A 70,317-nucleotide genomic window follows, 5' to 3' on the forward strand; every position below is an offset into this window, starting at 1 on the left:
AGTAGGTGCTCAACGGAAACTTGTTAAAGGAACGAATGAATGAACCAGCTAGTGAATGAATGAATGAATGCTTACACACCTGAGTGACAGCAAAGTCAGAGAGCGTCAAGCATGAGTGCGAAACGAAAGCAGGGGGTAAAAGAGAAGGGCAAGGAAGGGAGAGACCCGGAGGGGGACGGAGAGACATCCCTGGAGTAATCACGATGGAGGCGCAGCAGGCAGTGGGTGAGTGCAGCACACGCGCACGCACGCACACAGCGGGCAGGGGCCGCTGCTCCACGGTGATGAGTGCTTTATGAAGAGCCGAGGAGTGAAAGGCAACACCCCCAGCCCACGGCAAGCGGAGGGGCTGCAAGGAGCAGAGCCCACACTGGAGACTCAACGAGCCTGTGGATTTGGGGGCGCAGAAGGCCCAGGGGACGGATGCGGAGCCAGGCCCCTGCTCCCTGGCAGACACGCAGACTCCGGGGCCATGCGTGTTTGTTGGGGGAATGAATGAATGAACGGGGGGACCCCAGAGAAAGGGACAAACAAGACGGACAGAAAGACCAATACAGCAGGTGGGGAGACGCACGTCTTCCCACTGTGCTGCCTTACACAGAAGTCAGGGGAAACCACAGGGGCAGAAGGAAGGGAGAAAGACACAGCGAGGGCAGATGGCACAGAGGACACACAGCCCGCCAGGAACAGCATTTGCCCAGGCCCGGCACAGAGGAGGCACTCAGTATGTCCACAGCCCACACTTCTGGGGTCCCACAAAAATGTTTTAATTTATTTTAAAATCAGAAGAAAAATGAACTTTTAGCCCAAAGAAAATGTTTTAATATATAATATTAATATATTTGACTTTATACCAATGTTGTCATGAAATAGAATTTTTAAGATTTTTTATGGAAGAAGGGGCACGTGAAGGCAAAGCTGACTAGGGCTCACAAGAGTCACAATGGAGCCCTGATGGCTGCCGCGACTGGGACAGGGCAATGCGAGGCCAAGGTTGGGACAGACCCTACTGCAGGCAGTGCCAGAGCCAAGGGAACCCAGGGAAGGGGCAATCAGGAGGCCTTCCCAGAGGAGGCGGGATTTCCAGGCTGAAGGAAAGGAAGACATATGAGGTAGAAGGAGCAGTGTGGGCAGTCAGTCAGAGAATCAAGGTGCCGTGGGCGGCTGGAAAGGCCTGGAATGGCAGGTGAGGAAGATGGGCTTCCCCCACCCAGAGACAAAGGATTCTGAGCAGGGCCAGAGATGGGAAGAGGAGAATAAAGGCCACGGCAGAGAGGGCGAGGGATGGCTGAGCCCCAAGGTATGCAGCCCTGTGCTGGAGGCTGAATTGTGGGGCCCTCTGCAGAGGGGGTGGCGGGTGGACAGGAGGCGAGCTGAGTTTTGGGGGCTGAGGGTGAGGTGTCCAGAGGATGCTCACTAGGGAAACCATCCAGGAGGGAGGCCTTGAGGCCGAGGCTGAGGGAGCACAGGGCTGAGGCTGGGCCAGCATGGGGAGTGAGGAGAAAATCATCCCGAGGCCAAGTCTCAGGAGCCCCGGGAAAGGCGGGGGGGGGGGGGCAGGTGAGAGTTTCACGCACTGACACACACACACACGGATGCTTGCACACCAAGAGGGCGGCACGAAAGGGAAGAAAAAGGAAAGAAGGAAGATATTCAATAAAACTGCGGGGGATGGGGGAGATAGAGAAAGACAGACAGACTCACGGGCACAGAGATCCAGCCATGGACACACAAACCCCACCCTGAGGACAAGACAGTCAAAGAAAGAGATGGGCATTTAATGAGACCACTGAAAGGGGGAGGCGGGGAGCAGAGGCAGACAGACAGATGGACAGGTGGACACATAGGCCCAGGCTCCCACGGGATACACTCTGAGGGAAGCACAGGTCTGGGCACTGGGTGGGAAGAGCCCTGGGGAGGGGAGGGCCAGGGAGAGCAAGAGCGGGATGGACAGACAGATGGACAGAGCTCCATCTCCTAGCCCCTTCCTCCTGTTCCCCCACCACCCCACTCCTGCCCCTTTCCCCAGCTGTTCCCGTCTCTATCTCTGTGTTTCTGTCTGTCTCTTTTTTTCTCTCTGCAAACCACAGCTTTTTGGAGTCCCCAAGAGAAAAATGGAAAAAGAAGAGAGATGAGAGAAAATGCAGACGACGGACCGTGTGTGTGTGTGTATGTGCGTGTCCAGCACAAAGTCTGGTCAGAATTTTATGAGGGAGGGAGGGAGAGGATGAAAGGAGCAGAGGATGAATGGAGAGATGGCAGCACAGGGCAGAAGTCTGGAGGGCAGCAGGGAGGAGGGACACACACATGCCCCACACACAGCACTGCACACACCACACACACAGTGCACACACAACACACGCACACACTAGAGTGCAACGGTGGAAGGGAGGTCAATGGAACCGTGGAGAAAGGGAGGCAGGGAGGGCGCTGAGAAAGACAGACCCACACAGAGGGCCTGACACAGATGCACACACAAGCGTGTGTACTCGCACAGCTGCACAGGCCCAGGGCAGGGCTGGCTCAGGGTAAATCTTCAATACGAGCTTTACATATGACTGCATGAAAGAATGAATAGGCCAGCAGCCCAGAGTGACAGCCAAGAAACGTGGGCCAGAGGATGGAGAGACAGAGACAGAGAGACACACTCAGAGAGACGAGGAGACACAGGCCGATGGGCAGAGAACAGGTGACAGGCCAGGATGGACACACATGCCCCATCCTCTCTAGGTGGGAGGGATAGAATAGGGGCACAAATTACAGGGGTTTTTTCTGTTTTTTTTTTTTTTTTTTTGAGGTTTTCTGTATCTTTCTAACTCTGCTATAAGGAATATATTTATGTATGTGTGTATATATATAAAATAAGAAAACATCTTATTTTTCTCAGAAAGCAAAAACCCATGCAGAATAAGAGAAAACCCACTGAACCAAGGAAGGGAAGGCGGAGGGCACACGGGGGTCCTAGGGTCTCCAGTCCCTGAGGAGGGCTGGACACTGGACAGGGCTGCAGAAGGAGCAGGCAGAGGGGCCAGGAGACAGTGGTCCCAGCAGACTGGACGTCTCCCCCTCTCCACTCTGCCTCTCTCGTGAAGAGTCGAGCAAAAGCAAACTGAACAGAGGCCCAGAATGAGGGAGTCAAAACTGGAGAAGAAGCCAGAGACAAGAGGGGGGAGCGACAGAGAGAGCTTTCCTGCCTCCCCTCCCTGACCAGACATCGCCCATGTGGGCCAGATCTGGGTGCACCAGCGAGAATTTCCCCAGCTCCTCAGCTCTTGTTCTAGTGGGCGAGCTGCGTGAACCACCATGACAACACTTGCATGTTCCAGGGGGGTCAGGGAAAGCTCCCAGAGGCGGTCTGTGGCCTCTGAGATGTGTTTTGAAGGATGAACAGGAGTTTGCCAGATTGCAGAGAAGGAAGAAAGGGCATTCCCAGCAGTGGAAACAGCTTGGGCAAAAGCATGGAGGTATGAGAGGGTCTGGGGAAGAGACAAGCATGGAGATATTGATGCGGAAGAAATCTGAGAGACAGAGACACCAGAGAGACTAGAGAAATAAAGAGAGACGGCAGCGAAGAACAGAGAAAAAGAGAAACTAGCAACAGTGAGAAAGAGAGTCACAGAGAAACAGAGACAGAAAATGAGACGCACATAGAGACACACAGAGAAGGACCAAGAAGTGGAAGGAAGCAGGGTTAGGGAAGGGAACAGAAAGAAACAAAAAAGTGTCCAGACAGAGCCAGGGCCAGACAGGGAACAGAGAGAGCTGGAGAAACACAGACAGACGAGAGAGAAAGGCACAGTTAGATAAAGAAAGAGAGACCAAGACGGAGAGAGAGACACGCGGAGAGGCCAAGAGGTGCAGAGAAAGGGTCCCGGAGCCTCCCCAGGACCAGTCTCGGAACAGCCCCCATTAGAGCACCCCCCCGACACCCGCGCCCAGCGCCGCGCAGGCGCACTCCGGACCCACCGCGGCAGCGCGGGCCAGCGGTTTGTCTCCGCCGGGGCTGGGGCGGGACCCCGGCCAGCTCGCTAGTGTCCCTGCGCCCTGGGCACCCGTGGGCCCTGCCGGGAGTGGCCAGCACCATGTGTGCGCTCCGAGCTCACACGGGTCCACCCAGACACACACGCTGGCCCAGGCACGCTCACAGAATGCAGCTGCACATAGCAGTGTCCGCAGATTCAGGCAGGAACTACCTGGATTTGTGTCCACGAAATACACACAAATCCGTGCACACACACCCGGAAAAAAACAGACCCACTCACTCGGTTCATAACCCACTAAGACCCAGGTAAGACACCCCTGGAGCCCACAGGCTAGTAGATCACCTGGACACGTCTGTATACAGACACAGCGGGGCAAAGACATGCCTGACCTCTCAACTCACACCCGCGTGAACACACAGGTTCACACATCTGGGCACACAGCCCCAGGAGCCTAGAGTCACCAACCACGTGGACATGTGTCCACACACCAACACAGACACCCGTGAGCAAACAGGCCCCCACACACCCACGTGACCACAAAGGCACACACATCCTAGGCACACACTCCCACAAGCAAACAGAAAACATGCCACAAACTCACATCCACGTGCCTACCAATGCTCCCAAGACGCGTGCACACCCACAGGATCTCCAGGTGTCCTCTGACTGGGACACTATGGGATTTGCCTTGTGAAAATAATACTGAACAGAGAAATGTCCTGATTTTGAAATTCGTTTTTAATTAAACAGTGCTATTACCGCCAGAGGTGACCAGCGGTGTACCAGCGTAGGTGTGCGATCTGATGTAAGATAAATTTCTTCGTCTAGACTGCTGCAAATGAACTTCCCAGGTTGTGTCCCTTGGTCGTGGGGAAGAAGAGAGGAGAGGAAGGGTCTTTGGATTTTTCTCCAGAATGCCCAGGACTTTGGTTGATTCAGCCCAGCACTCCCGGGCAACACAAAGACAGCAGGCACACAGCCTCATCTCCCCATGAGCACAGCCACAGGTCCACACAGGCCTGCCAGCCCCACCCGGCCCCCACAGTGTCAGCTGCCACCGTCCACCCAGAGCATCTGAGTCCTGAGCTGCTCACACTCGCGGAGACCCGGTGCACCTCAGACACAAGCAAGGCCTCTGCCTGCGTGCTCACTCCCTGAACGCAGGTGCAGAAGTGCACACACAGCCACATTCCAAAGTGGCCGTCTCCAGTCTGACGATGTCACCCCCGGCCTGAAGCCCTCCAGCCACCAGTGCTGCCCGCACAAAGGCCCCTCTGACTGCAGTCTGTCCTCACACCCCACCCCCTCTTGCTGTCCAGCACACAGCAGATGCTCAATAAACCAGTGGCCAAACTCTGAGGTCTGTTTGTGTTTAATCAGACAATATGCAAAGTATTTACAACCAATTCTGGATCCCCCCTCCCCCCCAAGCCTGGGCCATGGAATACGGGACCCCCAGGCCCTGCCCAGAGCCGGGGGTCCCCTAGGCCTCTGCATAGTCATCTGAAATCTACAAAACACTGTTTTTAAAAAAAAGGACAATATTAGGACACCTTATACAAAGGGCCTGGGGCAGTCGGAAGGGGACTTGAGAGCACGCTGGGGTAAGCGAGCCCAGATTTGACTGGGAAGGACAGCAGACTTGGGTAATAAACACATACGAAAGGAAGAGTTGAAATTTCATAGGCAGGCGCCGCGTGGCCTCCTTCCCCGCTGGCAGGGCCTGGCTGGCTCAAGAAGCCCTGGCAGCGGGACTGTTATTGCTATGATGGGGGACTGTGGGTGAAATGTACAACGTGTCTGGGCAACAGAGCAGGGGGCATTTTTACATATTAAATATGGACACACATGGAGGAATACACACGTGCACACACACATACACACACAGGGGCCCTTGGCAAGATGCCCACAGACTGTCAGCTGCTCCTTTAAGATGGGCACACCGGGGCCCAGGGAGAAGCTACCACACACCCGAAGGCTGAACAGTAGCGCCAGGGCCAAAACACAGTCTCCTGCCGCCCCGGGCTGGGCTCACCAAGCGACGCCAGGCCACAGGGTCTGCACAGGAGCGGAGCAGTTGCAGAGGCCATGGCCTCACATGGAGGCAGACACTGCAGCCCAGAGAGGAAGCAGGGGCCGCCCAAGGACACAGAGCCAGTCCTGGTGCACGACACTGGACACCCTCGTCCTCTCTCACCCTGGCCTAGGCACTCCTTTCCCTACTCATGATTTCAAGAGTGCCAACTTGGGGAGGGAGCAGGGGCCAGCCACCGAAATGACACAAGACAAACTGGGGGAAAGAGGACCTGGGTTCTCTCCTGGGGCCAGAGCCAGGGCCTCCCAACCACTCAGATCTTCTACTTTTGCTTGGTTGCCTCCAAAGCCGGGAAGCTCACTCCCTTTCATGGCTGGCTAGCTCCAAATGTCAAAAACCACCACATTCTGATTGCAGCCTGCCTCTCTACACCGGCACCTTCACCCTCATTCCTAGCTCAGCCCCACACCCACCTCCTCTCTCTCCCCTGATGACAGCCCCGCTGAATGGGCAGCGGCAGCAGGTCTCTCTGCTGTCTCTAATCCATGCTCAGTCCCTTTGTCCCCTGGGCTGCCTAGTCTGTCCATGATGCCTCCGAGGACAATCTTGTTGGTTCCTGAGGAAGACAGAGGGAGCACCGGGTTCTGATCCCATCTCAACCCTGAACTGCTCTGTGCCCTGGGGTAAGTCACAGCCCCTTGCTGAACTCAGTTCCCCCATAGGTAATATGGGGACAAGGACTGATGATCTCTAAGGGTCCCTCATGTCCAAGAAGGGCAGGGTTTGAGAGGATGCCCACCCCACCCACCATCATCAAGTTAAGCTAGGCTCGGGCTGCCCAGCCTGGGAGCCACAGCAGAGGGCTCTGAAACACCCCAACAGGTGTCTCAGAAATGGACGGCAAGGGGCAGGATGGCAGGCAGGCCAGGGCCCATCACTCCTCTTTGGAAAGGCTCTTTGGCCAGCTCTCAAGACAGACCTGGGTGGGGTGGCAGCGGGAAGGAGCCAATGCGTGGAGTAGGCTGAGGCTGGAAAAAGGGCGCCTGGGCCCCGCCCTTCTCCCCAGTTCCCCCTGCCGAGACGCACAGAGCCCCAGGATTGGACACAGGTGGCTGGAGCGGGAGCCGGACGCAGTCACTGTGCCAGCCTTGGACGCCGCCCTCGGGACTGCCCCAGGCCCTTCCATGCCACAAAAGAGGGAGGGGCCTCGTCCCTGGCAATTCAGCCCCACAGAAACGGTCAACGGTGGGCGGGCAGAGGGAGGCAAGCCCCGGTCAGGGCCACCCAGCCCAGGATCCCAGCCCAGAAGCAGTCTGGCCGGGTAGCCTGCCCCCTATAGGTTCTCTCCAGGCTGGTACTGGGGCTCGGTGGACGTGAAGTAGTCCTCCAGGAAGGCCTGCAGGTACTCGAAGGTGGGCCGCTCCTCTGGCTCCTTCCGCCAGCACTGGCACATGAGGTCGTGCAGGGACTCGGGACACTCGGGCGGGCAGGGCATCCGGTAGCCCCGCTCCACTTGGTCCAGCACCTCGCGGTTCACCATCCCTGTGGGCAGAGGGAGCATGAGGAGGCTGGCTCCGGTGAGGACACGGGGTGCGGGGAAGTTGCCGGGGACAACAAAGGGCTTCCCACCCAGGACCAGGTGGGTATGACCACGGCTAAGTCCCCTCCCCACGGCTGGGAGTCCTGACCAGAGAGACAGCCCAAGATCAGATGCTCAACCTCTTTGTTATACAGATGGGGAAACTGAGGCCTGGGAGGGGGTGTGGCTTGCCCGAGGTCACCAGGGCAGAGGGGCTCAGGGACCAAAGATGGGCCACAGGGAGCCCTCTTACCAGGGTAGGGCACCCGTCCCTTTGTCGTGAGCTCTGTCAGCAGGATCCCAAAAGACCACACGTCCGACTTGATGGTGAACCGGCCGTAGAGGGCGGCCTCTGGAGCCGTCCACTTGATGGGGAATTTGGCACCTGCAGGAGCGAGAAAGGTCAGGCGAGGCTCAGCAGAATGTCACGACCGCTCTGCCAGACAGGCACCTTTCGCTTCCCCACTGGACAGACGAGGAAACTGAGGCTCCGAGAAGGGGCGTGAGCTCCCAAGGCCACAGAGCACCCACCCGGCCCTGCCCACCTTGCCGGGCCGTGTATTCGTTGTCTTCAATGAGCCGGGCCAGCCCAAAGTCGGCCACTTTGCACACGAGATTCTCTCCCACCAGGATGTTGGCGGCGCGCAGGTCCCGATGGACGTAGTTCATTCGCTCCACGTACGCCATGCCCGAGGCGATCTGCAGGCGGAAGCCCAGGAGCCCGGCTCAGGGCCACCGCGCGCCCTCCCCAGGTCACGGGGCGCGCGCCCGGGGACGGAGTCATCCCCAGGGGTGGAGACCCAGCCAAACGCCCTGCCCTCCCCACTTCTCCAGGCAAGCGAGGGCAGTTTACCGTAAACGCGGTCAGCATAGAAAGCAGGACCAGCGCTCAGCAGGAGGAGGGGACGCAGGGCAAAGGGAGGCGCGAGACAAGCTGCAGCCAGGGAATGGGGTGACCACGAAACAGAGGCCCCAGACGCCCCACAGACACAGAGGAGTGCCACGTCCTGTCTGCTGTCCTGAGTCCCCTCTCTGAGCCTCAGGTTTCTAGCCCCTCAAGTGGGAATAATAACCATCCCTACCGCCCCTGATTGTGATAAGGATTAAATGAAAAAATGGTTGTTGAGCACCGCCTACAGCAAGCAAACACTAATACATGTTTGCTGAATGACTGAATGACCTTCACAGAGAAGAAAACTGAGGCCTGAGGTCCCACAGCAAGTTAGTGACTCCTGATGCCCAGGTAAGGGCTCTTTCCTCCGCCTGGAACTACCACCCACAGCACCTGTAAGTCATGCCAGTAATACATGTGGCGAGACCAGCAAGTACAGGGCAATCAAGGCAAGCTTCCTGGAGGGGGCGCTGCAGCCAAAACTGCCTGAGCCAGGTGGGTCTGGGTGCTCGAGGGCCAAGGGTGTGGGAGGTGGGAGGGGCTGACTCACCTGAGCAGCCATGTCCACCAGCTGAGGCAGCCGCAGGTACTTGCCTGTCTCCCCCTTGAGAAAGTCCAGCAAACTCCCTGGGCAGAGAGAAAGCAGCTCTAGCCCCCGCCCTGTCCTCCCTGAGCCAGGAAGCAGTGATTCCCAGGTCCTGTCCACCTGGGCCGGCTGTGCTTTAACTGGCAGAGCAGATGTGTAAACCCATCTCTGAATAAAGTCTCACTCAGCATTTGTCATGCAAAAGGCAAGCAGGATGGGAAACAACCAGATGTCCACCTCCAGGCGGAACTGAAACTGTGGTCCAGCCACATAGTGGAATACTACTCAGCACTGAAAAAGGAACCAACTACCAATACACGCTACACCAAAGGGAACCTCGGAGGTAAAAGATCACACAGACGAAGTTCTAGAATAACCAAATCTGTGGAAGCACATCAGCAGTTGCTGCGGTTGGGGACTGGAGGGTACTGTCTGCAAAGTGAAACAAGGAGCTTTCTGGGGTGATGGAGATCTTCTATATTGACTTCGTTAAGGGATACACAGAGTATCCATTTGTTAAAACTCACTGAACTGGACACTTAAAACGGGTGTATATTGTCGCAGGTAAGTTATACCTCCCAAAAAGTGGAATTTAGAAAATTAACTAATTAACTTAAAAATTAAGTAAAGGTCAAGCCAGGGACTCGACGTAGATGTGGTTCGGCTCGGAGGGTCAGGGGAGTTCTCCTTCCAGCCCCAGAATGGCAAATGGCCCAGCAAACTGGGGGAGACAAGATGCCTGGCGGGAAATCGTTAAAAACAAAATGAAACGAGAAAGGCACCCTTTGGTGCGACTTTCCACCGACAGGAGAAGTCGGTTCTACGCTCTTCCATTTCAAAGACGTACATTCCAGATGTGGGGGAGGGAAGCACCCTGGCCCGGAGGCGGCCCCGCGGGGGCTGTGCGTCCGCCTCCGCGGCGCCCGGCGGGCCTCACCCTTGCTCATGTACTCCGTGACGATGTAGATGGGCTCCTCAGACACCACCGCGTACAGCTGCACCAGCTTCTCGTGTCGCAGCTTCTTCATGACCTGGGCCTCCTGCAGGAAGGCCTCTGGGGACATCGTGCCCGGCTTCAGGGTTTTGATGGCCACTCTGGTGGTGCCGTTCCAGGTCCCTGTGTGGGGAGGGGCGCAGGCTGCCTCAGTGGAGAACCCCCCGTGCCCGTCCCACAGGGACCCAGGATCTGTCTGCCTGGGCCCCAGTTGCAGCTCTGGCCTCCCTAGCCATGTGACAAGCCCAGCCACGGGCCAGGCCCTTCCTGAGCCTCAGTGTCCCCATCCATAGAATGGGCGCAGTGACAGGCCGCTCCTCACAGCGCTGTTACAAGGATTAGATGAGTCTGGTACAGGCTTCAGCAACAGCAGCTGTTGTTAGGACTATGATTATTAGGAATGTCCCAAAAAGCAGTACATTCTCCTGAGAGATGGGAAACCATGGTTCTAACTCAGCTGCTCTCTCCTGGGCAATCAGGTTCCTTCAGGGCAGCGTGTCAAAGGTGCCTCAGGTGTCAGCAAATGAATGGGGCCTGGATGAGGCAGACAAGGCCACAGGAACAGGAGGCTGTCTCGAGCCACACTCCCCAAAAAGTAAGGCATCACACTAAGCAGGAGGGCTTGGAGGTCAGACTGCCTGTGTGTGACTCCCACCTCTGCTTCCTGGGGCAGAGAGACCATGGGTGGGCCAGTTCCCCACTCTGAGCCTCAGTTTTCTCGTCTGGGAAATGGGGATGCTATAGTGTCTACCTGTGGGGCTGCTGTGGATTAAATGAGATTTCAGCCACTGGGCCAAGTCTGCTGTGAGGGCTCAGTAAATAAAGCTGCTGCTGTCATTTTATTATTATCTGGTTTTTAAACTGTGAGGCCTTTGGGGGGGCCATGTTCTAGATAAACACCAGTGTGTTTATCCGAGTCCCTGTCCCAGCTGGGCCTGAAGCTCCTTTGCAGAGTGGCCTTGGGGCCCTTCCGCCCAGTCTCCAGGCCTCCATCTGAGGGCTGGTGCTCAGGCCCTCCCAGCACAGGCCATCCAGGGAGCCGTACCTGGCACCTCGGGTGTCTACGTGGGGCCCCCAGGAGGAATTGAGAACCTCCCCACGGGCATGACCGCACGGCCAAGCCAGGAGTGAGTTCTGCGGCCACCAGGATGGCTGATGCAGGGACTTAACCAGGTTCTGCTCACGTCCTCGTTGTGTGTCTGTGCCTCGGAGCTGGCTTCCCAATCTCTCCCTCTCCCCAGCTCAAAGCCAGCACCTCCCTCTGCTGACCCGGCCTGACCCCCAGCCTCCAGGCCTCCGTCCCTGCAGTGCCTTCCACCCAGGAGCCCTCTCTGCTCTCCTCCATCGTGTCTTCCTCTGAAGGGAGGAGAGTGGAGACAGAGGGGCCAAGTGAAGACTGTGGCTCAGATGAAACAGCTTTGAAAACAGCACCCCGTGATGCCCCCGCCGAAGCCACAGGCTTACAACCGTCCGCCCACCTCAGCCCCCCTCCCTGACCCTCTGTGTCGGCAGACACCAGGCAGCAGGCAGGGCCTGGCTTTGTCAGGGCTGCGCGGTATTTTCAAGGATGGTTTGCCATTTCTCCAGGGTGAGACAGGAGGTGGTTAACAGGCCCAGACCTTGCCAGACCCTGTGCTGCCTGCACTCCGTCTGTGAGCTGAGCCTTCTCTTCTACGGCTAGGAGCTAACGTGCGGGCACACTGGGCCAGCATTCTCTCTCAAGCCCACGAGGGGGCCTATCATCACTAGCCCCATTTGACAGTTGGGAAGATCGAGGCTCAGAGTGAAGCCACCTGGCCGAGACCTCACGGCACGTCACTGGGGAGTCATGACGCCCAGCCCCAAGATGCTCTTGGTAAACAGGTGCCACGGTCTGCAGAGCATGGGGGGCCCACCTCAGCCTGGTGCCAGCCACCACCAGGGGAGCTCCATGTTGAAAACAGGGCCCACTGCTCAGCAGGGCCAACTGAGACTCAGGGAGGCGAAGGGGAGGGGACCGACGGGGCCTTGAGCTGCCACACGGGAGGAACATCAGCCTGGTTCTCGGGTGGGGTCACCAAAGTCCCCCCAAAGGGACCGTGGTCCTCTCTGAGGGGGCAGGGGCAAGGCCTTACCCATCCACACCTCTCCGAAGCAGCCCTGGCCCAGCTTGACCTCCAGCCGCAGAGACTCCCGGGGGATCTCCCAGGCGTCCTTGGCCAGGCCCTGAGTCTGTGGCTTGGACGTGGGGCACACGGTGGTGAGGCGGTGGCACAGGCCGTCGGCGTGTTCTGAAGACAGGCAGGGAGACAGAGTTCAAGCACAGCGGGCACCCTGGGGCCTCCCCGTCCCACAGCGTGTGCATGTGTGTGCGCGCGTGTGTGTAGACACACACATTGTATGCACACAGGCTTCGGGGACACACAGGATGCCCTCGAGGCCAGGCGTCCCCACCTGTGTGCACACCCTCACCCCAACACAGGCCCACACTGCATCTGTTCACGGAGTCATTCATTCATTCATTCATTCATTCATCAGACTTTAAGGGGTGGCCACCTAGGCAGGTACCAGGGACCCAGTGGAGGACAAGTCCAGTGGAACCCTGCCCTTGGGGTGCTCACAGTCCAGAGGGGAGCCCCACTTCCCTTAATCAGCTCCCAGGACCACAAGTGTGATGGAGGAGAGCTGTGCATGCAATAGCAGCAGGTGGGATGGATGGAGTCCTGGAGGGCTTCCCAGAGGAAGTGGTACCCAGGCTTGGAGTTGCATGAGGGTAAGTGCTTGACTAGGGAACAGCCCTCCAGGCAGGGGCACACGACCTCAGGCAGGGGCACATGGCCTAATGCATGTGCAAAGGCCCTGAGAGAGGAACAAGCCATGGGGTTGGAGGAACTGAAAGGAGGCTGGCGGGTGGCTGCAGGGGAATGAATGGGGGAAGGGAGGCCCAGGTAAGGCAGGGAGAGGCCAGCGGGTTTAGACCACCCAAGGCCTCGGAGGCCGCGTGAGGGTCTTTATCCTATGATTCCAAGGTAATCCTGGAAAGTTTTGATCTGGGGGAGCAGGGTTCAGAATGAACCCTACAGTGGTGGCCAAGGGGACGGAGGGGGTGCCAGACCCTAGAGGAGGCCCCGCTGACAGAGGAGGAAGAGGCGCGGGGGGCAGGAGCTGGCGCTCTCAGGACAGGCAGAGGCCATGGCCACACGCCACAGACACCCACAGAGACCTGCCCGCACAGGTCCACAGAGGCCCATGACACTTCAGTCCACCGGGCAGCCCTGGACCTCCGGACGGCCAGCCACACTATTGCACACACGCCCCGCGCCCCAACCTGCGTGTGAGCACCGCCAGCCTTGCTCCCTCCGCCTGCTGCGCTCCCTCCCTCTGCTCTTTGCTGCAATCCATCTAGCCACCCCCTCCTCTTCTCCCAGTAACCAGTTCAGACTGGCCCTAGGGCTGCAGAGACAAACCAGCCTATGCCCCCTCTCCTCCCTGCTCACTCCTCCAGGCAGCCCCCTCCTTGCCAGCCAGCTGCAGAGGAGCAGAGAGGAGGGAGGGGCAGGAGGGGGAGGGAAGAGGGGAAGAGGGAGGAAGGAAGAGGGAAAGGGGGGAGGGCGGGGTGGGGAGCAGGAGCCGCACATCCTCGGGATAACAGAAGCCCCCTCCCCAGGGTCTGCAGCTGAGGCCGAGCCCCCACACACCCCCTCAGAGGGCCCAGCCCCAGGCCCACGGCAGCCTGCTCCCCGACCCCGGCTGCCCGGCGGGCCCCTGGTGGCTGGAGGCCTGCGGCGGCACTCACTGGAGTAGTAGGCCACCAGCTGCTGCAGACTGTTGAACTGGGTGCGGGAGGTGATGTAGAAGCCACCGCTGTCCAGCTTGCGGATCTTGTAGTGCTTCACATTGAGGCCCTTGGCGTTGTCGAAGTCGGACACGGAGAGACAGTAGGCGCCTGCGGGGCAGGCAGAGAGAAGCCTGACCACCACACCCGTCACCCCACGGCCACGGCACGAAGCGCAGTCCTGGGCCCGCCCGACACAGCAGGGAAGGGAGGCCAGGCCGCGGCCCCGGCCTGGGGCACAGCCAGGTCTGGCCCACCCTGTCTCTCAGCACCCAGCTCTGGGCCGGCCACCAGGGCAGGGCCAAGCAAGCAAAGGGGCACCTGGCCAGAGAGCCTCGTCATGGACCCTTGGCCCTGGCAAAACCACCGAAGCCTGAGTGTGTATCCCAACTGTGTGACCTAGACAAGTCGCTCGCTCTCTCTGGGCCTCAGTTTCCTCCTCTGCACAATGGGGCTACTCCCGGGGATGCTGGGAAGATTCAATGAGACCACATGTGAGGGCTTGGCACACAGCAGGTGCTCAATAAATGTTTGCTGGGAGCCTGGGAGTGGCCTCGAGTGGCTGTGTATTCCTGGCCTAACTGCTTCCCCCTCTGGGCCTGCCCACGGAAGCACTATCCACGGCCCACCCCTTCCTGAAGACTCCAGGCTCAGGCAGGAGCGGGCGGCTGGCTGAAGCCGCAGCAGTCATGGGCAGGACACCATGTGCTGGGCACGGCCTAAAGGCCGCCAAAGCCATGCTGGGGCCAGCCCTGGGGGCCCCTCCCTGCTTCCCTTGAGCCTGGAAAAGGTTTTGCTGGAAAAGCTTCCTCCTGCCCAGCAGGCCTGGCTAGTAGCCTCCGTTAACCTGAGCCCAAGAGACACCTGGGGTGGTGTCACGGAACAAGGCTGAGCCCCAGAGGCGGGGGCAGAGGCTCCAGCGGCCAGAGACAACCCTTCTCAGGAGGCAGTGTACAGGCATTGTGCTAGAAACCCAACCCCCACGGCCCACAGACCCTCTGGACAGTGCTCAGATGGGGGATTACAAGCTCCCGTGTAAAGAAGGAGAAAATGAGGCCAAGAGAGGGAAAGTAGCTAGCCTCAGGTCAACCAGCAAGTCCGGCACAGAGCTGGACTTGAACCCATAGCTGGGTCTCCAAAGCCTGCACTGGGCAACCATGACTTGCTACAGATGGCTCAGGTCGTGTGCATGTAGAAGCCACAGGCCTGAGCCCAGAGCTCACCCGACCACGTGTGCACCCACTCAGGTATGCCCATGCCCAGTGGCCCCGTGCTCATAGAGGCCCCCAGGCACCAAGACAAACCGGCAGTAATTCAGTCCCACACAGCAACACACAGACAATCCCACTCCCAGGTGCACACACGTGCATGGACCCACACGTGGGGTGCCCGGCCACGCGGCCGCTCAGAAATGCACATGCATGACAAGACATTCTGCTTTCCCATCTCCCACGGAGCCCCAGGCCCACAGGAAGTGCCCCAGCTTCGTTGCCATGGTGATGGGGCACCTGCAACCACTTGCAGAGGGGCTGGAGAGAAAGGGAGTGGTCTGTATTCTCTGGCTAGGGTGAGGGACAGGAAAGGAACAGGGGCCAGGACTGTTGGGGGAAGGTCCCAGCACCCAGTCCCGCCCCAGAGGCCCCTGGAGAGGGGGAAGAAGAGGGCCCAGGGCATGAGCACCCTCCCTGGGAGCAAGCCTTTTGCCGTGTGACCCTCAGACCTCCTGAAGACCTGTGCCCACTCCTCATCTGAGGAACCTGAGGCCAGAGGGGCTAAGCGTCATCTTTTGCTGTACCTCTGGCCACCCCAGATAACTCAGTGTTCCTCCAATGTACCTCCTTGCCTTTGAGGCTGTTGTGTTCTCCACCTGGAGGGCTCTTCCCACCCCACTCCATATACCAAACTCCTATTCATTCTACAACACCCAGCTCATACAACCCACAAAAGACCCAGTTCCCACTGCCCAGCAAGAGAGTTCGTACCTTTCGTGGTCTCGCTTTCTCGCACTAGGAAGGTTCCTCTGGGGTTCTCCACATTGAGCAGTAACCGCTCTGATTCTCGTCTGGTGATCTTGCCAAAGTACCACCTAGGGCACAAGGGAGGAGGGCGGTGTTGGCGGTCCAGGCTTCCACCCGCCCACAGCACCTCTCCCTGGTTTGTGGCTGGCCCTGGGCAGTAAGACCACCCGCTCCAGCCCGGGAGAGAAGCTCTGAACCAGCAGGGGTGGGGAGCTGGCAGGAGGCCAGAGTCGGTACTCACTCCTCAGCCTGGATGGAGTCGGAGGGCGCCACATAGTTGCTGGGGATGTAGCCCGTCTGTCCCGTGCTGAGCGAGTGGGCGAGCCACCAGTCTCCCTCTCTGAGCAGGGGGAGGAGAAGGGAGCAAAGGAGAAGGGAGCCATCAGCGGTGGGCCCGGTGCCTGCGATCTTCACAGGTGCTGTGCTGGGGGCCCTCGAGGCCAAGGGAGGCGCAGGGAGCGGTGGGCCCAGCTTGAGTTCCCGCAGCCTGCCAGGCAGAGCCTCCTCTCCCCGGCCCAGATGCCTCTTGTCCAAAGCCGACTCAGACGGGCTTTGTCCAGGACTGAGCTGGGTCAGCCTGAGGCCCAAATTCACAGGGGCAGAGTCCTGGGGCAGGAAGTGACCCGCTTCCCTTCAGATGGACAAAGCCATCTCAAGATGCCAGCAGCTGCCTTAAGAGTGAGGGAGGAAGCTCCCTGTCTCTGGGAGCAAGCAAGTTGTACCAGGAGAGAAGATTCCTGCCTGAGATGGACGTCAAATCAGACCTTCGAAGCCTCCCCAAGCCCTGCGATTTGGAAGCCCAATCCTGGGAACTGGTGAGACCGGGCACAGGCAGGGGGTGGCCCTTTTGGAGCTTGGTGACAATCCAGGCACCGACCCTGCAATCCCGAGTAGTGCCTGCCTTTGTCACAAACCACAGGTCACCCCTAAAGGGCTCCTTGGCTGAAAATACAGGCCTCCTCCTGCAGCCTGCCCATCTACAGGGGAAACTGAGGCCAGAGGGGGCTGGGACTTGCCCAGAGTCACACAGAGAGTCGTGTCAGAGGGGGCTGAGGTGGGGGAGCCCCGATGCCCAGGGCACTTCTACACTAACTACCCCGGGAGGAGGAGGAGGAGGAAGGGGAGGCAGAGGAGACGGGACAGGAGCGGGAGGAGCCCCCCGCACAGTCGGGGCCCCTGGGCCTGGGTGGGCATGGGGAGGGGACAAAGTACCTTTGCAGCCATCTGAATGTGAACCAGGTCTGGCTGGAGCGGGGGTCCAGAGACACAGAGGAGAGAGGAGAAAGCGAGAGCCCAATGGGAAAGAAGAGGCAGAGATGGGGGTGGTGAGAGAGAGGCGGAAAGAGCAGGGGAGGGGCAGGAGAGCCAGGCGGTGCTGGGATGGGGACAAGGCAGGGCAGCCACAGAGGCCTCACATCCAAAGCAACCAAGGGGGACAGGGAAAGGTCCATGGGAGCAAGGGAGGCCAATGGGAAGGACTGCCTGGGAAATCGGGTCCAGCCCTGCCCACTCCCACCGTGCAGACGGGAAGACTGAGGCTCTGCTCAAGGTCACACAGCCAGGCCCAGGCTCCTGACCCCCAGATGAGGAGGACCCTCCCTCCCTACAGGGGAGCTTGCTGAGCTTCTCAATCCAAGGCTCCTTTCGGCCCTCACCACGACCCGAGAAGACACACAGGAAGCAGGACATGCCCCGTCGTCGCCAGGGCCCAGAGAGAGAAAGGCCCTTGCCCAAGGTCACACAGTCTGCACAGGAACCCAGATCCCCGGCTCCTGGTTCTTCTGAGCTGCCCCTCATCCATAGTCTTCAACCCATTTTGAAGATGAAGAAGTTGAGGCCAAGAAAGAGTGGGGCCAGGAAAGCTCTCCAAGGACCCAACAGAGCGCAGGTGAGCACCCAGACCCACGGGCTCAGCCAGGTGGACGCGGTCCCTTCTGGATGGAGTAAGGCAAAGGGAGCGTGCCTGGGGCCGTGTGGGCTGACTCGGCTGTGCGGTCGCCACGTGTATGCTCAGACAGGGGCACCAGCTCACAGGGGGTCTCTGCGGGAGAGGGGGCCCCCAGTCAGGGGGCAAGGCCCAGCTCAAGGAGAGAAGTCCTTAGTCGCCCAGGACCTCCATCTACCTCCCGGCTGTGCATCCACCTGGGGGTGTCCACACTTATCTGTCCCATCCGACCCTCAAGGCCACCCTGTGAAGAAGGAAAGCAGGCCTCAGCCCCCAGATGAACAAACTGTGGCTCAGAGATGTCTAGGGACCAGCCCCAGGACACACAGTACCCAGGCTGGAGTAACCCAACACTTTCTCTGTACAGTTGGGGAAACTGAGGCACAGAGAGAGGCAGAGACTTGCCCAAAGCTACAAAGCAATGACTCAAGTCACAGGGAACAGCTGAAATCTCCCAGTCCAATTCATTTCACCACTGAGGAAAATAAGGCACAGAGAAAGGCAGTGATTTGCCCACAGCCACACAGCAAATCAATGGCAGAGCAAGGGTGAGAACCAGGGCCCCTGAGTGCCCGCAGTCAGAGGCAGCAGGCTGCCTGGACCCCTGCAGCCTCCCCAGGCCGCTCGGAGGCCCTCGGGGAAGCCAGGGGCAGACGGGAGGAGGCGGCAACAGGAGTGGGCGGGGACTGGGCTGAGGTCTAGGTCGGAGGCTACATGAGGCAGAATGACAAAGCCAGAGTGTGCAAGCTGGCCGGCCTCTGGGACGCCCCAGCCACCCACTCCAAGTGGGAGGCCGCAGGAGCATGCGCCCAGAGGCCAGCCACGCAGGGCCCCAGAGGCAAGGGGCGGTCAGCTCTGCTGATGTCACCCAGACTCCAGCCAGCAGAGCCTCCGGCTCCGACAGCAGCCCAATGTGAGGCCGGTCCGGGGGTTCTATTTCACCAGGGCGGAGGGAGGCGCACCGCAATCTCCCAGAAGGAGCCCCAGCTCGAGAGACCCCTGAGAGCTCGAGCGCCAGAGCCAGACCGCCCTGGGCGCTGTCCCAGCTCACCACTCGAGGTGCGTGACCCAGGCACTGCCTCCGTTTCCTCATCCGTAGGATGGGGACACTCACGCCTCCCTCAGAGGATGTAAAACACCAGCACAGGGCCTGGTGCACAGTAGCTGCTCATGGCGCATGAGCAGTTAGTATCTTGATTTGGCTAAAAAAAGAAAAACAATTAGATCTGTATCTTTAGGGTGCCCCTCCCCACTCTCCAAAATGTTTTTAAAAACCAAAGCAGCTCAGTCCCAGTCTCCAATAAGGATCTGCTGTGTGACCTTGAGCAAGTACCCTAACCTCTCTGAGTCTTAGTTTCTTCATTTATAAGGAGATAATATTCACAGACTCTCCCTTGCAGGCAAAGTGTGTAAACCAGTCAGCATCAAGGCAGCATCGGGTAAGCTAACTACTGTGACTGGCACCTGAGCCTCAGTTTACCCACCTGTGAAATGGAGATATCAGGCCCCATCCTCCCACGTCGACGGTCTGGGAGGCTCAAACCTGCCTCAGGTAGCTGCGAGCTGGCTCTGCCAAGGACCAGGCACTGCTCCCACGTGAGAGGCCCCACAGCTTCCCAGATCAGACCAGTCTGGCAAGGACACCAACCCAAGCCCGGCATCGGAAGGAACAGCGGCGTTAATCTACCTGGTTGAGCAGATTTACTGCATCCAGCACCTTCTCTGTGGCCTGGTCCCCATCAGACGGTTGGGAAGAAGGGAAGGAAGGGATCACACACATTCCTGCCCAACCCTCACCTTCCCACATGTGGCCAGAGGAGACAGCACTGGACCAGGAGTCCCCGAGTTCACCTCCCAACTGCTGTTCACTAGCTGCCTGACCTTAGGCTACTGACCTCACCTCTATGAGCCCCAGGATCCTCTTTTTGGAGCCTAATCCTTGCGCCAGCCCAGCTGGCATGTAGACTGGGGGTGTGGCAGCTTTGGAACCTGGGAAGTTGGGCCAGTTTGGGTGATTATTTCACTCACTTGGGCTGTTGGGACTGGTCAGAGAAGCACTGTGGGGATCGCGAGGAGCAGGGGCAGCCAGGCATGGCCCAGGCAGTCCATCTGAGCCCTGAGCGCATGGTCAGTGGGGAGAGGGCAGGGTGAGGCCAGGGCAGGTCATGTGAGGAGGACAGGGAGGTGTCCCCAGCCCCATGGTGGGGAGTGGAGCTGGAGTACCCAGGGCAAGGGGGCAGAGGTCAGCTCTGCCCAGCAGGGCCTCTGGAGAGGCCCCCCAGAGAAGCTGCTGGAATCTGGGTGGGAGGAAGGGGCAGTTCAGGGAGCAACCCAGAGAGTTTCCAGCTCCTGGAGACTCAGGTGCCAGGGCAGGGGCCTCGGGGCAGTCAGCCTTCCCACCCCAGGGGCTTCCTCAGACCCACAGCCACACAGTACCCAGGATTCTAAGACCTAGAGCCATTTGGCATGAAGATCGAGGGAATGGGGTCTCCAGGCCTGCCACTGTGAGGACCCCAACCCAGCCAAACCCCAATGGGAGAAGGGCTCATCCTTAAGCTCTCCACCTCCACTGACACCCAGCCCAGCCACAGGCTAGACTCAGAAAGTCCCTCACTCCCCGGTGCAGGGGTGGGGGTGGGGGGGCTAAACAATAATGACCCTAAGCAATAATGGTGGAAGGACGTGCAGGGTGGTCCCTGGGTGAGGAATGAGACCTGAACATCTCAAATCTGGGTGGCCCATCTTGCACTAAGCGCCCCCAGATCCGTCTCTTCCTCTAACACCAGCCCCCAACGCCACCAGCCCCGACTCCTCAGGGAAAGGAGTGCCTGAGCATTGTGATGTGAGGACCAGCTCCTGATCCAGCCCACCCTCCAGTCAGGGCGCCGCCCTGCCACCGGGGACTCCATCACCTCCAGCCCTCCTTCTGGGGACGGGACTCCATCACCTCCAGCCCTCCTTGCCGGGATGGGACTCCATCACCTCCAGCCCTCCTTCCCGGGACCGCACTCCATCACCTCCAGCCCTCCTTCCCGGGACGGGGACTCCATCACCTCCAGCCCTCCTTCCGGGGATGGGACTCCATCACCTCCAGCCCTCCTTCCCGGGATGGGGACTCCATCACCTCCAGCCCTCCTTCCCGGGACGGGGACTCCATCACCTCCAGCCCTCCTTCCCGGGACGGGGACTCCATCACCTCCAGCCCTCCTTCCGGGGATGGGACTCCATCACCTCCAGCCCTCCTTCCCGGGACGGGGACTCCATCACCTCCAGCCCTCCTTCCCGGGACGGGGACTCCATCACCTCCAGCCCTCCTTCCCGGGACGGGGACTCCATCACCTCCAGCCCTCCTTCCCGGGACCGCACTCCGTCACCTCCAGCCCTCTGGGCAGACCCTGGCCTGACCAGACACCCCCAGCCCAGCCTGGAAGGCAGGAATGAGGAAGGGAAGGAGCTTGACAAGGGAAGGAGTGAGGGCTGCCCTCCAACTCCGAGTGAAAGGGGCAGGATCAAAGTGTCCTCCCACCACACCTTTGCTTAAGCTGTGACCCCAGCCTGATACGCCCTTCCCACCATGGCTGGTGGAGATCCCTCAGTACTTCCAAGCCTCCAGCCTGATCATCTTCCCCCGCACTGGCCTTTCCCTCCTCCTGGCTCCTCTGCGCCTACAAGGGCCATGGGTCGGAGGGCCTGCCTACCCTTCCCAGTTCTGCCATCGCTAGCTGTGTGACCTCGAGCAAATCATCTCACCTCTCTGGGCCTCAGTTTCCTCATCTGTAAAATGGAGCAAATAAGAGTTTCCATTCCCCAGGGCTGTGGTGATGCATAAATAAAACAGTGCAACTTAAAGCTCTCAGCACGGACCGGGCTCACACACGGAGCACAGTAAATGGCAGCTATGGTATTATTGTTCATTCGCCTTGCTCACCAGCACCAGCTGACCGCCCCGCAACCCCCGATGTGCTGAGCAACAGGTGATTTGGGGACCCAGAAATGTGGCAGACCCGAGAGCAGCCCTCAAGGGGCTCCCAGTCTGGGAAAGGCAGATGTAAACAGCCGGAACCGTAAGAGAACTGGGACTCAGGGGGCACACAGGGGGCAGAACACTGAGAAAGCCCCTCCCCCAGTGAGAGCAGCTTAAGGAAGGGAGAGAGCCGCTGCCCAAGTGCTAACCCTGGCTTTGCTACTTGGTAGCTGTGTGACCTTGGGCAAGGGTCCTCATATCTCTGAGCCTCAGTTTCTTCACTTGCAAAATGGAGATAGCCCCTCCCCCATCACTACAGCCCTGGTGGGATTGCAGCCGGGTAACTACAAGGAACCTCTTTTTCCTTTTGCCTCACAAAGAAGGCAATCCTGAGCTGGATCTTGAGGGATGAATAGGAGTTTGCCAGGCAGAGATGGGAGAAAGGGTATTTCAGGCAGAAGGAACAGCATGCACGAGGACAGGGAGGCATGAGCAAGCAAGACACGCTCAGAGATGGTGGCGATGTCCCACCTCCTCAGCCAGGCCTCCAAGGACGCTCAGGGATCGAGTCTACTCCACCCTCCAGAATCTTCCCGCCCTTCCACAGCCTCAAAGGCATCCAGCCCCTCCAGTGCTGCACTCTCCCCAAGCCGCCCCCTGCGAGGGACTCTCTCTGCCACCTCCACCTGCCATGCGATATCACTGTTCTTCCTTCAAGGACCTGCTGGAACCTCTCAGTCCCTGTGGTCACCACCGGAGGGGGGCACACAGCAGAGGCCCCCACGCCTGAGCTGACCCTGGCCCCACCCTCTGCCTCCCACGGCCTGGCCTGGGGCTGGCTCCCGGCCACGCTCTCGCTCCAGGAGGGCAGGGATAAGGCCTTCTCCACCCAGGCCTCACTAGGCCCGGCACTGGACCCTGCAAGCAGCTGGCACTCAGTGTGGGCTGAGGGGTTCCCATGGGGAGGGGTGGTTAGCAGGAAGGGGGATGGGGAGGAGGTGATGGGATGTGAAAGGGGCAATGGGAGGACCCTCCCCATTCTCAGCCTTGGGTTAAGGTCAGGTCTGGGTCAGACTGGCTGGGGGTGGGGGACATGAGCTGGGGAAGCTGGAGGGGGTGCAGCCAAGGGAGCCAGGGACCACAGGCAGGGACACAGCGGTGGGAGCACATGCAGACAGCAGCCCCACCCCCACCAGCGAAGCCCCCCCCACCCCCCCACCACCCACAAAGTGTGTACACACCTGACATCCACCTTCCTCCTAAGGGCCAGCGAGAGAGAAGCAGAGAGAGCAAGAAGCTGAGAGAGGGCTGGAGGGAGCAAGCGCGGGCCAGGAACGGGGGAGGGTCCCTGAGGCTGCAGGGGTGGGGGACGGCAGGCGCTGCCAAGGGCAGTAATGCAGCGGGTGCAGAGCTTTGCCCTGCCCTGTTGGCAGCTCCTGCAGGAGCGAACCCCATGCCACCCACAGTGAAGCCCCCACCAGCCCCACCCCTAGGCATATGGCCCAAGGCCCGCACGGCCCCCATGACAGGCTTTGTATCCCACTCCCACTGCACTCCTGGCAGGGAAAGAAGAGGAGGGGAGGGGAGGGGAAGGACCCCCACCCCGGGGCTGGAGCCCCACCTACCCCTCGTGGATTCATTCCCCCCTGCTCCTCTGTCCACAGGGGCCCCAGAGCCTGGCAGGGCCCCCACCCTCCCCCCAGAGGCCAGCTTCACTCTAGGATGCCCCCCTCCAAGGCTGGAGCCCCTGGAGGTGAACGAGACGTGCACCAGGGCGCCCTGCCCTCCACACCTATCCCACCATCTCATCCCCATGCCCAGTCCTGACCCCTCTCACACTGGGTGCCCAATACGGGTGCCCCAACCCTCCCTATGTGGGCTCCTCCCCCTACAGCTGGAGACTGGCTTAACCAGCTGCCCTAGGCCCTCCAGCCCGGGGTCACTAATGAGGGCACCTCTCTGGGCAGAGCCTCTGGCTTCAGGCCCTGCTTTTTGTAGCCCTGGGTCCTGGGCCCAGTTCTGCCCTGACCACATGCCCTGCTCCGGGGTCTGAGATCTGGGGCGCTGGGTTCTGCTGACCAGTCACTGCGCCAGGAGCCCTTCCAGAGCGCCAGCCACCACTGTCGGCCTCATCACTCCCACAGGCCCTGGGACGGTTCCCAGGCCCTCGGCGCTCAGCTCTGCCTGCCGCCCATCATGCTGTCCCCAAACTCCGGGACGCTCAGAAGTGGCTCTGGCCCGAGACCAGGCACAGGGGAGGGGTGCCCAGGGGCGACGGGGAAGGGGGGCACTCACGTGTTGTTGACAATCTGCAGCCGCTCCCCTTTCTTGAAGGATAGGTCAGTCTCTGTCCGCGACTCATAGTCATAGAGTGCCACAAAGGTGGTCACCCCCCCTGCAGAGAGGGGTGGGGCGTGTCAGAACAGCCATGGCCAGGGAGGGGCGGACAGGAGGGCCCTGTACCCTGGGAGGAGGGGCCTGGTCCACCCACACGTCCCCCAGGACCCCCTCCCTGCCCTTGGCTCCTTCTCAGCAGTCACCACCTTCTAACAGCCCCCACGGCTGACACACCTCGCCTTGTTTCTCTCCCCCACGGGGGTTTGGTCTCTTTTACACAACGCTGTGTCCCCAGCGCCGGAAGAGCCCTGGCACACAGGACGGTATCACAAACATTTCCCGAATAAATGAATCATTGTGTTTGTGGGTCTGTTTGTCTCACCCGGGTTCGTGTCTGTGTCTGAGGGGTCCATGAGCATCCGTGTGTCTCTGTGTATCTGTGTGTCCTCACTGAACGTATGTGCACTTGTGCATCTGTAGTCTGTGGGTGTCTGTGCTGGCATCTCTAGCCGAGTATGTTCTCTGGCCTGCGTGTGTCTGTGAAGGGCTCTGACTACGTGTGCATGTCTTCCCCTGGGAGCATGAGGTTATCTGTGTATGTGTGTGTGTTTGCATACATCTGCATTGGGTGCGTGTCTGTGCCTAGGGGGTGCACATCCATGGGTCCCTGAGTGTGTCTCTATGTGCAGGTGTGTCTCTCTGACAGTGTCTGCAGCTCAGCACACGTACGTGTCCTGTGTGGGTGTCTTTGAATGAGTTGTTGTGTGTGTGTGTGACCACGAGTGTGTGGCTCCGTGTGAGCGTGCCGGGTGAGAGTCCCCGTGTCTGTGTGTCTTAGGTCAGTGTGTCTCCAGGCCCACACGTGCATCTCTCTCAGCATCCCTTGCCTGGCGCTGCCGTACCCCAGAGCGCCAGCAGAGGGCGCAGGGGCGCATCTCGGCGTCGGGCCGGGCCTCCGAGGACCAGCTCGCTTCTTCCTCCTAACCCGCCCACCCCCTCTGCTACCCACCGCCGCCGGTCCACCATCTCCGGCCTGACCAGAGGACAGAGCGAAGACTCAGCCCTGGTCCCCGTGCTGCCTCGAGCAGCCCCCTGCCTCTCTGGGCCTCAGTTTCCCCCTACAGTGCTGTATCTCTAGACCCCTTTATACTCTGCATTTCATGCCCCCCCAAATGGAGCGTGCACCACACTTTCCATTACAAAGCCCTTCCCCACCCACGGCCTGCAGGAAACTCCCGAGAGTCCCCAAGACAGTCCCCAAGGCCGAGTGTCCCACAGACTCTTCCCCGCTAGTGAGAGAGAGAAACAGTAGCCCAGAGGGGGCGCCGCTGCCCCAGGGCACACAGAGCAGCCTGGCCCGGCCCGGAGGGGCAGAGGCGGCGGGCACCCACACTGACCAGCCAGCGGCCCCGCCCTCTGCGGGGAGGTGACCGTGTCCGAGGAGTTGAAGCCTCCGAACAGCTTGGGCTCGGCGGCCGCGGGGGCGAAGGCCGTGCTGGGGCCGCGGTGGCCGTCGGCGGAGGCCGGCTTGCTGGGGGTCTGCGAGGCGGGGAAGGCGCCCCCGCCGCCCCCGTGCGCGTTCTCGGCAGGCTCCAGGCTGCGGCGCCGCTGGCTGGCATCCTTGGGCTTGCTCTTGTTGCTGCCCATGGTCCTGGCTGGAGAGAAGAGAGGACCCTGGGGTGAAGGGAGACCCTGGGAGCACGCAGGGCTGCCTGGCCCTTAGACAGCCTCCATCCACCCCCACCCATTCTACAGAAGGGGAAACTGAGGACCAAAGACGGGTATCAGCCTCTTGGGTAAGTTCCCCTTTCAGAGCCTCAGTTTCTTCATCTGTAAAATGGGAATAATGATGGCACCCACCAAGGGCTGCCTTGGTACAGGGCCAAGCACAGAAGAAACGACTCATAATCATAAGCCCTAACTTCCTCCACTCCCCAGAGTCACTGTTTCTGACCCTCGTGGGCAGGGACAGTACCTGAGTCATGTCTATGTCCCAGGCACACAGCACATAGGAGGGGTTCCCTGAGGGTTTGTGGAGTGAATACATGACTGACTGAAATTGTCTAACACTGGGGGAAAGCTGCTAAAAGTTGCAACCAGGACCGGCCCCGTGGCTTAGCGGTTAAGTGCGCGTGCTCCGCTGCTGGCGGCCTGGGTACGGATCCCGGGCGCACACCGACGCACCGCTTCTGCGGTCATGCTGAGGCCGCCTCCCACATACAGCAACTAGAAGGATATGCAGCTATGACATACAACAATCTACTGGGGCTTTGGGGGAAAAATAAATAAATAAATAAAATCTTTAAAATAAAATAAAATAAAAGTCGCAACCAAGGCAGGGATATAGCAGGAGGCTGGAAGGAGAGAGGGCTGGGACCTCATCCCAGCCACAGGGCCTTTGCACATGCTGTTCCCCCTGCCTGAATGCTCTTCCCTGACCACATCACCAGGGTAATTCATGCCTCCTTCAGTTCTCAGCTCAAAGGTTACCTCCTAGGGAGGTGTTCCCCAAATCCTTTCACTGGTTTAAGTCCCCCTGACATTTGTGCCTCTCCTTGATAACATGTGGCCCAGTTTTTATCTTTGTGTGCGTGATTATATTATTATTGTCACAGGCCTTTGTCCAGTTCACTGCTGTGCTTCCAGGACTTAGCATAGGGCGTGGCACACATAGTAGGTACTCAATAAACAGCTGAATGAGTGAGTGAGGGAATGTGTGACTATTCAAGAATTAAGAGATGTCAGAGCCAGAAATCTGGGAGGTTGAGAGATCGGGAAACAGAGAAAACCAAGTCGAAAACTCCCCAGTGGTGCCCGTGGCCCTGCCCCCCCATTTGCCCCCCACTTCCCATCCTCAGGGCCTGGCCAGGGTCACCCCACCCATCATGGCCACCCCTCCCAGCTCCCATCTCAGCAGCCCTGCTGGGTCGGCACCTCACCAGGTGGAAGGCAGGGGCTGTCCCAGAGGACCTGGGAAGCAGCCTGGGGTCTCCGCACGGACACCAGGTGTGGAGTCAGGTCCTGGACTAGATGCCCCGCTGCACCTCGCCCCGCTGTGCGACCCTAGGCAAGTCACTTCCCCTCTCTGGGCCTCTGCATCCTCATCTGCAAAGCAAGGACAAAGCAGACTTCTCAGGGCTGCTGTGAGGACCTGGTTAGAGAAAGAAATCACCCCGGCTCTGACTCTCGGTCACAACGTAGCAGGCTCTGACTCCAGCAGGCCCGATGCTACGAGCTCCCCTGACCTGAAACACCCTTCAACGCTCCCGAGGCGTTTCATGAGCGAGGAGCAAGGCTGGGAATGGCTGGCGGTAGAGGGTGGGCTCTGAAGCCAGACTCCCCAGACTCAGATTCAGGCCCTGCCCCTAATTAGCTGCATGACCTCAGGCAAGAGACTTAACCTCTCTGTGGCCCGCTTCTTCATCTGGAAATGGTGGGGTCATTGTGATGCTGATGGAGGCAAGGTCGCAGGGACACAGCAGGTCACCCTGCCCATCAGCTACTCCTGACATTGTGTGATTCTGGACACACAGATGAGGTGGGCTCCGATTACTCTCCAGGGGAGCCAGCAGACCCTCGAATCCTTCCAGAACTTCCTCTGGGCACCCATGGATGGGCAAAGTCCCCTTGATGGGTTGGGGCCTCGGGCAGGGCTGTTCGCTCTGAGCGCCAAGCCCAGCCCCGTGACCCCCTCCCTATGTGAACCTCGGCCACTCCTGCCCACTCTGGGCCTCGGGCTGCCGGCTGCACAGTGGGGGCGTGGCCTGCATGCTCCCTGGGGACCAGCCAGCTCAGAGAATGTGGGGCTGGGCAGGCCCTGGGGAGACCTGCTCGATAGCCCAGAGGATCACTGGGGCCTCCTGAAGGACAGGCCGATGGGCCTGGGGACGGGGAAGGCCAATGTCCATGGCAACCCAATCCACTGAGGTCGTGGGGCCCATCAGCACTCATATAGCTGGCGTCCCGTGGGACCCAGTGACCCAGCTACCCGCAGCCCCAGGCTCGATGGAGGCTGAGCCCCAGCACCGCACCCCCACCCGCCTGCTCCCTGGTACGGATTCACAGCACCAGCTGTGCAGCTGCTCTCTGCTAGGCACTACGGGGGACACAGATGAACTGGTCAGCGCCTGCCTCAGAGGGCACCTGCTCTAACAGGGACGTGTTTGTGGGACTTCGAGAGGAAATAAAAATTATAAAAATATATTTTAAATATTTTTTTTAAAGTTTTATAAATGAAGAACTTTCTAAGAGCCCAAACTTTCTTTAGAATGAACGAAACGATGAAGAGTAAGCCCCCCGTCACGGGAGGTAATCAAGGACAGGAAAAAGGGTACTTGGCTGATGTGCCATGGCGGGAGAGGGAGGGCCAGGGCTGGACCTTAACGGCCCTTCCAGCACCCAGAGGACACACGTGCCCTCTCAGGAAGGGGCAAAGAAGAAGACAGCTCCTGGCCCCTGAGATCTTCCACTAAGAAAGAAGACCACTCCCCATGGTGGCACCCAGAAAAAGCACAAGAGCGCCCTCAAGACCAGGCTAAGGGGGCCCGGGGCCTCTGGTTGCAAGGTGTGTTGGTTTGTGGAATTTGGGGTTTTGTCATTTTTTCGGTCCTTGTGGTTGACTCTGATTATACAAGTAACTCGTGTCTGTGGACAGGCAGTCTCGTGGAGGTGAAGAGTCAGAGTCTGAATCCCCCAGTGTGGGACCCTGTGCCTCAGTTTCCTCCTCTGTCAATGGAGGATAACAACAGTGCCCCCGTCATAGGGCCGCTGGGGGAATCAGCGAGGGAAGAACACAGGACACGCTGAGGCCGTGCGGCACACTGTCACTCCAGCCCCTGGAAGACGAGCCCCTGGCCGTGGTGGTGCACTTCCGCCCCACCACCTGAACAGAGGGCTGTAACCTGGGTCCACCTGGTGCCCCTGACTGTGAGCTCCCTGCAGGCAGGACCAGGTCGGATTCAGCTCCACATCCCCAGAGAGCAGGACAGGCCTGGCACCTGCCAGGTGCTCTGGAAATATTTGCAGAATAGACAAAAAACTAAATGAGCCCAGACATGTGATTTGCGCCCTGCCTTGTTCCTGCAAGGTCACGTTGTAGAGACCAAGTATCATTCTGCGATATTCAAACACTCCCAGAGCCCGGACCTTGTACCGGGCCCTGCTCTAAGCACTTCGCAAATATTGACTCGTGGAATCCCCAGGATTATCCAGGCAGTAGATACTAATTGTGTTTCTATTTTACTGATGAAGAAACTGAGGCACAGAGAGGTTGAGGAACTTGCCTGAGGTCACACAGCAAGCGTGAGAATGAAAACAAGTGGGGACAGGGAACCACATTAGACAGGCAGGAATCAGAGGCTGCTCAGGGGCTCCAGTCGAGGAACTCGTGGGCCCCACCTCCCTCCCGCCCTTGGAGCCTCTCTCTCCCATGGAACAGCCAGATGCCCTTGGCAGATGGGGCGTGAGTGGGTAGGGCAGCCTAGCCCGGCTCCCAGAGAAAGCTCAAGATTTCAGGTTTCGACAAAGCAGAGAGTGCTTGGGGAAGGACGGACACATTTAGGGTGGGGTCCAGTCCCTGAGGGGCTGCTGCCATGCTGTGTGACCTCGGGGGAGAGGCCCTCCCAGACCTCGGTCTCTCCTTCCTGGAGGCAGGACCCTGCTTCAGGGCCTGAACGCCCAGTCACCATGAGTCGCCCATTTGAGGAGGGCCAACCCCCACGTCTCTTCCGCCACTTGCACACTCGGAGGCAGAGATAGATCCTTGGGCCCCCGGGGGAAGTGGTGGGGGCTCCGTACTGGGGATGCCCGAGGTTCCCAGAGGAAGGGGGCCCCTCTCCTCTGGGGAGCCGCTCCGGACCACAGGCTCCAGGCAGAGGCCTGCGCTACGGCCGCCCCTGCGAGGCTCTAGGATGCGGGGCCAACAGTGTGTCCCCCTCAGGGCCCCAGCGCTGCCTGCTCAGCAGGTCCCAAGCCCACTTGGCACCTCCCCCTGAGGCCGCCCCCTGCTCCGTGTCGCTGTCTCAGGGCTGGTTCGCCTGTCCTCCTCCCGCCCCATCTCCATTCCCTCGGGCCAGGCCCCTCGTCCTGGCCTGGCGCAGCCCTCCTCCTGGCAGCCAGAGGCGCCCCTGTAAACCCCACAAACAGCTGCGGCTGCCTCTGCTCCACTCCCTCCATGGAAAACTAGAAACGACCTAAGTGCTCATCAAAGGGGCCTGGACCATCAATGCCGGCCTGCTCATCAAGTGGACAGCCGTGCGGCTAATTAGACACAACGAGAGCTCCCTACGGCCTGAGAAGATGCTCCCGACACACTGTTACGTGAAAAGAGGAAGACGGCATGTAGAACGTCCTCCGGGCCTCTCAGGGCCTCAGTTACCTTGTCTGGAAAATGGGGGCAATAATGCTACCTACGTGAGGGGGTTGGTGGGAGGATTAAATGTGACAACGCATGCAACCGGCTTCGTGTGGTGCCCAGCACATAGTACACATGAATGACAATTATGTCCACACATACTTCCAGAGAAAGTTCTGGAAGGATTCCAAATTCTTCACAATGTTTCATCCAAAAGGCATGGAACAGGGAGAAGAAAATCTCTTTTTTTTTTTTGGTGAGGAAGATCAGCCCTGAGCTAACGTCCGTTGCCAATCCTCCTCTTTTTTTTGCAGAAGATCGGCCCTGGGCTAACATTGTGCCCATCTCCCTCTATTTTATATGGGATGCCACCACAGCATGGCTTGACAAGCAGTGCGTAGGTCCGTGCCCAGGATCTGAACCCGCGAATCCCAGGCCACTGAAGCTGAGCACGTGAACTTAACCACTACGCCACGGGGCTGGCCCCAGAAAACCTCTTTTTTACTTTATATGCTATATCACTTGACATTTAGAAATTACTTGTCATGATTTTTTTTTTAATGAGACTTTTAAAAAAACATGCAAGAGCTTCCCATCATGCCCTCTGGATGAGGCCTGAACCCCTCACGCGGGTCCACCCAGCCCTGCAGAGCCGGTGCCGTGGCCCCCTCCCACGGCCCCCTCCCTGAGGGCACCATACTCTCTCTCACCTCCTGGCCTGTGCATAGGCGGTGCCCCTCTCCAGGCACACGGATGCTCACAGCATCCAGAAGAGCCCAGAAAAGACTGTTGTTCAGTCGCAGCGTACCCACTCCTTCCTTCCCTGCTCTGAAGAACATCACCTCTACCTCTCCTGAGGCTGCACGGGAGGCCAGGAGCTTAGGAGTTCAGAGTGAGGACTGCAGTCAGGCCTGGTTCAAATCCTGGCTCTACCTACTAGCTAAATCTTCTCGGGCAGTCGCTTCACCTCTCAGTCTCTTTATCTTTAAAATGGGTTTAATGGGCCGGCCCCGTGGCTTAGTGGTTGAGTGTGCGCGCTCCGCTGCTGGCGACCCGGGTTCGGATCCGGGGCACGCACCGACGCACCGCTTCTCCAGCCATGCTGAGGCCGCATCCCACATACAGCAACTAGAAGGATGTGCAGCTATGAAATACAACTATCTACTGGGGCTTTGGGGAAATAAATAAATAAATAAATAAAATTATAAAAAAAAAATGGGTTTAATAATAAGCCTAACATCTGAGAATTCAGTGAGAGAGTCCACGTGCCAGGCACAGAATAAGACCTCAATAAATAGCGCACAATGTTGTTTGCTGTTATTATCAGCACAGGGGATGAGAAGGACAATGCATGAAGATGCGGAAGTTAGGCGGCAGGGCCTTGAATGCCGAGCACAGAGCTGAGCACTTTACAAAGAGTTGATACTCAATTGTCCCGACAGCACAGGGAAGTAGGGACTATAACTGCACCCACTTTACAGATGAGACCAAAGTTCAGAGAAGCCAGAACCTTGCCTGAGGCCACACAGCAAGTGAGTGCAGCAGAGCCAGGAAGCTCGAGGTACAGGAGAGTGCTGTCAGAATGCACCTCTGGTGCCCCACCCACTGAGCTGCCGCCCCCACTGCCCCAGGTGCCTCCACCACTCCACCACTCCACCATCTCCACACTCCACCATCTCCACCATCCACCATCTCCACACTCCACCGTCTCCACACTCCACCATCTCCACCACTCCACCATCTCCACACTCCACCATCTCCACCATCTCCACCACTCCACCATCTCCACCATCTCCACTCCACCAGCTCCACCACTCCACCATCTCCACCATCCACCATCTCCACTATCTCCACCATCTCCACCGCTCCACCATCTCCACATTCCACCATCTCCACACTCCACCATCTCCACTATCTCCACCACTCCACCATATCCACAATCCACCATCTCCACACTCCACCACTCCACCATCTCCACCATCTCCACCGCTCCACCGCTCCACCATCTCCACCGCTCCACCATCTCCACCGCTCCAGCACTCCACCATCTCCACCATCTCCACCGCTCCACCATCTCCACCATCTCCACCGCTCCACCATCTCCACCATCTCCACCACTCCACCATCTCCACCATCTCCACCACTCCACCATCTCCACCATCTCCACCGCTCCACCATCTCCACCATCTCCACACTCCACCATCTCCACCATCTCCACCATCTCCACACTCCACCATCTCCACCGCTCCACCATCTCCACCACTCCACCATCTCCACCATCTCCACCATCTCCACCACTCCACCATCTCCACCATCTCCACCACTCCACCATCTCCACACTCCACCATCTCCACCACTCCACCATCTCCACCATCTCCACCACTCCACCATCTCCACCATCTCCACCTTCTGGACACAGAGGCAACACAGGGGTCAGAGGCCAACTCCGACATCACCATCCATATCTCTGGAACCTCCAGCAAGAAGCCTCATCACAGAGGAGTCAAAACATACGCCTGGAGGGCAGGCCCAGTGGCATAGTGGTTAAGTTCACGGGCTCTGCTTCGGCGGCCCGGGGTTCACAGGTTCAGATCCGGGCACAGACCTACACACCACTTGGTAAGCCATGCTGTGGCAGGTGTCCCGCATATAAAGTGGAGGAAGATGGGCACAGATGTTAGCTCAGGGCCAATCTTCCTCAGCAAAAAGATGACGATTGGCAACAGATGTTAGCTCAGGGCTAATCTTCCTCATTAAAAAAAAAAAAAAAATATATATATATATATATATAAAGGCCTGGAACCAGAATCCCAGGTTCAGTTGCCAGCTTGCCACATCCTAGCCATGTCGCCTCAAGGGGGCCTCAGTTTACCCCTTATCAAAAGTGGGAATCAGCACAATTGTTCCTATGTAACTGGGCTTGTTGTGAGCAAAACATCAGGTAATACTTATAAAGTGCCTGGCACATAGATGCTCATATTTGCACATAAAGTGCTCAATAAATATTAGCTATTATTACCATTAGTGCGGAAGACCTCTATTCAGATCCTTGCTCTCTTTTCTAATCACTCTTACATTTAGGCAAAGGCTTCCAAAATTCCTACTAAAGTGCCAAGCCCTGTTCCTGGCCCTGGAGGGATGGTCTGTGGGAGTTGATTAGGAGCCCAGCCCCATAAAAGCCACTTCATGGGGAAAGAGTCCCGATAGGCCAAAGCATGTCCACCAGTTAACTTTGCTCTAAGATACCTGCCAATGCAGTGAGCTAAGAAAAAGAAGTGGAAGGAATAAAATGGAATTAGAAAAGAGAAGATGAGTATTAGTATTTGCAGATGTTATCAGTATAGATCTGGGAAATCCAAGAGAATCTGTCACAAAACTATTAAACAAAAAACAAATTAAGTAAAGTGGAAAGAAATTAAAAGTTAACATCCAAAAATCAACAATGTATCTATACACCAACACAATCAGAAAATAGAATCAAAGAAAGCCTAGCATTATAAAAATATCAATTCTTCCTAAATTAATCTAAAAATTGACTATGATCCTAACAAAAACTCCAACAGGAGTGATGCCAGCATCACAGCGGAAAACCTGAGAGGAAGTGGAACATGAAGGCAAGGATTGAGCGTAAATGGAGCCTTTCGATTAGCTTTAACACAGAAGACTCTGTCGGAGAGAAGATCAAAGGCTGGAGGAAAGAGATTTAGGAGGACTTCCCAGACCCGCCGAAAGCCAGTTCAGAGCAGGACTGTGCTTCCTCCCTGGGAAGCTAGGGCTATATTAAAAACAAAACAGGGCCGGCCCTGTGGCTTAGCGGTCAAGTGCGTGGGCTCCGCTGCTGGCGGCCCGGGGTTCGGATCCTGGACGTGCACCGACGCACCGCTTCTCGGGCCATGTTGAGGCCACGTCCCACATACAGCAACTAGAAGGATGTGCAGCTATGACATACAACTATCTACTGGGGCTTTGGGGGAAAAATAAATAAAAAAATTAAAAAAAAAAAAAATAAGGTATTTCTCTCTTGATACAGCACAGCCAACAATGTTACATTTATTGGTAATTGGTAATTGTTAGATTGATAAATAAGGTGTCTAAATTTATTTCTTCAATTCTGCCCTAAATTTTATATCATGCATTTATAAAAGATTTATTTTAATATTGTTTTATATCTAGGCTTATATATTTCAATTAAAAATATTTTTATAAACAAACAAAAAACAGGATTTTTTTTTAACTGGGCAAGTCAATTTTAAAGTTTATGAGTAAAAGTAAATGTACATGAGTAGCCAGGACAATCCTAAAAAGAAGAATAATGAGGGGAAATAGCTCAACTAGATAGTAAAAATTACTCTAAAGTCACAGCAATTAAAACTGTGTGATATCAGTACAAAAATAGACAAATCAATGGAACAGAATGGAAGGTCCAAAAGTTGTCCCCAAATATATGGGAATTTAATATATAATGAAAATGGCATTGAAATTTACCAGTGAGAAAACGGTAGACAGAGTTGGCACCAATGCTCTGAAACAAAGTTGGATCTCCATCTCAATCCATATTCCTGTAAATTTCAGATCAATCAGATTTAAACCACACAAAAATAAAATGATAAAGCTCTAAAAAGGGGAAGGGAGAATAAATTTTCTCAGAATGAGAAAAGTATTTCTAAACATGGCAAAAAACCTAAAAATCATTCTTAAAATGATAAGTCAATCTACATAAAAACCTAAAGTGTCTGTATGGCTCAATAAACATCATAAACAAATTCAAAAGACAAACCACAAACTAGGAAAAATATTTGTAACTCATATGGTAGACAAGGGTTTTTTCCCTTAATATATGAGAGTTCCCACAAAAGAAAAATAACCACAGATAGTTTACAGCAAACCAAATGGCTTCTAAACATATAACAAGATGCTCAGCCTCGTTTATAAGATTAATGCAAATTAGACCTCCACAAGCTACGGACCACAGCAGAATACACATTCTTCTCAAGTGCACATGGAACATTCTCCACAATAGACCATATGCTAAGCCACAAAACAAGCCTCAATAAATTTAAAAGGAGTGAAATCATACAAAGTATGTTTCTGAGCACAATGGAATGAATTAAGAAATCAATAACAGAAAGAAATTTGGGAAATTACAAATATGTGAAAATTAATGCACTCCTCAAAAACCAATGAGTCAAAGAAGAAATCACGAAAAAAAGTAGAAAATACTTTGAGATGAATTAAAATGAAGACACAACATATCAAAATTTATGGGACATGTAAAGTAGAACTTAAAGGGAAACGTATAGCTGTAAATGCCTATATTAAAAAAGATCTCAATAACCTAAGCTTTCACCTTAAGACATTAACAAAAGAAGAGCAAACTAGCTCTAAAGCAAGTAAAAGGAAGGAAATCAAGATTAGAGCAGAAATTAATGAAACAGAAAATAAAAAACAATAGAGAAAAATCAAAAAAACCAAAAGTTGGTTCTTTGAAAAGATCAACAAAATTGACCTTTAGCTAGACTGAACAAGAAATAAAGAGAGAAGACACAAATTACTAAAATCAGGAATTAAAGAGACAACAATACTAAAAACCTTACAGAAATAAAGATCATAAGGGATGCTATGAACAATGCTATGCCAGCAAATTAGATAACTTGTATGAAATGGACAAATTCCTAGAAAAACACAAACTACAGAAACTAAGAAATAGAAAATCTGAATAAAGCTTAAACAAGAGATTGAATTAGTAATTTTAAAACTTCTCACGAAGAAAAACCCAGGCCTAGATGGTTTCCCTGGGTAATCCTACTGAACATTTAAAGAAGAATTAAGACCAATTCTTCGCTAGGGAACCATTCCCAACTTGTTCTATGAAGACAATATTACGCTAATACCAAAACCAGACAAAGACATCATGAGAAAACTACAGACAGCTATCTCTTATGAATATAAGATGTAAAAATCTTCAACAAAATACTAACCAACTGGATCCAGCAACATATGAAAAGAATTTTACATCATGACCAAGTGAGATTTATGCCAAGAATACAAGGTTGGTTTAACCCCTGAAAGTCAGTGAATGTAATACATCATACCAACAGAATAAAGGACAAAAAACACATAATAATTTCAATGTGATTTGACAAAATCCAACACCCTTTCATGATAAAAACACTCAACAAAAGAGGAAAAGAAGGGAATTTCCTGGGCCGGCCCCATGGCGTAGCGGTTAAGTGCGCGCTCTCCGCTGCTGGCGGCCCGGGTTCGGATCCCGGGCGCGCACCAACGCACCACCTGTCAGCCCACGCTGTGGCGGCATCCCACATAAAGTGGAGGAAGATGGGCACAGATGTTAGCCCAGGGCCAGTCTTCCTCAGCAAAAAGAGGAGGATTGGCATGGATGTTAGCTCAGGGCTGATCTCCCTCACAAAAAAAAAAAAAGAAGGGAATTTCCTCAACCTGATGAAGGGTATCTATGAAAACCCATATGTAACATCATATTTAATAGTGAAAGACTGAAAGCTTTCTCCCTAAGATGAGGAACAAGATAAGGACGTCCACTCTCACCATTTCTAATCAATATTGTACTGGAGGTTCCAGCCAGGGCAATAAGGGAAGATGAAATAAAACACATCCAGACTGGAAATGAAGAAGTAAAACTAGCTCTATGTGCAGATGACATGATCTTGTATATAGAAATTCCTAAGGATTCCACTAAAAAAATTATTAGAACTAATAACCGAGTTCAGCAAGGTTGCAGGTACAACATCAATATATAAAAATAAATTGTATTTCTATATACTAGCAATGAACAATCCAAAAATAAATTAAGAAAACAATTTACAATATCCAAAGAATACTTAAGAATAAGATTAACAGGGCCGGCCCCGTGGCTTAGCGGTTAAGTGCACGCGCTCTGCTGCTGGGGGCCCGGGTTCAGATCCCGGGCGCGCACCGACGCACCGCTTCTCTGGCCATGCTGAGGCCGCGTCCCACATACAGCAACTAGAAGGATGTGCAGCTATGACATACAACTATCTACTGGGGCTTTGGGGGGAAAAATAAATAAATAAAATCTTTAAAAAAAAAAAAAAAAGAACCCAACAACAAAAAGACAAATGATCCCATTAAAAAATGGGCAAAGGATCTGAATAGATATTTCTCCAAAGAAGATACATGAATGGCCAATAACTCCACGAAAAGATGCTCATCATTAGTCATCAGGGAAACGCAAATCAAAACCACAGTGAGATACCACTTCACACCCACTAGGATGGCTATAATTTAAAGGACAGATAAAAACAAGTTGTTGGCAAGGAGGTAGAGAAATTGGAGACTTTATACACTGCTGGTGGGAATGTAAAACGGTGTAGTTGTTTTAGAAAATGATCTGGCATTGCCTCCAAAGGTTAAACATAGAGTTACCATATGATCCAGAAGTTCTGCTCCTAGGTATACATCCAAGAGAAAAGAAAACATATGTCCACATAAAAACTTATACATGAATGTTCACAGCAGTGTTATTCATAATAGCCAAAAAGTGGAAACAACCACACGTCCATCAATTGATGAACAAATAAATAAAACGTGGTATATCCATATAATGGAATATTATTTGGGAAGAAAAAGGAATGAAGTACTGATACATGCCGCAACATGGATGAACCTTGAAAATATTACTCTAAGTGAATTCCATTTACATGAAAGGTCCAGAATAGGCAAATCTGTAGAAACAGAAAGTAGATTTGTTGTTGCCTGGAGCTGGGGGAGGAAAGTTTGAGGGAACGTGGGGAGTGACTAATGAGCACACAGTTTCTTTTTGGGGTGATGAAAATGCTCTAAAATTGACTGTGGTGATGGTTGCACAATTCTGGGAATATATTAAAAACCACTGAATTGTACACTTTAAGTGGGTGAATTGTATGGTAGGCAAATTATATAGATAAATAAATAAATTTTTTCAAATTATATAGATAAATAAATTTTATATCTCAATAAAGCTGTGATACTTTTTAAAAAAAAACTACACTGGAGGCCACTGTTCATCTATTAGATTGGCAAAGATCTCAAAATTCTACAGCAGCCTGTGCTGGTGAGAGAGAGGGGAACCAGAGGGTGTGGTGGGAGGAGACATCAGCACAACCTCCATGAAGGACTGTCTGGCCATATCTATCAAAATGACAACTGCACGTACCCTCTGATGCAATTTTGGACTGATCCTAGAGGTATCCTCATACATGAACACTAAGCATATGATTGAGGATATTCATCGTAGAATTGTCTATTATAACCAAATGACTGGCAACAACCAAAGTATTCTTTGCTAATTAAATAAACCATGGTCTTCATCCACAATGGAATACTACGCAACCATGAAAAAGAAAGAAGCAGCACAAAATGATCTCCAAGGTACACTGTCAAGAGAAAACAGTCAGGTGTAGAACAGCATGTACTACGTGCTACCTTTTTTTTTTTTTTTTTAATTTTTTTAGCATACATGGTTATATACACCTGGATCTTCCTGGAAGGATACACCGGAAACTCCTGCCAGTGGTTGCCTCTGGCAAGGAGACCTGGGTGCAAGAGAGACTGACTTTTCCCTGTCTTCTTTTGTACTGTTTGAAGGATTTTTTACCTCGCGTGTGTGTTAATGCTTTTTCTTTCCTTTCTAAGAAAAACCACCGGCGTACCTGGTTTCAGTTCCTGGCTCGCTCTCTCATAGCTGGGCAAGACGCTTCACTTCTGAGCCTCTGTGTTCTGCAAAGGGAGGGATAATAATAATATCTACCTTGCAAGGTTGTTGCCAAGGATTAAATAAGACAACACACACGCAGGGCTCCCCACCGTGCCTGGCTCCCAGCAAGTGCCCGGTACTTGCTGGTTATTAACATGTTACTACGTACACCAAGACGGATGTCACAGGTGCCACCAGAGAGCCCCAGACCAAGTGTCCAAGCATCAGCAATCCCTTCACACTGGGGGAAACCAGAGAAGGCTTCCTGGGAGAGGCAGCACTTGAGAAGGGCTTCAAGGACGAGCAGGCATCCCACAAGTAGCGATGACTGGGGACGGCGCTCCTGGCCAAGGGAGCCGAGCAGGCAAAGGCCTGGAAGTAGGAAAGCCCTGGGCATTCCCTCGATCACTGTGCATCCATTGGCTCCTTCCACAAAGCTCCACTGAGCACTCACCATGCGCCAGGCAGTGAGTGAGAGAGACAGACAGAAGCCAGGCGGCTGGACCAGCCAAGGGAAGGATTACAGAGTGCAGTGACGGGGACAATGAGGGACTGGGGCAGAGCCTCACCCAGGTCCAAGTGCTCATAGAGCAGGCCAGGAAAAGGAGGCTCAGAGAGGGAGAGGCGCTGCCTAAGGTCACACAGCAGGTTCTCAACTTCCAAAAACAGCCTCTCTCGGCTGCGCCCTCTCCTCATCCCACAGGCCGGGAGAAGAGAAGGCCCACAGGGGCCCTCCTGATGTGCACTCATCAGAAGGAGGAGACAGGTGCCATCTCAACTGGGGACCCCACGAACAGGAGGGACAGTTGGTTCTCAGATGATAACTACAGCTAGCTGATGGGGAGAGAGACTCCCGTCCAGGCACCACGCTAAACAGTACACTACATGCATGAGCCCAGGCGAACCCACTGCAGCCCTATGTGATCAGCCTTGTTTTGCAGATGAGGAAACTGAGGTACAGAGAGGTCAAGTTGCTTGCCTAAGGTCACACAGCTCCTAAGAGACAGCACCAGCAGGCAGACTCAGATTGTCTGGGCTCTGCAGCTTTGTGCCCCAGGGCCCATCCCCCAAGGGAGTCGCTGGCTATGTCAGCAAACACACCCCTCTCAGAAGGGCCCAAGGTGGGAGCTGCTCTCAGCCAGTCCAGGAATGTCTCCTGATAACAGTGGCCCCACCGGGGGCGGGAAGACTGGGTGGTGGAGGTTGTGTGGGGAATGTGTGGGGGTGGAGGAGGGAGGAGGCAGTGGGGAGGGACACGGCCCATTGGCAGCAATCTGTCCTGCCTCTGGAGAGGGGAGCAGAAAGTCTCCATCAGGCCCCCGCCAGAGCCAAGTGGGTACAGCGTCGTGGTTGGGGGGCCCTGCAAGGAAGCATGGGAAGGGCAGCCCAGGAGGTGGACACACACGTGCAAAGGCCCTGAGGCACGAAGGTCAGATGTGCAGAGGGTTATTGAGTGAGAGGTCTCGACTGAGTGGTTCCCAGCTTAACTGAGTCGCTGCTGGCCTTTGGCCCAGATGTGAGGAGGTCTGAGGGAGGCCCTGAGAGGGATCTGTCCAGCAATTTAGGTCAGAAAGGCCTGAAAAACTGAGAGGGAGAGCCATGAAGGTCTCCTCGGGGCCCTGAGGGTGTTGGGCAAGGCGGGGTCAGGTTACTGAGCCTTCTTCCCACAGCAATCCTGTCAGAGCACAGTGATCTCCAGCTCCAGAGGGCTGGAGGGGCAAAAGAGGGCACCTAAACCAAGGTAGACTTCCCAGAGGAGGAGACATCTCGGCTGAGGTCTGAAGGCTGGGCAGTTTGTGGGAAGAGGGCTGGGAAGAGTGATCCAGGCGGAAGGCACTGCTTGGGCAAAGGCCCAGAGGTGAGACCATCCAGAGAAAGGCTAGGGAGCCAGGTCAGGTCAAGTCCTGCACCCTCAGTTTCCCCAGCAGCAAATGGGGGGAAAGACAGGCACACAGTGGGTGGCCCCACCTTCCCCACACCCACTTCCCGCCATCTCCCTCCTCCAAGGCCCACGCCCAAGAGGGAGGTCACTGGGGAGGGGGCGGCTGGAGCCCCCACCCACAGGAGCAGCTGGGGGCTGGTGAGGTTGGCGGGCTTGGGAGGCTCCTCTGACCACCCCCGGCCCCGCTCCGCTCCCACCCCGGGGTCCAGGCCAGGCGGCCGGGCAGCTGGGGGGCCAGGCGGCTCGCAGGCCAGGAAGTCCCAGCCCCCGTCTCAGGGAGCCTGTGGGCGCTATCCCCCTTTACAGACGAGGGAGCTGAGGCTTAGAGCGGGGGGCCCAACCCCAGGTCATGCAGCAAGGCGCAGGCCGGCCCTCGAATGAGGGTGTGGGCGCCGGGACTGCAGACGAGATTCTCGGGGCACCAGGCCCCCGAGTGCCGCGCTGAGGAGGAATGGGAGGAGGAGATGCTGGCCCAAATGACCTACAGACCAGGCGGGTCTCGGGGACCCGGCCTGATGAGGGCAGGCCCCCACGCGGCTCAGTGGAAGCCCCGGCAGAATCACCTGGACCTCAGGCAGGTCACGGCCCCTCTCGGGCCTCAGTATCCGCACCTGGACAGAGGCCCTGGCACGCCAAGGACACCTCAGCAGACCCCTGTGTCAGGGGAGGGCCGCAGGGAACACGGAGGGGACACGTTGTGCTCTCTCCCGGGCCCCCAGCTGCCCCACCCCCGCTGGCTGATGGCTGATGGGCCTGGGGGGACAGCTGCCAGCCGGCCCCTGCCCACGGTGCCCGCTGCCTCCTGCCGGCAGCTCTGGCCGCTCCTCGCTCCTCCGCTCTGGACACACAGTGCCCCCTCCTCCCGCCCCGCCCTGCAGCAGCTCTCCCCGGACGCGGTGGGCGGGGGCGCCCGGGGCCAGGCCCCCCACGGTCAGCCCTGAGCTCGACCCCTGCCCCCACTCTCCAAGCCCACAGGCGGCCTTCCCCCATCCGTGACCGCGGGAAGGCCCAGCCCTCCCTTAGTCACCCATGACGTGGGAGAGGGCATCTGGGCCTGAGCCTGGGGACAGCGGTCGGCAAGATGGCCGAACTCCTAAAGCTCCTGCTGCTGCTCCCAGGATCAAGGCCAAGGGCGCAGGGGGCCCGCGGCATCCTCCCTCCTCCCTACCCCTTGACGCTCCCCTCAACTCGGAATTACCCCCCAGCCTCCAGACCTTTGCACATGCTGCTCCCCCCGAGGCTTCACCACCCACCTCCCCGGCCCCTGCGCCCCCATGAACTCCAGGGCACCCTTTGGGCCTGACGACAGGCAATACCTGACCTTGCCAACACCCAGCTGAGAGAGGTACCCCTCTTTTTCTGGGCTCACATAGCCCCCATCACATTGGGATTAAGAGTTGGACTGCCTGAGTTCAAAACCTAGCTCTGATTCTTCCTAGCTGTGTGACCTCGGGAAAATTACTCCGCTTCTCTGTGCCTCCGTTTCCTTACCTATAAAATTGAATAAAAATAATAACTTACCTCCAAGGACTGTTGTGAGGATTCAATGAATCATATTTGTGAAATGCTTAGAGCAGAGCCCGGACCCTAGCAAATGTGCCGTAAGTGTTTGCCATCAATCAATAATAGTAGCAGCTGTTATTGGTTGAGCACCTACTGTATGCTCAGCATCTTACCTGGATCATCTCACAACAGCCTGGCAGGAGGGGCCGTTATGAACCTCACTTTAGGGCAAAGAAAGGGAGGCCCAGGGGCATCAGCTCCACCTCAAAATATATCCGAGGGAGGAGGGGATTTTTGCTGATATTAAGGAATTATTGTTGGATTATGGTTTTATGGCTACTTTCTTAACACGAGTCCTTATCTTTTAGAGATACACGCTGAAAGATTTACACGTGAAATACGACATGCGCGATTTGCTGTAAATGACACAGGACGGGGGGAGATGGAACACGTGGGGAGGGGGCAGGACAGGCCACAGGTTGGCGGTGCTTGGGGCTCAGCGATGGGTGAGTGGAGGTTCATGATACTAATAAGCCCCCATAATAAAGAGTTTAAAAAGGAAGATTAAATGAAATAACGCAAAAATAATGTTTGACCCCTCCCACCATCTACCCCCAGCCTGGGCAAACCATTATCGCCTCCTCCCCTCGCTGGACCAATGCAGTAGTCACCTCGCTGTTCCACGTGCCTCCATGCTCACCCCCACCGTCTGTTCTCCACACAGCAGCCACATGTGCTCAGAACCCTCAGTCAACGTTAGAATGGTCCAGAGGCCCTCCCTGTCCTATCCCTCAGTCTTTCTGCCCTTTTCTCCCTCCATTCTCCGCCTCGCTCACTCTATTCCCCTGGCTTCCTTGCTGTTCCTCCAACACTCCAGCATGCCCTTACCTTAGGGTCTTTGCACCGGGAGTACCCTCTCCCTGGATTCCCTTCCCCCAGGGCGCAACAAGACTCCTCTCTTCCCTCTTTGGAGGTGAGCTTCCAGCCCAGCCACCCTCTCTAACTGCAACATTCTCCAGGCCCCAGCCAGCACTTCATCCCCTTCCCTGCTTCACATCCCATCCGGGGCACTCATCACCTTCTCACAGACCACATGCGTGTCTTCCTTATTTGTTGTGTTTGTGTCCCCCCTCCCCAGAATACCAGCTCTGCAAGAGCAGGGATTTTTGTCTGGTTGGTGTTCTGCTGTATCTCCAGCCTCTAGAACATTGCCTGGCACATAGTAGTGCTCAGTAAATATTTGTGGAGGGAGGGATAGAGGAGTAGGCAGCGGGAGGGAGGGATAGAGGGAGGGTTGGAGCGATAGAGGGAGGGGTGAAGGGATAGAGGGAGGGATGGAGGGATGGAGGGATGGAGGGAGGGGTGGAGGGAGGGAGGGAGGGAGGGGTGGAGGGATGGAGGGGTGCAGGGAGGGAGGGGTGGAGGGAGGGAGGGAGGGGTGGAGGGATGGAGGGAGGGAGGGAGGGAGGGAGGGGTGGAGGGAGGGGTGGAGGGAGGAAGGGAGGGGTGGAGGGATGGGGAAGGGGTAGAGGGAGGGGTGGAGGGATGGAGGGAGGGGTGGAGGGAGGGAGGGGTGGAGGGATGGAGGGAGGGGTGGAGGGAGGGGTGGAGGGATGGAGGGAGGGGTGGAGGGAGGGAGGGAGGGGTGGAGGGATGGAAGGAGGGAGGGAGGGAGGAAGAGGAGGAGGGATGGAGGGAGGGATGGAGGGAGGGATACAGGGAGGGGTGGAGGGAGGGAAGGAGGGCAGGATGGATGTATGGGTCCTACCCAGGGCCCCAGAAGATGAAGAGGCACAGGCCTCAGCCCTGGGTCTGTCCAGCCCCACAGCCCATGCCCCGACCACTGCACTCTCCTGCCACTGCCTGGTGTGTTCCTCTGGCAGAGCCTCTGAGCCCCCTGATTACACAGGGCACTGTGCAAGTCTGAGACAACTCAATGCCCCAAGCCCCACCTAGCATGGGCTCAGGCCCAGGACAGGTACCAGGGATGTGTGCTGAGTGAGCAAGGAGCGAGTGAAGAGTGAGCCAGGGGCCATCCGCGGGCCAGGGGCAGCCAGGACGTGTCTGGTCCCGTGTTCACAGTACAAACACGCTCAGGCTTCAAACCAGCTCTGCCAGTGTGGCCGGGGCGGGGCAGGGCGCTGCAGGCTGGGGCTGGCACCGGCAGAGGTGGAGGGGTGCTGCCGGGGACAGGACCCGCAGCCCGGGGAGGGCAAAGGCCACGCCACTGGACCATGGAGCTGCCACCAATCCCAGCCCTGAAGAGGCAGACTGTTCCCGCCCCTGCGGCTCTCGGGTTTCCTCCTGGGCAGGAAGGGGCCCCCTTTCCAGACCCCAGGCCCTGCCTGCCTGTAGAGGGCAGGATCCCTCCCGCCAGGACCTGTCTGCAGCCCGGAAGCCCTGGAGGGAAGGCAGGGCCCGGAAGTGGGTGGCGCCGGAGCAGGGCAAGGCCGCAGGTGACCTGGTGTAAACCTGCTCTGTTAGGTTGCCGCTCAGCCTGGAGCCAACCCCGTGCCCTTCTGGACTCAGTTTCCCCGTGTGGAAAGTGGTATTGGGCACGGATTCCAGGAACCGTCCATCCCAAGGTGCTGAACTATCGAGAAGAGGCCACTGGGAGCTCCAGCCCTGCCCCGAAGCCCCGCTCTGGGGGTGGACGTGGCCAGAGCCCAGACTCGCACACATGTCCCGCCTCCCCACAGAAACAGTAATAAAGATTCCTGCTGGTTACTGAAGCTCGCCGTGTGCCTGGCGTCAGGCTCGGCGCTTTACACACACTGTTCCATCTGGTCCTCCCGACAGCGCTGTGAGGCAGGGCCCGTTACTGTGCCCATTTCCCAGCAGAGGAAACTGAGGCCCAGGTCACATGGCAAGTTGGAGTCCAGGTCCCCGATCCCACCCCTGAGGTCACACTGGGCAGCCTCCATCTCCTCAAGACAGTTCAGGGCAGGAAAGCAATCTCAGGTACACCCTGAAATCATTAGCTGGAATTTGGGGGGCAGGGTCCATATTCCCTAAATCCATAACCCCCTCAGTCCTGAGAGGCCAAGGCCCAATGCTGGGCCATGGGTGTACCACTCTGAGCCTCAGTTTCCTCATCTGTGCAAAAGCATAGGATCCTGCCCATTTTGCCTAAGGTCTCCCATCGTTTAAAGCTGCAGGAACTGGAGGACGTGGTCCAGACCTCAGGACGAGGTGGAGAAGCCGCTGGGCCTCCGGAGGGACTAGGGGAGGGAGGGGAACATGAACCAGAAGCCCACAGCGGCTTACGGGGGCACTCATCCCCTCTCCACCAGCAGCCCGAGAGAGGAAGGATGATTCCTCCCGGCCCCCACGTAACCCAGTTCTAAGCCCTGGCCCATCTCCAAACAGCCTGAATCCACTTTCTTCCCTCCCGCCACGGCCACCCCCTAGTCCTGGTCCAGCCTCCTCCTCCAGGCTGGCCAACTGGGGCAGGGAGCCTGTCTGAAATGTCAGTCTGAACCCATCACCTCTGCTTAACATCTCTCACAGCCTCCACACTCCAAGACAGAGAACAAAGTCCTCACAGGGGCCCCCAGGTGCCTACAGTGGACTCTACCAGCTCCACCCCCTTCACTCATTCTGCTCCGCCCACACTGCCCACTTCCCCTTTCCCTGAGAACCCAGTACACGTCTGCCTCAGGGCCTTTGCACTTGCTGTTCCCTCTTCCCAGAGCATACTTTCCCTGGACATCTATAGCTTCACTGTCACTTCCTTCAGGTGCTTTACTCCAATGTCAACTGCTCAGAGAGGCCTTTCCTGACCACTTGTTCAAATGGCAACACACCCAGCCAACTCTGCTCTCTGTTTGAGCCTCACTTCAAAAGCTACCTGCTCACAGAGGGCCTCTCTGACCTCCCCCAGCCCAAGTGAGGACCTTCAACTTCTCCTTCTGAGCACGGACCACTGCTCTGATGACATAGCTCACTGTGTGAGTACACGTCTGACGAAGACAGAGGCCACTTCTATCTCACTCGCAGCTGAATACTCTGCAGTGGGTGTAATAATCAAAACAGTTGAAAGATGGGATGCTTGGGCACCATCCGGGCAGAATGGACACTGGCCAAAAGCACAGGGCGGAGCGTGGAGTGGGTACCTGGTAATCACTGAATGAATGGATAGATGGATGGACGGACGGACGGAGGGAGGGAGGGAGGGAGGGATGGATGGATGGACGGATGGATAGGTGGATGGATGGATGGATGGATGGATGGATGGATGGATGGATAGGTGGGTGGATGGATGGATGGATGGATGGATGGATGGATGGATGGATGGATGGACGGACGGACGGAGGGATGGATGGAGGGATGGATGGATGGATGGATGGATGGATGGAGGGATGGAGGGATGGATAGGTGGGTGGATGGATGGATGGATGGATGGATGGATGGATGGATGGATGGACGGAGGGACAGAGGGATGGAGGGATGGAGGGAGGGATGGAGGGATGGATGGATGGATGGAGGGATGGATGGATGGACGGATGGATAGGTGGATGGATGGATGGAGGGATGGAGGGAGGGAGGGATGGAAGGAGGAAGGGAGGGAGGGATGGAGGGATAGAGGGATGGAGGGATGGATGGATGGATGGATGGACGGATGGATAGGTGGAGGGATGGATGCAGGGAAGGATGGAGGGATGGATGGATAGGTGGATGGATGGATGGAAGGATGGATGGAGGGAGGGAGGGAGGGATTGATAGATAAGTGATCAGGACACACACAGTGCGCTTGGGACTTGCCAGGGATGCCTGGGGCCCTGAGAAGGTGGCCGAGAGAAGGGAAGGGTCCGCCCGAGCTCACCAGCCAGGCTCTGGCCTGAGCAGCTGCAGGCAGCCCAGCCTCTCCTCCCGCACAACTTGACTTTCATTTCCTATCCTCTCGGTCTGAGGAAGCTCCTTACCCCAGGGGATCTGGGGGAGGAGGAGGGGCAGGCTCTGGTCCCCGAACAGAGGGGGCTCCCAGGCTCCATCTGTCCCACCACAAAGGGGCTTTGTCCTCGGTGCTGAGAGCCTGGGGCCGATCGGAAGCCGCCCCTCAGCCGCCCAGCAGGTCCCAGCACCCGGGTCAGCTGGGCCAAGAGCTCGAGAGCCAGATCCCAGGGCTGGTTCAGAGTGGGGCACAGCCTCTAAAATCTCATTAATCCTCCCCAGGAGCCCCGGGAGGAGGGCCTAGGGTGACCCCAATTTTGCAAATGGGGAAACAGGCTCAGAAAGGCAGTTTCTCGGCCAAGGTCTCCCAGCCTGCAAAGAACAAAGCTGGGATTCAAACCCAGGCCCATCCAGCATGAGAGTCTTCAGCCATGCTCTCAACTCACCCTGTCTGGAGAACGGACCCTCTGGGTTCAAGAGGGTGGAGAGGACTTTCTGGAGGCACAAGTGGGCAACCCTGCCTGGCCCCTCCCCCCAGCGGCAAGACCTTCACCCTCGCGAGGTTCACCCAACAAGGGAAGGAGGCCGGCCCCGAACCCAGAGCCCCTGCCCCACGCCCAGCCCATGCCCCAGGTGCCTTGGGAATCTGCCAGCCAGGCCCCAACACGTCTCCACCACTTCCTTTCAGGCGGGCATCTGCAGGGAAAGGATGTACGGCAGGCAGACGAGGGGGCAAAGGCCCCTCGCTCACCTCGCCATTCCCGTCCATCCCAGACCTGCCATTTGCCTGGCCGGCACCCACCTTCTCTCCAGGCCCATCTGCTCTCAGTGCAGCCACCAGGGCCACCTCCCCAAAGCCACACTGCCAAGGGGCACCTACCCGGAGCCAGGCACCACCCACAGTCCTGCCCTGTGGTCTCTCCTCACTGCCCGGGGACAGCACGGAGACTCCCTGAGCATGCACTCAGGGCTGCCACTGATGGGTGCCGCCACTCCCAGGTCAAAACTCTACCAGCCCTCCGAGCTCCAACAAGAAGAGCTGCTCACACCACACCTCCCCCTCCCCTAGAAAACTATTCCATCCTTTCAGGCATGTCAGACATACCACTTCCTCCAGGAAGTCTTCCCTGACCCACTCCCTCCAAGGTCCCAGACCAGCTCCTACCTTCTGCCCCAGGTAGGGGTCCTTGATCTTCATCGCGAACCCCAGCCTCTGTGGGCTGCCTTCACTTAGCAACAGTAACTGAGCACCTGAGCCCCATGTGATCCTTCTCTTCGTCACATCTTCAGCAGGAGGCCTGCACGGCTCCCGGCAGCCCCAAGCCAAAGGCTGAGCACCATGGTGAGGGTTTGAGGCCTTGCCTGATCAATCTAGTCCCCTTCCAACTGCCTTGCACATGGCCTGCTGCTCCCCACCTCCCAGGCTATGCCTACACACACCAGGCTATTTCCCGCCTTCATTTTTGCTGTGTTGTCCCTTCCTCCTGGCATGCCCTCACCCTTCTTCCCTCGTGAGCACCTGTCACCCTTTAAGACTCAGGCCAGGCATCACCTCCTCTGGGAAGCCCTCCGGCAGTGTAATGGGCTGCCACAGCTCATATGGCACCCGCCCCGGGGTACAGCAATGATCAGCAACTGTGTCTGACTCCCCCAGGGTGCAGGCTGCTCCCAGAGTGCATCTTTGGGGTCCCCAGCACCCAGCACAAGGCCCCGACATCACCAGCAGGTAATGGAGAGTCCAGCTGCCAGCTCTCTGCCCAGAGACCCCCGGGGCAGAGGCCAGGAGCAGCTCCCAGCGGCAGTGCTGAGTCCTGTTTCACCCGCGCTGCCCACAGATCTAAGGTATGGGCGGGGGGACTTTCTGCAAATGGCCAACTGGTAACCAAACCCACGTCGTTTCTAAAACTAGGGCACAGGAGAGAAATGGGAACAGCAGAATTGTCCCCAAATAGAACTGTGGCTCATCTGGTTCCAGGGCCTTCGGGAACACCTGGCAGGGGTGGGGGTGGGGAGGGCAGGTGGCCGCTCCCACGGCTTCGAAAGGAAATCTAAAGTCTGGAGGACAGGGAGGTCAACATCATGGCACTGGCGCTGACACCCTGCCCACTCCCCCAGGGTCCGTCCAAATCCTGGGAGGTGCAGGGTCCCCTTCCACTTACCCCCCCAGCTACGGGGTGCTCCCACCTCCCAGCCTTTGCTCACGGGGTCCTCTGCCTGGAATGCTGCTCTCCCTTCCCACCAGTCAGAACCCTACCCATCCTCATAACCATGACCATTGACCAGACACTTCTATAAATCTGGCATGGGTGGGCATTTGGGGGAAGGAGTTTATCAAGTCTTCCCAATAGCCCCATGAGGAAAAGACTCCTGCTCCCATCTCACAGATGAGGAAAATGAGGCTCAAAAAGAGAAGCCATTTGCCCAGGGCACACAGCAAAGGAGGCAGGTGGACCAGGTGATGTGGTGGGTCCGGGGTGCCAGCAGCCACAGGGCACCCAGAGGGCCTGGCGGGGCCTGGGTCAGCCTCCTAACCAGGCCCAGCTGTGGGGACTTGGCATAACTCTGGGACAAAGTCCGCAGGGTATGGTCCCACCCACCCAGGCAGAACAGGAGCCCCTACCTCCCCCAGACCCCCACCCTAGGGTGTCTGCTGACTGAGGAACCACACTGGTACAACGCGATGGAGCCGTCTCCCTCACAATATGCGCAGACCCCCTGCACAGACGAGAAAATGAGTCCTTGAAGGGGACAGTTTCCCCATCTGCAAAGTGGGATGTGCACCAGGAACCTCTAGCTGTGACATCCCCCTGTGGCCTGGTGGATGCTGTTTCCTTTCTCTGAGTCTCAGTTTTCCTATCTGAAGAATAAGGTTGTCATTCCTTTCCTCTTCAGGCTGATGCAAGTTAGAATAAAATCACAGCAAACATTTACTGAGCGCCTACTATGTGCCGGCATCACTGACAGAGTGGTGCACAATGCCTCACTTGATCCTTAGAACAAGCCCGCTATGTGGATACTGCCATTAGGCCCACTTTGCAGATGGGGAAACTGAGGCACAGAAAGGTGAACTGACTCACCAGTCACACAGCTAGTGGGTGACAGCAGTCAGAGGAGAAGCCCCTGGCGTTGGGGGTTGGGGTGGCCCCCAAGAGGAGTCTCCTGGCCTCCACGTTGCCCTGAGAAGGCTGGGAGGGGCTGGAGGAGGGTCAGGGATCAGACGGGAGGCAGAGAAGGACTCAGCCTGGACAAGGCGGGGCAGGCCTGCGGTGTTCAGGAGGCTCTGGGTCCAAATCCACTCACTGGGTGAAACTGGACAAGTCCCTTTGCTTCTCTGAGCCTCAGTTTCCCCTTTGGTGAAATGGAGCCAGAAGTGCCGCCTCACGGGGATGCTGGGAGGATCGGGCACTGAGCAAGCACTCCAGTGCGCGCTGAAGGAACGGATGACGACTGACGAATCCCGAGGGCCGGTCCGCTGCCACTCATTGCTCCTTCAGGACCTTAGTTGTGTCTGATTCTCCACCCAGAAGGGATGGGAAGGTGGGTGCAACCTGTCTCTTCTCTAATCCCTAGAAGGAACCCTCCAAGTCTGCCAGCCTTCCAGGCTGTGTGACCTCAGGCAAGTCACTTCAGCTCTCTGAACCTCCAGATCGCCCCTTTGACAATAAGTCGAGGCTTTCATGGGACTCTGAGAGAGGGGATCCCGCCTGGGGAGACTGGGGGCTCACGGGGACCCAAGCACTGAGAGCACCTGGCACGACTCTGACCTGAGGCCTCAGTTTCCTCATCTGCCAGATGAAGATTATTATGACGGTTCTGTCTCCCTCCCAGCCCTGCTTAGGGATGCTCAGAGGCGACCATGGAAAGCGCTTTGTAAACTGTAAAGTGCAGTGCCCTTGGGAGTGATGATTACCACTGCACTCCCTTAGAGGCAACAAGAATCCTATGACTTGCCATCTAAGGCAGGATGTGTCAGAGCCATGAGGGAGGGCAGAGAAGGAGCCAGCGGGGTGCAGGGGAGGAAGTATGGACTAAGGTTGGGGCAGAGAGGGTGGGCAGTAAACGCTTTCCGGAGGCTGAGGCATCTTGGCCCCTAGAAGGGTATCAAGAAGGAGGGCATGCTAGGCAGTGGGACTGCGGAGGCAAAGGCATGGGGGCTGGACAACCCAGGGTAGCAGGAAGGCAGCCAACGGTTCAGAAAGGCTACAGGATAATCTGAGTGAGAGGGAAATGCGGGGGCTGACTGGGTGGGCAGAGGGAAGAGCTCTGGCCTGGACCAACACTCCTCCAGGAGTCCCTGCGCCCATCCCGGCCTCTCTCTGAGCCTCGGCTGCCTCTCAAAAAACCCGAAGGCCGTACAGCTCCTGCCTCTCAGCCCAGGCAGGCAAAGACGCCAAGCACCCAGCGCTAAATCGGTGGCCACCTTGGAGAGATGGACGTGTTCAGCGAGGGGGCCTTGAATGCCAGGGCACTGGGAGGACTTGACAGGTCATAGGCCGGCAAGGGCTGAGGCGGGAGCTGGGCTCGGGGAGGCTGGATGGAGCTGGTGGCTTCCAATCAATCCGGTCACCAAACTTGTCTGTCTCTAGTTAACCTTCCCTCCAGCTCCGCCCCACAGGACAAGCCCGCCACGGACACAGGTGTCCAGTCCCAGCCCCGGGGATTCCCATGTCAATTGGGCTGCTGAGGTCAGAATTCCCGCCTCGTCAGGGAATCCCCTTCCCAATCACAGGCACTCAGAAACACAAAGCACATACTGCGTGCAGGCCCTGCACCAGAGCAGACACACGTTAGTCCATCTGATCCTCACATCACCCTGTCACAGCTGGTCCCAGCACTGTCATCTCCATTCCACAACTGGGGAAACTAAGGCTCAGAGCAATCATTTTCCCACAGACACAGCAAACAAGTGCCAGAGCCAGGATTCAAACCCAGAACCAACTGGCTCCCAAGGCCTTGCTATTTCCACTCCCTTTATGCCATGACCATCCATTGAGCACCCCGATATGCCAATCCTGGGAGCTGGAGGTTCCCTGCACGATCCCAGAACCCCAGATCCAAGTGGAGATCCCTCAGTCAGAGCTGGAAGCCAGAGAGTCAGGATCACATGCCCCAGCAACACGCCACCCTAAGCCTGGGGAAAGACTTCAGCCCAGCTGGTGCACACGCGCTGGGAGTGAGACGCCACAAATCACCCAGAAGCCAGAAGGCTGGGCTCACACTTCACGGTGCTGGGTGACCGTGCCCTAGCCCTCGGCCTCTCTGAGCCTCAGTTCCTCTTCTACGTCATAAAACAAAAGTTCTGCCCACCCATGATGGCGCAAGGGATGGAATGGGTCACCCTGCTATGACCTGGCTGGGGAGGGCGCAACGTGAGGACATCGACATCAGAGTAAAAGTCAAGGCCGCAGATTTGGACAAAGCAGCCCAAGAGAAGATAATCAGACCTTGACGGGGGAGGTCGAGCTTCCCTCCCCAGCACTGGTGTCTGCCCGTCCTGGCCTCGCAGCCCAGCGGGTCTGAGGACCCAAAGGACCCATTCCCACAGTCTCTCAACAGCATCTCCACCCAACACGGGCATCAGAGAGGACTCAGCTGGCCCGCCCCCGGAAGACTTCCCAGCCAGGATTCCTGTCACAGAGCCTCTGGGAGGGAAGAGCCCTCACCGTACAGACCAGGAAACTGAGGACCAAAGCAGGAAGACAGTGGCCCAGATCATCCAGCTTCTCCTCCCCTCTGGCTTCACTTCATTGTAGAACTTCTCTGGGTAGTTCCAAGGGGAGGAGAGGGACTGGGGTCCATGTTGGGGGGAACGTTATGTGCTCAAGGTCTCACAGCAAGGACAGGGGAAATGGGGGTTCCGGCTTCCAGCACTGGGATATTCCCCAGTCATCTACCCCACCTGGCTGTCCTGTGGGAAGGGCAGGCTGGCTGGGTGGGGAGAGCCCTGGATCAAAAGACAAGAAATGTGCATTTCTCGCCCAGCTTAGATAACATGACCTGGGTCTTTCTGGCCTCAGTCTCCCATGTGTGAAAAGAGCAGGTCAGAATACATCAGGAATGACAAACTCACAGCCCTCATACAACACTCCCTAATCCTCTGCCCGTGGCATACATTACTAGTCTATCACATCACTCTTTCCCATGAAGCCAAGACTGGGCCTCAGAGTGTCTCAACACAGCAATCCAGGTCTGGGGGATATGAGCCCTGGGCCATCCCTAGACTGGGTAATGTCTGAGCCCCCACGAGGGAGGGGAAGGGAGAAAGAGGTAACATTTCCTGAGCATCCAGTAGATTCAAACTGCTGAGAGACATCAGCTGATTTTATCCTCACAATGAGGTATGCAGAGGCTCAGGTTCAGAGGGCCTTAGTGCTCTGCCTTTGGACACACAGCTGGCAACGGGACCTTGAACACAGGGGAGCCGTCTCCTGGGGCACCTTCCCCAGAAACAGGGACCCAGAGCCAGCCAGCATGAGGGCCTGAGGAACAGCTTCACCCCACCCTCCCCTTGGCCCTACTAGGTGCAAGTCCTATGCCCATCTGACAGCTTTCGAAACCGAGTCACAGGAAGGGGGTGTCAGCCGCCAGAGAAGGAAGGACTCAAGTCCATGTCTGGTCCTTGTCCGCCCTATTTATCGAGTTAACGTGCGCTAAACGCTGTACTTCAGTGCTCTCGGGACATCCTGGGAATCGTGACTCATATTATCCCACTTCATAGATGAGGAAACTGAGGCGCCCCAGGGGAAGTGCTCCCCCAGGGGCTCAAGTGGAAACCTGAGCAGTTCACCTCGGAGATAAGGGGGTAGGAGCAGCGGAGGGGAAGTAAAGGGCTGCGGGAACCCAATGGAAGATAGAGGCGCGGGGGCCACGTGACCGAGGCAGGAATGAGGCTCCGGCAAGAGGCCCAGAGCAGGGGGGAGGCCCTTTGAAGGAGCTCTAAGGCCTGCAGGGACACGAGCCCTGCAGAGCCCTCCAGCCTAGGTTCACCTTGTCACTCAGCAACCAGGAGACCCTAGGCAAGTGGCTTCTCCTCTCTGGGTCTTAGTGTTTACATCTGGAAAATGGACCAATCTCACCTAAGGCAGGCTTCCAAAAGCTGGGCTAAGCTAGACCACAGGGCTCTCCCCAGTGCAGCCTCCTCGCACAGAGAGGGCAGAGCAGGACTCACATCGCCCAGCACGTGGACGCCTTGCTGCCAGCATCCTTTCCTAGGCCAGTCCTGCCCAGAGCAGCCCCTTCAGGCTCAGTGAGATCACCCACTCAAAGCCTTCACCACACAGCTGGTGAGGCCAGACCCATGGGGCCGATCGACCTGCCCAGTGCAGCACCACACAAGGCAGGCCCCATTTCCTGAGGACCTACTGGTGCCAGGCACTGGGCATACAGCCCTGCTTCAGCCCTCACCTGACAGGGAAATATCGTCCCCATTTTCAAGACAAGGAAACTAAGTCTCAGAAAGATACAGGGAATGACCCAAAGACACACAAGTGGAGACCGTCAGAACGTGAACCTAGACCTGTCTGACTCGTGAGCCCTGACGGTACTTTGGTCTCCAGCTGACCGCCTCCCCCCGCCCCCACCACTCCCCACCTCACTCCCAGCCTCCAGCCACCCTGCATTGCACTTCCCCAACCCCGGGCTCTCACCCTCTCCTGCCTTCCTGCCAGTGAACTCCTATTCTACTTTCAAAGCCCAGCCTTAAATGCCCTTCCTCTTGACACCTGATCTAGGCCCCTGCAGAATACTTGGAGTCCAGCCCACAGATCTATTTCCACCAGATGTGTTGGACAGCTCTGTACTCAAGCCTCCAGCATGGGGCTGTTCACAGAGCGGACACTAATCAGCCCCTTGTGTGAAGATGAAGGCCAAACTCCTCCCCAAGGCCCACACAGCCCACAGGGTCCAGCCCTGCTGTGAACACCCCTCATTTCACCTCTCACCCCCTCCCCCTAATTCTCTGTGCTCCAGATTCACAGGCTTTCCCATTGTTCCTCCACAACAGCACACACTCCCCACCTCAGGGCCTTTGCACATGCCATCCCCTCTGCCTGGTAAGCCCTGCCCCTAGCTCCATGCCTGGCCAACTCCTACGTGCTTCCTTCAAGATTCCTCTGCATCCCACGCCTCTCCCTCTGAGCCCTTATCACATCTGCGATTATATATTCATTTATTTGGCAACTTGTTTGCTACTTGGCTCACCCTCTAGACTCAAACTTCTGGAAGGCCAGGGACGTTCACCATTCCTCTGCAAGGACCCACCCAGGCTGACCACTCCCCACAACCCCAGGGAAGTGTCTGAACAGAAGGGAAGAGAGAGCACTCTCGTCCCTCCTTTGTTGAGCAAACTGCTGCCCCCCCTCAGCACCACCTCCTGGAAGCCTCCGGATGCCTCCCCACAGCTCCCACTGCTCACCCCATCACCACACTGCTGGCCTGAGTTCAAAGCTCCTAGGACACAGTAAGTGCTCAATACAAGGTCACGGAGGCTTGCATTTAGGCAGGTTTGGGGAAATGGGGTCAATTGAGGACCAGGGGGTTGGGGGTTCTGTCGGCATGTCATGGAGCCATCTCCTCCCTGGATCCTGGGGCTTGGAGGAGCCAGACAACCCCTGGCCCCCGAGGTCACCATCAGGGAAGAAGCAAAAGCAGAAACTGGCTGTGAGCTGGGGATAATTCATGCTCCAGGAAGAGGCTAGGGGAGAGGAGGAGAGAGCTGGGGGGCCTTCCTGGAAGAGGTGGGCCTTAAACTAAATCTTAAAGAACAAGAGCAGATAAGCAGCTCCTACATGAGAGGACACTCCGGCAGGGACATCTTCAGGAGCAAAGGCCCAGGGGCCACACAGGAGGGCCTGGGCAGGCAGTCAGCTGAGAGAGGTGACACACTGTAAATCACTTCCTTGGGTGGAAAGACCACATCACCATCTCACCAAATGGGCCTCGTGGCTCCACGCGATCACTCATCGGGGTAGTCTTTTCCGACACTGCCGTGTGCCTGGTCTTGTCCTGAGAAACGCCTGCTCCTCTATCACCCCTGGAAGGGGTCGAGGGCAGCCAGACGGGGGGCTCCAAGGTCCAGGTTCTGATTCCAGCTTCAAACTGTGTGGCCTCGGGGCAGTCACTTCACCTCTCTGTGCCTCAGTTTCTCCATCAGCAAAATGAGGATAAACAAGAGCCCCTACCTCAGAGGAGGCGCTCAGTAGAGGTCAGCAGCTGTCATTACCACGGGCCCATTTTACACTTAACGAAACGAAGGCCAGAGGGAACAGTGAGCTGCCTGAGCTCACACAGCTGCTGGGTGGCAGGCCTGTGCCAGCGTGGTCTCTTTCTCAAGGGGTTATTCTTTCTCAAGAGGCGGCTTTTCAGGCACAAATCCACCCTCTCCTGGAGATGAGCCCCACTAGGCCAGCAACCTCGCCTCCACCCGTTCAGGCAATTCATCCAGGGAAGCGCTCATTTATTGAGCACCTACTACATACCAAGCCAAAACACACAGATTCCTCCCCTGAGGATTCCCATTCCACATATGCAGACTCAGAGGGCAGTCCCTTGGCCCAGGTCGCCCAGTGAGACGAGAAGCCTAGGTGTCCTGTCTCCCCAGCCAGAGGGCTGAGAAGAGGGTCAGCTACAGAGCCAGCCTGGCCCACTGAAACCAAGTCTGACCTCAGCTGCACTGTGGCTGGGCCTGGCCTCCCCCCAGGGGACACAGGGACCACTGCCCCCATTGTACAGAGTCCCTGAGGCTCTCACCCAGGCCCACACACACATGGTCTGTCCACTCTCAAGTCAGCCTGGAGACCCCAGAGGCTGAACTGGTACCCCACAGGTGAGCCCTTTCTCTTCATGCCCATCCTTCCACCAGCCCAGTAATCCCAGCCAGGCCCACCTGCCACTGATGAGGACCTCCAGCTCAGAGAGAGCAGGCAGTTGTCCGAGGACACACAGCAGGGCAAGTGGTGGTCCTGTTGAGATTCAAACCCACTGCAACCCCAGCCCAGGCAGGCAGATGGACCGGGCTTGGTGGTGAGGGCCCAAAACTTTTGCCAACTTCTGAGCAGGCAGGCGGCTGGGCCTGCCCAGAAGCGAGGCTGGGGGCTGTAGGCAGCGGGGACCATGCAGCGTCTGGCCCAGTCCCTTCCAGGCCGGCGGCACCAGGCCCTAGTCGAAGCCCCACGAGGACAGGGTGGGCCTGGTGCCTGGCCGGGCGCCCCCAGCCAGGTACCCCCAGACCCACCCTGTCGGCCCCCCTCCACCTCCCATGCCGGGCCGGGGCGCCAGGCCGGGCAGCCGCGGCCAGAGGCGGCGCCGACCGGCTCAGATATCAGATTTGGCCTAGTGCTGGCCGGGGGCTCGGGCCCGGCTCGCTGCTTCTCAGGGGGCTCGCAGCGGGAGGGTGAGCCGGAGGGGGTCCCCGCGCCGACAGACCCCTGCGCCCCCGCCCAGCCCCCTCCTCCCGCGGCATCACAACAAAAGGCCGCGCCGGGCACGTCCCCGTGCGCCCGCCCAGCGCTCCGGGCTCGCGGCTCGGCCGGGGGTGCGGGTCGGAGGGTGCACGGAGCCCCCGCGGCCCGGCGATCCGAGGCCGGGGGGGGGGGGCCCCGCGCGGGGGCTCCCCCAGGCCGGCGGGGACTCGGCGCCCGCGGAGGGGCGGGGGGCGCTCACCTGGGCCGACGGGCGGGCGGGCGCACCGGCAGACAGACGCACGGGAGGGCGGCCCGCCGGACGGCCAGGGGGTCTGGCAGACGGCGGCCTGGCCGCTCCGGCTCCCAGGCCGGAATGGATTCCGGGCCGGGAAAGACAGATCGAGAGAGAAAGGGAGGAGGAGGAGGAGGCGGCGGCCCGGGGAGGGGAAGAGGAGGGAGGGAGCGCGCGCGCCGGGAGGAGGGGCACGGCAGGCCTCCGGGAGGAGGAGGAAGGAGGAAGCGCGCGGGGACGAATTCCCCGCCGGTGACCGGGAGGAGACCCGTGTGCGGGCCCCCCCACACTCGAGCCAGCGTCCGGGCGGGGCGGGGGATGGGGTGCGGAGGCTTGGGGCACAGAAACCCCGCCCCGTGAGAGCACCCCACCCTGCGGACCCCCGATCCGCCCTCAAACCAAAATGCCCTCCCTAACTCCCCCCAACCCACCTACCCTATTTACCCCAAATCCACCTCTCCTGCAATTAGTAGTAGTAATAATAATAACACCAGCACTAACGGAGCGCTCACTCCTTGCCAGGCGCCATGCTAAGTGGCTCAGGTCGACTTTTAAGATCTATTCCAAACAAGCAGCTGGGCTGGCCAGATGGTTATCTCCATTTTACAGATTGGGAAACTGTGGCACAGAGAAAGGGGTTACCTACAAGAAACAGGCTTTGGACTCTGGCCTTGACCTGAGTTTCACAAAGTGGGGACTGGGGCAGGAGGGACCATGTGGAGAGGAGCAATATTTATTTTAATAAGATATGTGTTCATTTCAATGTGTATAAAACACATAACTAAGGCTGCCCATCAGAAGTCATAGAGTTCCAGATATTCCCGCCTCAGAGGGGACTGCAGCAGGTATTCGGTGACAATTACACTTCCAAGTATATAAATAAAGAGGCGAAGCACATCTGGACGCGGGGGCGAGGGAGTATAGCAGAGAAAGGGGATGACCTGGAGGAAATGCTGCTGTAGGCCACAAAGCCTCCTCCACCACTGTCTGACCCCACCTTACCCCACCACCTCCAGGCCCAGGCTCCGGGGCTGCCCTGTTGGGGGCGGGCACCCCACCCTTGGCTTTTCACCTGTCCTCCTGGAATTATGGCACAGGGGAAGGTGGGCCTGAATCCAGCTTTAAATACCACCACCTGCCTCCACTTTCCTTCTCTGAAATTCTTCCATTTCACAGATGGGAAACTGAGGCCCAACCAGGCCAAATGGCACAAGGCTGGGCTTCTCCTCCTGAGAGGAGCTGGGAGGGGAACCCTAGAATGTGGGAGGCAAAGGCTCAGGGTACAATACAGCGTGCAGGAGTCCAGGAGTGAGCACCGCCTTGAGCCGGACTGATCTGGTTCTAATCTAGGCCAGCTGCCCCCCTGCTGCACCTCGTACGAGTCCATCAATTTCCCCAGCCCAGTCCCCTTGCCTATGAAACAGAGTGAACAAGCCACAGAGGACTCCTGGGAAGGTTAAACCCGACAAGTGTGAGGGTGGCTGAGGTTGTGCCCAACAAATGGTAGCTCTTACGGGTGGTAAACTGAGGCCGGAGGGAGAAGGGGCAGCTTGAAGCCCCACAGCAAGTCAGCGGCAGAGCCAGCACCAGAAGCCAGCCTGGGCTGGGGAAATGGCTGCACTTGTTGGCAAGGCTGGCTTAAAGATTAACCATGGCTTCCCAGGCTGGAGGAGCGGATTTCTCAGCCCTCGCTCACTCCTCACACGTGTCTGAAGGCCTTTCCTGGCCACACTGGGCCGGGTGGGCTGCTCACCCAGGGGTGTGCTGGGGCTGGCTGTTACCACTTGCAAGAGCAGACTGTGTTCATCTCTCCTCAACTCTCGGATCAATGATGTCACTTTGATAACTTGACATCAGCCACTGTAGGAGTATTTACACCTTGGAAATCAGCAAACACTACAAATCAAGGCTTTTTTTCCTTCCAAAGAGCTGGCTTTTAAATATTTACCAGCACATCACCAGATTCATCCCCAGGAGTTCAACTGAAAGTTCTGGGCCACGTCTAGAGCTGGGATGACAAAGAGCTTAAAAGCACAGACTTTGGACCCACAGACCTGGGTTAAGTCCCATCTCTGCCACTTCATGGATATGTGACCTTGAGCATGCCATTTCTCTGAGCCTCGGCCTGCCAACCTGCAAAATGGGCTAAAGACAGCACTTCCGTCAGAGGGCTCCCATGAGGATGAAATGAGGTGCTGCCAGCTCAGCACGTGTGGGCCTCACTATCCGTACCCTACACATTCTCTTGGAGGAGCAGGGACGACGGGGACAAGTCTTGGCTCTGGAAGGTGCAGCCTTCCCCCTGGAGCCACCACTGGCTTCGAGGGCTTGGCTTAGCCGCTGAGGTTCTCAGCGAGCACTTCAGGGAGACGTGGCCAGCACGATGGTTGGGAACGTTTGTTATTTTCAGCCACCCCTCTGGGCCATTGCTCAGGCTGTAACTCCCACCGTATCTCTAGCTTCCCAACCTTCTGTGGCCATCAGGTCCCTGAGTAAATTCCACCACCTCCAGGACATGCTTCCTGACAAACTCCTGATGAGGCACACCCCAAGTCCCTTCAGGGTGTGTCAGTCCCCACCCTTAGGGCAGGGACTGTGGCCTGGCCCGTGCCCAGCACAGAGCAGACACTGCCCAGTCGGCTGGGGAGAACACACTGATTAGGGATCCACATACAAGAGTTCAAGTTCCAACTCTTCCGTTCATTGACTGTGTGACCCTGCCCTCTCTGAGCCTCAATTTACTCATCAATAAAGTGGGGCCACAACCCCACCAACCTCCAGGATGATGTCGATGCGAGAGTTGCTGGTCTGGCCCGGTGGGTAAGTAAGGGACTCTGTGCATTATTTTGCTTAAAACATTGTTTGTTAGTAAAATAGCAACTCATTGCTTAATGCCTGCAAATCATTCATCGTCGTTAATGGAAGCAACTTATTGACCACCGACGGTATACACAGCCCTGTCTCAGGCCTGGAAGACTGAGAAGCACAATTTCCCAACCCAAAGCACCCACAGGTGACAGATGTTATTGATGTCAACATTGCTGAGATGGTGAGCACTGGTTGTACACAGATGTCTGTCTCCAGAAACCTCTTCTTCCCTCCTTCCCCCCACCTGGGTCAAAGCCACAACTAAGGGCAGGATGGAGCATGTGGGGCGAGGCCTGGCCCCTCAAGACTGGCAGCAGACCCACAGGTGAGAGCTTTCCCATGAACTAGGATCAGAGGCACTGCCCGCACCGCACCCCTGGGCCCTGGTGGCTCTGGCTCGATGGTGGCCTATTTGCTAACCCCACCCTGAGCCCAGCTCACCTTGGAGGAGCTGGACCCATCACAGGCACCCAGCGGGAAATTCCAGACCAGCTCTGTCATTCACCAGATGGTTTGCTGTGAGTTGTCTATTCGAAGCCACAGAATGATCTGGACTTCGGGCTACAGGATGAGGTGGAAGAGGGGGCAGGCTCCAGCTTGAGGCTGTGGAATGGGCTTGGCACCTCCCGTGGCACTGCACTTTACAGTTTACACAGAGACGTCCAGTTCCTCAGTGCATCAGCCCGATCTGGCCCTTGCCAGCTGCTCAGGCCTGTCTTGCAGGCCCTGGTCCCCTTCCCTCCTTGTCAAGCCCGCATCCTTGCTGTCCCTCCGTCACAGCAGCTCATTCCCGCCCAGAGGCCTCTGCACTTGCTGGTCCCTCTGCGTGGATGCTGTCTACCCCACAGCCCCTGGCTAAGCCTTACTCTTCCTTTCTCGGGTCAGTCAGTATTTACTGAGCATCTACTATGTGCTAGGGTCTGGGCTAGGTGCTAGGGGGACAGCAGTGAACAAACCAGGTCTGGTCTCTGCCTTAGAATTGCTCGCAGCCTGGAGGAGCAGGGAAGTGTGACCAGTGTGCTAGGCAGAGTGATGGGGCCAGCACCGGGGACTGGAGGGGCCCTAATTCACTATGTGTGTTGGAGAAAGGGGCTGGTGAAGGAAGGAGGTCGTCTACGGAGAGTGTAGAAGACTGCGGGGATGCTGGCAGGTGAAAATGGGACAGAGAGGGTATTCCAGGCAGAGGGAACAGCATGACCAAAGACACAGAGGCCTAAAATACTGCTGGGTTTGGAACTTGGACCAGTGCGGTGCTAATGGAGCACAGCACGATGGGCGGGCTGGTGTGGGGGGAATGAGGTGGGAAGGGTGGCTGGGGTGAGCCCTGAAGATCCCTGAATGCCAGGTTTGGCTTCTGTCCTGGAGGCAGTGGGGAGCCACGGAGCGTTGTGAGCAGAGAAGGGCCTGGGGATCTGTGCTGTCACTGGGTGGAGACAGGTGGGGCCAGGGAGGAGCAGTGTGGAGGCCTCTGCACTGACGGCAGCCCCGGCCGAGGACCAGCCGAGGCGGCGCCCCAGCTTACACTGGCGAGTGTGTGTGGGCACGTACCTATGTTCCAGGGAGCGAGGCCGAGCTGGCCCGGAGGCCGAAGACACAGGGCACTAGACGTGCGTTCCCTGGCCCCACGAGAGTCAGGAGGGGCTGGCAGCAGGTGAGCATGTTTCCTTCAGAGGCAGGTTCCTCCAGCATCCGCCCTCCAGGGAAGGGATGGAGACCGTGGGCACCCGAGCGGGTGGAGTCCAGGTGTGACCTGCAAATGGCGGGGTCAAGCACGAGTACTGGCCCACACGGCCAAAATCCTCAAGGCCTCCCCTTCTGAATTGCACAGCCAGTTCACAGATGGGAAGCCTGAGGCTTGAGTGCCCACTTCAGAATCTAGAGACAAAACAGGGGATGTCACAGGCATGTGACCTGCCCGCATGAAAGTAGGGGAGACACCCGGCCCCGCCAGGCTCACGTGACGGCCGAGCGCCATGAAACTCGGCCATTCATCACGTCACTCCCCTCAGGCCACAGTAGAGGCCCAGAGACAGACTCCGCCAAGCTCATACAGAGGCAAAGCCAGCCCCCCTCCAGCCCAGGCCTCCTTCCGCCATGTCTCAGAATGTTTGTGAGAAAAGATAAAAGAGGCCAGGGCCCTTGATCTGCCTGGCCTGGCAGGAGGGCAGAGGGCAGGGCGGAAATCTGCAGCCAGAGCTGTGACCCCTTGGATCAGAGGGGGCTGGAAACCCACTGAGCAGAGAGGAGACAGGCTGCGACAGGAGCGCTTCAAAGAACAACTGTAAAAATAATCATCACAGCAACAGCTCACAGCCACTGCGTGCGGGGTTTCCTGGGCAGTGCCCTGTCCTGAAGGCTCTGCGTGTGGCGTCTAGTTTATTCTTCACAGCAGCACGAGGTGGGAGCTATTTTATCCCCATTGGACAGATGCGGAAACTGAGGCGAGGTGGGCAACATGACACAGTGATGGGGGGCAGGACCTCGAATCCAAACCCAGGCAGAATTCAGCCCCTCCTGAGCCTGGCACTCAGGCGTCGCGGTTCTGTCCTGCCCTGCCCCTCTGTGAGCCATGGCCTTCACATATTTCACGTCCAAGGGAAAAGCAAGACCCACGGAGCCCAACCCGGCCCCTATCCCCACCCCTCCCCGAGCCTCGGCTTCTGCCTTGCAGAATGTCTCCATCTCCCACATTTCCCAGGCCTGTCGGGAAGATGGAATGTGGCAATGCTTTGTGGGAGGACTTTGAGAAGTAGATACTAAAGAAGAAAAAATGCTAACACTATACCCACCCTCCAGGAGGGGAGCAGAACCGCCCGCTCCTTAGGTGAGGGCTGCCATAGTGACCTCCTTCCAAAGAGGACGGCATGGGGCGGGGTGACTTCACAAAGTGGAGAGGCCTGACAGCCTGCCTCAGCCAGGTGACCAAGGTCAACGACAACAGTGGTAAGTCCTGGTGATGGTGCGTCCCCTTGACGTGATGTGATGAGAATGGCACTTCACCTGCGCGGTCTTCCTCCCCAGAACCCGTCATCCCGGTGTCATCGTGAGAAAAACATCAGACAAATTCCAGCAGAGAGACGTTCTACAGGACAGCTGACCAGCGCTGCTCAGAACTGTCAAGGTCAACAACAAGGAAAGTCTGAGAAACTGTCACAGCTAAGAGGAGCCTAAGGAGACATGAGGAAATGTACTGTGGCCTCTTGGATGGGATCCTGGATGTGAAAAGGGACGTCCAGGAAGAAACAAAGAAACTCTGAATAAAGTATGGACTTAAGTTAATAATATAACCATATTGGTTCATTAGTTCTGACACATGTACCGTACTGATGTAAGATGGTGATAATAGGGGAAACTGGTTGTGGGGTGTATGCTGTGTTATGTTCTGGAGCAAAGGACAGATTTTAGGACAGGCAGGAGGCCAAGAGAGCTGTCTCTAAACATTTCCTTCTAAAGCTGGGGAAACTGAGGACTGGAGAATGGAAGTGACTTGCCCAAGGTCCTACTGCAAGTTTATGACAGCCTGGACCAGGATCAAAGTTTCTTGACATCACAAGAATTTATTAAATGCTTACTGTATACAAGGCACCAGCCTAGGTCCACATCATGGTAAAAGCAGGTGGAGAGGTTCAAAGGCTTGTCCATGGGTCAGCCCCTCCTCTGGGCCAGGTGTCCAAGGACACAGATCCTGCCCGCTGGGGGCTCTCAAGCCAGTAGGGGAAACAGATGCTGAAACACCCTGAGCAGGAGAGCCAGAGAGCCACGAGCTTCTGGGTCCAGAAGAGCCAGTCCCACCATCTATAACCCATGTGACCCTGCTACGCGTCACTGTGCTGCCGGGTGAGATGGAGCTGGTGATGGTATGACTCTCGGTGATGCTGAGAGGACCCAGGGAAGTGTTGGGGCTGTGAGGCATCTAGCGCAGCTCCTGGTGCACTGAGTGCTCAGTGAACAGTGATTCTCTTTATTTATTTTTAAGTGCAGCCTGAGTCTGGAGCTCAGAGAAGGAGCTATCTGTTAGTTTGCCCTGGTAGGGGTTTCTTGGGGAGCTTCCCAGACAAGGGACATTCACTTGGGTCTTGAAGGATGGGAAGGAGTTTGCCAGGCAGGGAGGATGTGGAAGCTACAGCCCTGGCTTCCAGAATTCACGATCTGGCCTGGCAGAGAAGGAGACGCGTCAGGCCCCTCTCCCAGGGCATCTGCACGAGACGGGACTTCCCCATTTCCTGGCCTTGATGCCTCCTTCCTGGCCTCCGTGGGCTTTGGGGTTCACCATTGCCTGAGCTGAGGGCAGAGACAGCAGGCGATGGGCAAGGGTGGGGCGGGCGCCGGAGCCGAGGAACTCCAAGACTCGTCTGGAAATGAAACCAAGCCCTGCCTCCCACTCACCGGCTGAGTGTCGCTTATACAACTTCCTCCTTCTGTTCCTGTTCAGGAATTACCCAGGCAGGGCTCTGTGGTGGTTGGGGGGTTGCCCCAAAGGCTGGGCCAGGAGCTTCCGTGGGTCTACTCTGGCCACTCAGACTCCCAGACCCTGTGTCTGGTCGGTCTTCTCATTGTCCTGTTCCCGCCCTCCTCATAGCCTCTCTCCTTCCCACCTCCACACATCTCCCTACGCAGTACCCCCCGCGGTGTCCTCTCTCTCTGCTTGTCCAAACCACACTCGCCCTCCTCGGCCTACCCCAGGCCCCTCCTGGAAGCTTCCACAGAGACCTCTCCCCGTCCTGGCCTATCCATTCACACCTCCTGCATGGCAGGCCCTGTGCTGGGGTTGGGGACAGATGTAGCAGTGACCAAGACTGGCACAGCCCCTGTCCTTTGGAGCCTGGGCCTCTAACCTCTATGTCCTGTGCATCCCGCCTGCTTTGTCCACGCCCTGGGTGAGGAATCGGCAGCCAGGACCCAGTCTGGTGCAGCCTCTGAGCAGTGTGGCCTTGGGCAAGTCCTTTCCCCTCTCTGGCCAGAGCTGTTTCCATAGCTGCTGAGGGAAGAGGTTCAATGACATGTCCAGGGAGGCTGAAGGGAATGGGCAGGAGGGGTGGTGAGGATTGCCCCCACCTCACCCTGCTGACCCCAGTATAAAGCTTCCCTCCCAGTGGAACTGGTAAGATGCATACACAGGGCTTCAATTCATCAGAATTTCTGGGTGGAAATACAGGGGGCAAAAGGGGAGAACACCATGGTTAAGAGCACTGTGGAGACCTGGCTTTGAATCGTACCTCGATAGCTGTGTGGCCTCGGGCAAGTCATTGGACCCCGCTCACCCTCCCTTCTCTCATTTGTAAACTGGGGGTAACTGTACCCACCTCACATGGCTGTCTAGTGATTAGCATGACACGCATATGCGGGATGCTCAGTAAATGGATATTACTGTTTACTATTATTATTATTATTATTTCTGGTGCAGCCAACCTAAGATTCCATTAATAGAGTGGTCAACTATGGCAGCCTTAGAAATAACAACGTAGATCTATACATTTTGCCATGGAAAGAGTTCATGCTATATTAGTAAATTAAAATGTTATAGTATTAACAACGTAATCCCATTTCTGTTAAAAAAAAAAAGTGGGCATAGGAAAAATAAAAGGGATAAACACTGCCATGTTTCTAGCACTCGTCCCAGGGATGGGGGGATCACAGATGAGTTTAATAATTTTTTCTTTTGTGCTTGTCTTTATTTTTTAAGTTTTGTTTCTATTTTTAATTTTTTCTCTTTTATTTTATTTTATTTATTTTTCCCCCCAAAGCCCCAGTAGACAGTTGTATGTCATAGCTGCACATCCTTCTAGTTGCTGTATGTGGGACGCGGCGTCAGCATGGCCAGAGAAGCGGTGCGTCGGTGCGCACCCGGGATCCGAACCTGGGCCGCCAGCAGCAGAGCGCGCGCACTTAACCACTAAGCCATGGGGCCGGCCCAGTTTTCTTTCTATTTTTAAATGTGCTCATGTTACTGAGGCAATAGAAAGTAGTATAGATTATTTTAAAAGTGCCGTCACAGCTCCCTCTGATGACAGTGGGTCTTTGCTCCCCAATTGGTCTGGACACCCAATGCGAGGCCTGGTCCCAGAGCTCCACAGCTCAGGGCTCCTGGGAGCCAAAGCCCTCAAAGGTGAGCTGGTCCTGCACTTGACCTCTCCCCACCTGCTCTGGGCCGGCCCCTCAAGGTACATCTGCCTGGGATCCTGTAGCTCATCTTGCTTCTGGCCCCACCTGATGAGGCAGAGAGAAACTCCCAGGGGAAGTGCCCAGTTCTCCCCTGTGACGTTTTGGGAACCTGCTCTTCCCCTTCCTCTCGGCCTTGGCTCGCCCTGTTTATGTCCACAAACCCTCCCAGGGTGGGGCAGAGGCAGGTAACCAGCGGGAGAGGGCTCCTCAGCCCTGGGCCTGAATTTGGGGCCAAGGACACAGCCTGTGCCAGCCCAGGAGGAGCCCACAGTCCCGTGGCTTCAACGAGACTTTATCTTAGTCGAGTTTTCCCTAAGCAGAGCCTGAGACAAGTACCCACTTGGGAAGTGATCCCAGAAGGCACAGAGAAGGCACAGGAAGAGGCAGGGAAGGAGAGAAGCCAATATAAGGAGTGTTATCCGGGTGCCCGCAGCAGGCGACAGGAGCCCCATTCCTCTGAGACCTCAAATAACTTACAACATGCCTCCCAGACACGTCCATCTGTCCTAAGGAAGGAGGCTGGAACCTTTCTCCCCCATTCCTGACCCCTTTGGCTGCAGGATGTCCCCAGGGCTGTTAACTCCCTCACACTTGCTAACCAAGCCTGCTCCCTGCCTCCAGAGAGCCAGAGGGAGAAGATCTGAGAAGGGACCACCCACCCAGCTTCACCCCATCCCCCTCCCCAGCCTTGGCCTCTCTCCAGAGCTCTGGACCCATCTGACCATCATCCTCCAGATCTTTCCCTAGTATAGCCCCGTCTCAATCTCCATCCCAGTATCCCGAATATTCTACTTATCCCAAGCAGAACACATCCTCTGTTCCCTGAAACTGGCCCCCTGCTGCTCTATCCTCTCAGGCACTTCAGCCAGAAACTGGGCATCCCCAGCCTCCCCTACACCCCCACACCCAAGACCTACTGCCTCTACCACCCCAACTGCCCCCCCGTTGTCCCCTCCCCCATCCTCAAGTGGGGCCCAGCTCATCCAGACACCATCCTTGCCTCCTCACCGTCTCCTGGCCTCTGGTCTCCGCCTCCCCGATTCATCCTCTGACAGCCCTTGTCTTCCTCTTTCCAAAAGACAACTCTGGTCCTTCAGTGGCTCCCTGGTGGCCTCAGGCCAAACCCACACACAGAAGGCCACCGAGGGCCCTGCCAGCCTCTCCAGTCCCATGTGCATCTTCCCCAGGGCTGAAGTGCTGGTCGCTCCCCACCTGGGCCCCTGTCTCACCTCCGGGCCTTTGCTCCTGCCTCCCTCCTCTCGAAATGTCCTTTTCCCTGTCTCTCCTCCCTCCTTAACTCCTGTTCATTCTCTGACCCTCCAGCCTGGGCCAAAGCTTCGTGGACCCCATGGTGTGCGCTTCTCACAGGGAATGCTCATTTTAACCCATCCATTCCCACCCCCCACACCCCACAGGCCAAGAGCTCCAGGGGATGTAGTTCGGGCCTGGGTCATCCTTGTGCCCCAGCACCACCCAGACCAGGGCTTGACACTGAACAGGCCTCATGCTTGTCAGGACAGGAATCTAATCTCAGGCCTGGATTCCCCAGGTCCTCTGGAGCAGTGCCAGGCCCATCCCAGCCCCTGCCTGAGGCTAGCACGTTAGCTCAGGCTTCCCGACCAGGAACAGAGCCAGCCACCCCGCCCCAGGTCACTCCCTGAGTCTGGTCTCACCTTCTCCCCACACCCCTGCCAGCTCAGGGAGGGACTCAGGGGGTGGGGATCCCAGGAAGAGCCAGGAAGGATCCCAGCCCCTGCTGGCCCAGGCCTCAGCCCCTTGGGGTCACAGTCCCTGGCCGAGACCTCTCCCATCCAATGGCTGGATCTGGGGGAAGCCCAGAGCTGGCAGAAGTCTCCTCCCCACAACTCGAATTTGAACCAGGCCTCTTGCCACTTGTGGTCTGTGCCCAACTTCCCACCACAGCCACCTCCCAATAATTACACATATTTAATCATCCAATAGTTAAATTAGCTCCCTGGGCCTTGAGCTAGCTCCCCTGTGGGCTTCTCATTCCTGGAGGTGCCAGCATTTGTGTTTCCAGGGCCCGTGGGCCAGGGCCGTATGACTCCATGCAACTCAGCAAACTCTTGTGGAGAGCTCTCTGTGTGAACAAGAGGAAACATACCCCAAGAAGTAAACAGCAGGTGAAAGGGCCAGCCTACACAGCCTCCCGTCCCCACTGCACCTTAGGCCAGGGCGAGGAGGAGTTGTCCCTTCCCAGCCAGGCCCCTCTACCTGCCAGGCACCAGAAACTCATGGCCCAGAGAGGGTGAGAAACTTCCTTAAGGCCACAGAGCCCAGGACTGGAGATCCGGTTGGGGCCTTGGGAGTTGATGAAACATTTGCTGTCTGGTGGGTGCACCCTGATAAAATACACACAGCTCCTGCGCTCGTGAAGTTCACAGGTTGGTGTGAGAGGTGGCTGATAAACCGGAGGACAGACTCATTGATGCAGAAACGCAGAATGTGTGACAGTGCTAGGATGGGAGTAAGTGGGGGACAGGATGGGGGGGCACTGAGGACAGGAGGTCAGGGAGGGCTTCTCAGAGGAGCTGAATTTTAGCTGCAGCTCGAGAAAGAAAAACAGTGGCCATACAAAGGTTTGGGGGAAGAGCGTTCAGTCCAAGGCCCAGAGGTGAGAGCTAGCGGAGCAGTGGGCGGGAGAAGAGCCAGGAGGGAGGTGGAGCCCCCCCCCCCACCAGAGGTGAGGGGCATGAGCCTTGCTGAACGCCCTGGAGGCCTCTGTGACTGTTAAGCAACGAGGGGCCACGTGATCCAATGTACATTTCTGAAAGATCCTCTGGCAGCTGCAGGGAGGGTGCTTAGGGGGGCTGGTGGAGGCAGAGAGTCCAGCAGGGAGGCTGGGAAGTCCTCTGGGAGGGGATAAAGTGGCTCAGCTCTGGCAGGGAAGATGGCGAGAAGAGCGTGATTCAGGTGCATTTAGAGGGAGCACCTCCGTCCTCGCTTGGATGGGGAGTGTGGGCGGACAGAGAGGGCGGAATTGAGGCTGATTCCCAGGCTTCGGGT

General features: G+C 56.8%; 1 protein-coding gene across 3 annotated transcripts; it reads right to left on the reverse strand.

The window, feature by feature from the left end:
- Positions 1-5,337: 5,337 nt before the first annotated feature.
- SRC (SRC proto-oncogene, non-receptor tyrosine kinase) lies at positions 5,338-58,408 on the reverse strand. 3 transcript variants are annotated; one of them, XM_058562724.1, is made up of 14 exons: positions 58,228-58,407; positions 39,187-39,253; positions 27,087-27,252; positions 25,545-25,802; positions 24,106-24,205; positions 16,143-16,241; positions 15,866-15,969; positions 13,845-13,994; positions 12,184-12,339; positions 10,013-10,192; positions 9,040-9,116; positions 8,143-8,296; positions 7,851-7,982; positions 5,338-7,560 (listed from the first exon to the last, which is right to left on the reverse strand). In XM_058562724.1, the coding sequence occupies exons 4-14, from the start codon at positions 25,792-25,794 to the stop codon at positions 7,352-7,354; spliced, it is 1,611 nt and encodes a 536-aa protein (XP_058418707.1). In that variant the 5' UTR covers positions 25,795-25,802; positions 27,087-27,252; positions 39,187-39,253; positions 58,228-58,407; the 3' UTR covers positions 5,338-7,351. The 3 variants fall into 3 exon arrangements, with proteins under 3 accessions (XP_058418707.1, XP_058418710.1, XP_058418708.1); XM_058562727.1 differs by lacking the exon at positions 27,087-27,252 and having other exon boundaries at positions 58,228-58,408; XM_058562725.1 differs by lacking the exon at positions 39,187-39,253.
- Between the last annotated feature and the right edge of the window lie 11,909 nt (positions 58,409-70,317).

This window comes from Diceros bicornis, chromosome 19 (assembly GCF_020826845.1).
Source record: "Diceros bicornis minor isolate mBicDic1 chromosome 19, mDicBic1.mat.cur, whole genome shotgun sequence".
Lineage (NCBI taxonomy): Eukaryota > Metazoa > Chordata > Mammalia > Perissodactyla > Rhinocerotidae > Diceros > Diceros bicornis.

Bases quoted from the DNA above. Each gene is read 5' to 3' on its own strand.
- SRC (XM_058562727.1), bottom strand. From the start codon at position 25,794: ATGGGCAGCAACAAGAGCAAGCCCAAGGATGCCAGCCAGCGGCGCCGC. The intron at 16,242-24,105 runs GTGAGTGCCCCC...CCCCCTGCTCAG, and splicing joins CTGCAGATTGTCAACAACAC to AGAGGGAGACTGGTGGCTCG. The intron at 13,995-15,865 runs GTACGAACTCTC...CCTGCCCCGCAG, and splicing joins AGAAAGCGAGACCACGAAAG to GCGCCTACTGTCTCTCCGTG.